The sequence below is a fragment of the Chelonia mydas genome, chromosome 23 (assembly GCF_015237465.2).
Source record: "Chelonia mydas isolate rCheMyd1 chromosome 23, rCheMyd1.pri.v2, whole genome shotgun sequence".
NCBI classification, from domain to species: domain Eukaryota; kingdom Metazoa; phylum Chordata; order Testudines; family Cheloniidae; genus Chelonia; species Chelonia mydas.
The window spans coordinates 1,581,061-1,649,441 of record NC_051263.2 but is presented as its reverse complement, the minus strand read 5'-3'; the positions used below and the strand labels follow the sequence as shown (position 1 = coordinate 1,649,441).

Here is a 68,381-nt window from a genome sequence, read left to right as displayed (position 1 = left end):
ACGGCTGTTACTCTGAAACCAGTTTCTTGATTGCTTTTTTGACTTCGAGCTGAATTCTGGCAGTTTCTTGTCGCAGCTGGTGAACCCTCTCCTCAGCAGGGATCCTTTGCTTTCTCACCCACTGAATTTCTGCTAGTTTCTGTTCATGCCCAAGTTGCCATTTGTTTGCTGCCTTTTGCATTCCAATTGCTTCTGCAACTTCTGTAGCCTCAGGCAAGGGCTGTGCTCCTGCCTCCTGATCACAGCCCATTAACAGATCTCTCAGTTCTTGATTTGTAGCTTTCTTTCTAAAGCTTATCCCCTTTTCTGAACACAAACCTTCCAGGGCTTTTTTGCCAAGGCCCTCCTATGCTCGTCACTCACCCATTGCAGCTGCTTTTTAATCAACCAAACTCTCGATACCAAAATTCAGATTTGGACAGCGTGGGGTTCTGACCCAAAGCTTAATTGACCTGGTTCTGTGGATCCTAGCATGACTTCGCCACTGTAACGAGGCTGGTTCTGGCGGGACCCAACGGAGAGGCGCCGATTCGGGACAAACTGCTTCAAGCAGGGCAGTTACAGCCCCAGGCTGGGGTTTTTATGCACACTAAGGCAAACCAAACTAGTCAAACAGAGAAGACTTTGGTTTTACCCCACTGGCTAACCACAAGTCACACAAGCAATTCCCTTAGACACCCCAGTTTCCCAGTATCCCCACCAGTGCCACTCGTTGTGGGGATGAATGGTTATGAAAACCAATACCCCCGTAAAAGAACAAAGGTTCTCTCAATCCCAAAGGACCAAGCCCCAGACCCCGTTCAATATACAAGTCAGATCTTACCCACAAATCACGCTGTTGCCAATCCTTTAGAATCTAAAATCTAAAGGTTTATTCATAAAAGGAAAAAGATAGAGATGAGAGCTAGAATGGGTGAAATGGAATCAATGACAGACAGCGATGGCAAAGTCCTTGGTTCAGGCTTGTAGCAGTGACGGAATAAATGGCAGGTTCAAATCAAGTCTCTGGAGAACATGCCCAGCTGGGATGGGTCCTTCAGTCCTTGGTTCAAAGCTTCAGTGTAGCCAAGTCCCTCCAGAGGTCAGAAGCAGGACTGAAGACCAGATGGAGGAGCTGCAACAGCTCTTTATAGTCTCTTGCCATGTGGTCTCTTTCTTTGTCCCAAAGACAAGCTGCCCATCCCATGGCCTGGAAACACCTCAGAGTTCTGTCCATGGGCAGGTCCCTGCACACCTGGCCGAGTCCCCAGGCGTGTCTGCCTTCTCTCAGTGGGTCAGTTGTGTCGCTGATGGTCCTTAATGGGCCATCCAGCAGGCTGGGCAGAGCTGACACCAACGTGTCCCCCAGAAGCAGAGCACAAGTTTGAACTACAGACAGTACAGAGCCAATATTCATAACTTCAACTGTAAAAATGATACCCACATATAGACAGCACAGTCCTAACCGGCCAACCATCACCTTGTCTGAGACACCTCCTTTGACCCCCTTTATACAAGACTTGGTGCCACGACAGGACCTTGGTTGCAACGACGATCTATACGGTCCCAGATTATGTCAATAACGCCACCCCCCCCCCGACCCCACCCCACCCCCGCCATGTATATTTAATACAAGAGTTTGCCCAGGGTGTGGGCCCTGGAACTAACCCGGCTGAGATCGCCGGATATCAAACCCGCCGCTTATTAGTGGGCAGTGCCTGAGTCTAAATTAACACCCCCAGCTGGCCACGCTTCTCTCCCCGCTGCTCCCGGCGAGTGACCCGCGGGCACGCCGTGTCTGGGGTGGGAGCAGCTTCATCCCGCTCCTCGCACTAACCAATCCCAAGCAATGTTCCCTCTTAATTGTTGACAGGCCACGTGGGCAAAAAATGTCTTCTGTGCAAACTGTTGGGCACGCGTGCGCGGGGCTCAGGGTCTGTGTGTGCACACGCGCACAGCTCAGCGGGAACAGTGATCCCGAGACACTTCAGTGGCTTTTGTCCCCGTTCTGCCCTCTCTCGACCCCTGGCCCCAGCAACCCGGGACTCCCCCTCACTCTGCACTTTTCCCCTCGGCGTCCCGCTCAGCACCAGCCCCGCTGTGGGCCGCCGTCCCTGGCCGTTATCAGACGGTTCTGCGGACCAAGGCGAGTTGGACTTTCGGGAGTTTGGAGCGAGCGGAGGACAGGGCACAGCTTGTGCTGCTCGCTGGCTGAGCAAACACCCTGGCCTCCTCCAGACCCCCCCGGCTCCGAGCGCTGCCCCCTGCGTGCAGGAGACGCCAGGGTCAAGGCGAGCGTCGGTTTCCGACTGGACCGAGGAAGCCGCTGGCACATTGCCCCAGTGCAGCGCGCCTGGCGGGTGGTGGGGGAGCCGGGGAATTCTGCCAGCACACAGCTCCCCGGCCCCAGAGCCTTTCATCGTGTTGACGGACAAGGAGATAATTAGTGGACACGTGACTGATGGATTAGAGAAGTGTTTGCCCAGGGCTCTTGTGCAATGCAGGAGGCAGGGCCAAACCTGGCTTGGGGTAAATATATACCAGGGCATTCCAGGCTGGCTCGCCGCACCGGGGAGGTGACTTCACACACCATGGAGCTGGTTGGGGCCATCACCATCTTCCTGGGCATCTACGTGTCCTGCCTCCTCCTCGTCTCCGCCTGGAGAAAGCAGTCGCGTTACAAGAACATGCCCCCCGGGCCCACTCCTCTCCCGCTGATCGGGAACTTCCTGCAGATGAAGGTGGGAGAAACCCTAAAATCACTGGAGAAGGTGAGTCACCGAGAGCTGGAGAATGGGTCTGGAGCCAGCTCTTGGAGAGGCTATTTCATCTGAAAGTCAGTCAGTCTGTCTATCCCTGTATATATCTCTCTAGCCAGCACTCAACCCACCCCCAGGCACCCCATCTCGCTGTCTACCCACCCCCAGGCACCCCATCTCGCTGTCTACCCACCCCCAGGCACCCCATCTCACTGTCTACTCACCCCCAGGCACCCCATCTCGCTGTCTACCCATCCCCACACAACCTGCCATCTAACTCTGTCCACCCCCATGTCTGTCTGTCTGTCTATGTATCTATCCCTCTAGCTGTTAGCTAGCTAACCACTCCCCTGGCCCCCTATCTACATACCAGTCTAGTTACATACCAGTCACCATAGGTACCATGCGCTGTCTCTGTGTCTTTCTATCTAAATCCCCACAGCTCTGTCTGTCTCTGTCTCTGGAATGTGAATGCACTCTGTATTCGGATCAGTTGTACCTCGGCCCCTCAAGGCGTTCAGTCCCCACATGCTCTGAACGAAATGGAGATGCTCATCTCCGCGGTTCCATTTCGGAAAGAGCGCCTGGCCCGCCGGGAGGCCGGGGAAGACTGTAGATCTCTGCTGATCAATTGCCGTGTTACCCGCTTGACAACTCAGTTTGTTTCCGAGGCTTCAGCAGCCACAAAATCAACCACACGGCAGGTGCTGAGGGATGTCGCCTTTGACTGCTAAGAATATCACCGTGTGTGTTTGTACAGCGCCTGGCGCGGTAGGGTCCTGATCCAGGAGACAGGGTCTTAGATGCTACTGCAATACAGATCATAAAGGGTAATCATGGGGGTGGGGAATAAAAAGATTTTCGTGGCAAGATTTTTCCAACAGAAAGTTGTGTTTTCAACCAAATAAAATAGTTTGTGGAAAGGTCGGCTTTCTGGGAATATTTTCAGCTGAAAATTTAAAATGGTTTGGTTTCCAGAAGGTTTTGGCCCAATATATAGATACAGAGATAATTTTTTTTTTTTTTTAGTTTGTCAATTTTCAGCCAAGAATGTTTCCATTTTCAGCAGTTTTCAGGGCAAACTTTTTTCAGGTTTCAGCCAAAGAATATTCCATTTCAACCCCAAAATAATTCTGTTTCCAGCCTAAATTGTTTCTGGTTTTGGCAGGGTTTTTTGGGGTGGGGGGTGGAATTTTTGGTCGCCAAAACCAAAAAAAGTTTGTTTGTTGTTTTTTTGACAAAAAGTCGCCATTTTCCTTGGAACCGCCCCCCTCTGATCACCTTTCCCGTACAGCTGAGTGAGACGTACGGCCCGGTGTTCACGGTCTATTTCGGGTCCAAGCCCATCGTGGTGCTGTGCGGGCACGAGGCGGTGAAGGAAGCGCTGGTGGACCAGGCCGAGGAGTTCAGCGGCAGAGCCACCGTTCCGACTGTCGAGAAGAACTTTAATGGCTTTGGTGAGGAGCTGGCGACGTGCAATAAACCTCCTCAGACTTAAAGGGCCAGATCCCCGGCTGGTCTAAATCGAGACAGTGGAACGACACCAGCTCCGGATCGGGCCCACTTTCCGCGTTTGCTGACATGATCCCCCAGGACGATCAGGGGAACAAAGACCCCCGCCCCCCAATACTAAAGCGTTCCCACTCCCCGAGTGTGAAGCTTTGCATGTCTCACAGGGAGGGAGGGGTTCCCTTTTAAAGACGCGTGGTCCTATCACGCCATTGTGTGTCCAGATTCCACACACTTTGCCCCAACCAGCCAATGCAAACCCACCCGCAGCCCAGCTGAACCCTCCAGAAGAGCTGGGTTGGTGCATTTTGCATCACTGGACCAGAGCTGGGACCTGAACCCGTACCTGCTTGGTCCCTTTCCCACCCTCCCCCTCGGGCTGAGCCACCGCACCGTGCTCATTTCAACGGCTGTTTGTCCTCCTGGGTTGAAAACCGTCCTCTCCCCCCAGGGGTGGTTTTTGCCAACGGGGAGCGGTGGCGGCAGCTGCGCCGGTTCTCCCTCACCATCCTGAGGAACTTCGGCATGGGGAAGCGGTCCATCGAGGAGCGGATCCAGGAGGAAGCCCAGTTCCTGCTGGAAACCTTTCGAAATACAAAAGGTGACTCGGCGGAGTGGCGCTCACCCCGTCCCCCGGGGACTGGCTCCAGGCCGGGCACCCCCCAAGTCCCCCTCAAGCCCTGGTTTGAGGCCTTACCCGGTGGCTGGTCTGTGGGCTGCCTCGCTGCGCCGGGGTGAACGTCACCCGCTTTGAGTTTCATCCATGCGCAGAGTGATGTTAAAAAAACACCCACTGGGCATGTTTAGTCTTGAGAAAAGACGACGGAGTGGGGTGGGGGGGACCCAAGAACAGTCTCAGATCTGTTCAGGGCTGTTACAAAGAGGGTGGGGATCAGCTGTTCTTGTGTCCACTGAAGGTAGGAGAAGACATCTTGGGCTTAATCTGCAGCCAGGGAGATCTAGGTTAGATATTGGGGAAAACTTTCTGACTCGCAGGGGAGTGAAGCCCTGGCACAGGGGAGCTAAGGAGGTTGTGGGAATCCCCGTCACTGCAGGTTTTTAAGAACACGTGGGACAAACCCCTGTCAGGGCTGGGCTAGGTTAGTTGGTGCCTCAGGGCGGGACTAGGTGACCTCTCGAGATTGCTTACCCCACAGCATGGTAGCAATGTCGGGTTGGAATGACTCAGGCAGATAGATCTGGATTGTGTAGCATACAGGACACCTCTGCACCACCCATCACTTCTCTGCGTGGAGTCTCAGATTCCAGGGGGAGGAGGAACCGCTCTGAAGATCTAGTCTGACCTCAGGCATAACAGGCCCGAGAAGTCCCCCGGAACAAGTCCTGTTTGAACATTTCTGAAGCATCCGAGTCTGCTCCTAAACTCCCTTCATGTTGGCTGCTCCTCTTCCCCCAATGACCGCATGACTCCTCTTCCCTTCTCTCCCCGCTACGCCAGGGGAACCTTTTGACCCGACCTTCTTCTTGAGCCGGGCCGTCTCCAACGTCATCTGCTCCATCGTCTTTGGTGACCGCTTTGACTGTGAGGACAAAGAATTCCTGTCCTTGCTGCAGATGATGAACGAAAGCTTTAGGGAGATCAGCACCCCGTGGTCACAGGTATGTCCTGCTCGAAATGAAACGGTCGGTCTCTTCATTGCATGTGGGTTACTGCAGATAGCTCTGTTCTGGGCCACCAGAGCAAATGCAGAGTAATTCTATAGACTTCAGTGAAGGTACTCCAGATTCACACTGGCGTGACTGACAGTCTGGCCTGGAGATGCACCAAAAGCCGTTCTCTGCGTGTCCCTTTTCTTTCCAGTTCTACGACATGTATGCACATTTCCTCAAATACTTCCCCGGCCCTCACATGAAAATCTACTACATACTGGAAGACATGAGGAAATTTATTGAGAGGAGAGTGAAGCAGAACCAAGCAACACTGGATGTCAATTCCCCCCGGGATTTTATCGACTGCTTCCTGATCCAAATGGAAAAGGTACGGTGCCCTGGGCTCCGGGAGCTGAGTGAATGGCTTGGATGATCTTCGAGCAAACACAGTGCTGGGGGCCCCATGTGTCATGCAATTTTCACCCATAACAAATACCAGGATTCCCCCCTCCCAAAATAGCAGCAAAGTGATTTTGCAGAGTTCAGACAGGAATCGTTTCCCAAATCCGTACTTTTAAGACCAGCTCTCCTGTGGCTGTGGAAATTCCCATGTTGATGTTTCAATGTATGTTGATTTTCCCCAAGGAAAAGCAAAACCCTTCCAGCGAATTTAACACCAAGAACTTGGAGCTGACCACGCTCAACTTGTTCTTCGCTGGCACGGAGACCGTCAGCTCCACCCTGAGATACGGATTCCTGCTCCTGATGAAACACCCGGAGGTCCTAGGTAACTCAGGAAAGTTCATAAACATTCACTGAATTCCACGGGTCAAAACCAGGGTGAAATTTGCCCCTGTGCAGAGAGCCAGCTCAGACGCCGCGCACCGTATTTAGGGTATGTCTCCACTGAGCACTAAACCCAGATCTCTGGGACTTTGGCTTGTGGGCTTGGTGTTTCCAAGCCCGTGTTTGAGTGTCTGCCTAGGTTTGCTGGACCCAGGTCTCCCAGCCGTGCTAACCTGTCCGTCCTGCACCACACAGACCTCCTGACGCGGGTCTGTGGCTTCGGGCTGCGTCCACACTGCACAGACAGGGCTTGTTCCCGAGTTACAGAGAGCCTGGGGCTCTGACTCACCCCGCAGCAGGGTCCAATGACCCAGGTCCTGAGCGCTTGCTGACCCGAGTCAGACTGATTTGCAGGTGGGCTCCAGCTGCAAAGGAGGTCAGTATCATTATGGGGAAACTGAGGCACAGGGCCTAAGGTCAGCGGCAGAGCCTGAAAGAGAGTCTGGGTCTTCCATGTCTAGTCCGGCGCTCTGCCCTCTAGGCCACGGTGGTGAATTTCACCCTAGCCAACACGTCCCTGCCCTCTCCACTCGTGAGCGGCTCCCAGGATCCGCCGGGCCGTGGGGTAAGCTCTTTCATTGTTGCTGGCAGGGAAGATGCACGAGGAGATCGACCGGGTGATCGGCCAGAACCGCGTCCCGGCCATCGAGGACCGGAGCCAGATGCCCTACACTGACGCCGTGATCCATGAGGTCCAGCGGGTCAGCGACCTGATCCCCATGGACTTGCCCCACATCGTGATCCGGGACACCCAGTTCAGAGGCTACACCATCCCCCAGGTGGGGGGCGAGCGGGCGGGGGGAGTCAGGGTCCAATTCTCAGCAGGTGTAAATGGGCTCCAGCAGCTGGGGATCCGGCCCCATTGGCAGTTACCCGAGACCTGCCCGATGAGTGGCTCTGTTCCCGCGTAATCCCAGCGTGCAGGGCAGAGAGAGGGGGGCATGCCGGGGAGAGGGGGGGACAGCACCCACCCAGCTCGTCTCGTTCTGACCGCCTCGCGCTCTGCTCCCAGGGCACCGAGATCTACCCCATACTCAGCACCGTCCTGCGTGACCCCAGCAAGTTCAAAAACCCCGAAAGCTTCAACCCCGGGAATTTCCTGGAGGAGACGGGGCGCTTCCGGAAAAATGACGCCTTCGTGCCCTTTTCCTCAGGTGAGCTGCCTAATCCGCACTCCTGGGTCTGTCCGTCCACCCCTCCGTCCCCAGGGCTGACCCTACCATGAGGCGAACAGGTGCCAGATTGTGGGGGGCGCCACTAGGACCTGGAGTTTCAAAGTTTTGGCCCAAGCGAGGAGGCATGGAGGCGTCGTTTGAGCTCCCCGCCTCAGTTACCAAAATGTTGTGGGCCGGCCCTGACTGCAGCACCCCTAATCCCTACTCCTCTGTCTGTCTGTCCGTCTGTCCGCAGATGCACCACAGTGCCCCTAATCCGGGCTGCTCTGTCTGTCTGTCTATCCCCATGCACCCCCTCTATCTATCTATCTATCTATCTATCTATCTATCTATCTATCCCCATCCACCAAACGCTGTGGAATCTGAATAATGATTGCAAAGCTTGATTTCCGCCCCCCAAACCCCACTTCCTTTCTAGCGCTAGGAATCCCATCCACATGTGCACTGGGCGGCTGAAGATCTGTACTGTTGCTCCCAGCGAAAGCCGACCCCTTCCCGCCCGCCCGTCCAGGTGCATCCATGCGGCAGGCGTGTGGCTCATTCCCCACCCCGGCTCCCTCCCTCTTGTCCCTCGTAGGTAAGAGGATCTGCCTGGGCGAGGCACTGGCCCGCATGGAGCTCTTCCTCTTCTTCACCACCATCCTGCAGAGCTTCACGCTGAAGCCCCTGGTGGCCCCGGAGGACATCGACACCAAGCCGCTGGAGAGCGGCTTTGCCAAAATCCCGCCCTTCTACCAGCTCTGCGTGGTCCCTCGCTGACGGAGACCAAAGGAGACGAGGCCTCGGCAGGGGCCCCCATCTGGCTGAGAAACCACAGTCTGACAGGGGCACCAGCAACATATCAGGCCAGATTCTCAGTTACCCCCTCCCTGAGCTTGGTTTAAAGTAGCTTTAGACTCCTGTTACCTATGATGGACTCTGTTCAGCCCTGGTGTCAGTTAGAGCAGCCTCGGGGCTGCTCTAACTCATGCTATGGGCCCTGGGGGACACGGGCCAGCTACAGTGCAGTGTGGTCTGACCGGGCCCCCGATCCGCCCCCTATGGGCCCTGGGGGGCAGAGAACAGCCCCAGCTCAGTGCGCTCCAGCCACGCCCCTGATCTGCCCTCTCCACCCGGGGCTGGAAGCAGTGTGGTGGGATCAGGGCCCTTACACCAGTTCCACGCCGACTGAGAAGGCCCCTGTGCAATGTGTGTGTGCGGGGGAGGTCTTCGAGGGCCTGCCTGGCACTGACGTAACTGCATTGCTTGGAGTTCGTCCTTGTTTACACCAGCGTGAGCGAGAACAAAAGCCAGGGCCGGGATCGCCTTCAGCCCCAGGAGCAGAGATCATGTGTGAACACAGCCGGGGCTGCGTCGCTCCAATCCACATGCAGGAGCAGCGTAGCGATCCCAGCCCCGGTGCAGACAGCGTGAGGTGGGGGGATGAATTCTTCCCTCGACCCAGCGACGCCTCTCGGGGAGGGGGATGAAATCTGCCAACAGGAGACCCCCGCTCATCGCTGTGTTTTCCCTGCTGGAAAGCAGGGAACCCCGTCATATGCCCCCCGGCCTGAGCTTTGAACGCTTGACGCTTGCTTAGGCAGACGCTCCTGGCTGGACTCGATGAGACGTTCCCGCAATGAGGCTCTCCGCTGTTCCTGGGCGTTCTCCTGACAATGTGCTGGGCTTATAATGACGGCGACCCTCCCTACGTTCCCCGGGGAGGAAAGCTGCCTTTACGCTTCCTTATTTTGTGTTCATTCATTTCCCCCCATCCTACCGCTTGTAACTATTTCAGCATCGAGCTTATTAAAGACCAGAAAACCATGAGGTGGCTGCAGAAGAGGCCTTGTAGAACGCTTTGTTCGTGGCTTAGCTTGCTTTCTCTCTCAAAGTCACAGTTTGTCATCTATCAGTCGGTAGATCGGTTGGTCGACAGGTAGATATGGGGATGGATGGGTGGATGCATCGAGCTGTCTGTCCGTCCCCATACCCCGCATCTCCCCGCCCCGCGCCCCCTCCTCACACGCCCGTCTATCTCGCTGGGTCTGGCTGGTGCGTGTTTGCAGATTGTTGGTAGCTACCAAACAAGACCCGGCAGTGGCCCAGGGTTTTAAAGCTTTTCAGGTGTGGCAACATCTAGCAGATAAGAGACTCTGAGTCTCCTTTTCAAAGGGGATTTAGGAGTGCAGCAAAGCCCAAATACCTTCAAAATCTGGCCCTTTGTCCGCGAAAGAATACGTGTTTATTTAATCACCTGCGATATTTGTCTTTTCCTTAGCCTCATCCCCTCCAAGGGTTTAGCCTTACCTGCCTCGGGTTCGTTTACACAAAGCTAATCCAAGTCTTCAGTGGCTTTTCTTCTTTATCTTTTCTCGGGTTTCCTACTTTTGTTCTGGGGCCAGGGGCTTGGCTGGCGCCACGCAGATGCTCTGGCAAACCTCCCTGCCCTGTGCTAGGTAAACACCAGTCTCGAGACTCGTTATGCAACTGGGCCCTTCCTTCCTCCATCTCAGTACGGGGTCACGGTGGGATCCGGCCGGCGGAATTTTCCAGCCTCTCTGGGTGGGAAGCAGATTTAAATGGCCAACTGAGCCTCTTCGCAGAGTGGGCTGTTACCGGTGGCTGCTCTGCAGAGTGGGATCTAGGGGAGTGGCAGCCCGGACACCTGGGTTCTCAGGCTCTGCCACCGACCCGCTGCATGGGCGTGAACGAATCAGGTGCTGGGCTGGGATGAGCAATTCCCAGTCTCTGCCACGGACTCCCTGGGTGACCTTGAGAGTTAGTTTGTCTTTCCGGGCCCCAGGAACCCCAGCTGTAAAATCAGGATGATCCTGTCTTGTGTGTTTAGAGGGTGACCTCTTGGGGGCAAGGGCTGCCTCTCACTGTGTCTGTGCAGCCCCTGGCACGACGGGGCCCTGATCTCGGTGGGGGTCCGGGCAGTGCCCAGCATGATGGGGCCCTGATCTCGGTTGGGGTCTGGGCAGCTCCTGGCACAACGGGGCCCTGATCTCGGCCAGGGTCTGGGCAGCACCTGGCACAACGGGGCCCTGATCTCGGTCGGGGTCTGGGCAGCTCCTGGCACAACGGGGCCCTGATCTCGGTCGGGGTCTGGGCAGCTCCTGGCACAACGGGGCCCTGATCTCGGTCGGGGTCTGGGCAGCTCCTGGCGCGACGGGGGCCCTGATCTCGGTCAGGATCTGGCCAGCACCTGGCACAACGGGGCCCTGATCTCGGTCGGGGTCTGGGCAGCACCTGGCACAACGGGGCCCTGATCTCGGTCGGGGTCTGGGCAGCTCCTGGCACAACGGGGCCCTGATCTCGGTCGGGGTCTGGGCAGCACCTGGCGCGACGGGGCCCTGATCTCGGTCGGGGTCTGGGCAGCGCCCGGCCCGACGGGGCCCTGATCTCGGTCAGGATCTGGCCAGCACCTGGCACAACGGGGCCCTGATCTCGGTCGGGGTCTGGGCAGCTCCTGGCACAACGGGGCCCTGATCTCGGTCGGGGTCTGGGCAGCTCCTGGCGCGACGGGGCCCTGATCTCGGTCGGGGTCTGGGCAGCACCTGGCGCGACGGGGCCCTGATCTCGGTCGGGGTCTGGGCAGCTCCTGGCGCGACGGGGGCCCTGATCCCAGTCAGGGTGTAGGCAGCGACCAGCATGACGGGGCCCGATCTCGGCGGGGATAATATTTCTTGTGGGACTATAACACCCTTACAAAAGGGTCTGTAAGCCCTAGCAGTGCCTAGGTCTCTCACTGTCTCCCTGTGGGGCTACGGTGATTGTTACTGAACCCTCTCGAGTGCGGGGTCGGGGCGCAGCCGTGCAAAGAATGCGGGAGTCTTTCTGAAGAGCGTGTTTACGAGATCTTGCCAAAGTCCTGCGGTGCCCCACACTCGGGAGGGGAATGCAAACGCTGGGCAGGGGAGATGTCAGCAGCCCAGGCTTCCTTCAGCCAGTCTGCAAACTGGCTCCCCGGGCAAGTCCAGCCAAGCTCTTGGCAGCCGGTGCCCGGTTCTGGTTCATGGAGGTTCACGCTTCTGCAGCAAGTGTTTAATGAGTAAACAGCCGGGGTTAAAAGTGGAGCTCACCGCAAGGGCAAAGAGAGAATTGGGGCGTTCATAGTTATGCAAGTCCTGAACTCAATTCCCGTTTACATAATCCCATGGGGGGAAATTCACACCCTGGGCAGAGGCCAGAGCCATGCCTGCCTGCCGCCTTGCTTCTGCCAGAGCCCTGAGACCATCGCATGCTGCCACCTCCCAGGTACAAAACCCCAGGGCATCCGGGCTGATCCTGAGCCCCTCACGCTGGGCACCTGGACACCTTCCCCGGGGCGGCTACCTCCAAAAAGGGGCGATCCTGGGAAAACGGGGCCAGGCGGGACCCGGGCTAAGGGCTGATGTGGGACTTACCAAGGCGGAAGCGAATAGAGCAGTAAATAAAGATGCCGTGAGAGTCCGATTATTTGCACTCCGGCTTCTGGTTGGGCCAATGTATTCAGCCCCTCCTCTGCCAGATCCTCGGCGGGCGTCGTTTGGCGTAACGCCACCAGGCCTGGAGTCATTCACAGCCATGCAAAAGCCAGGGCTACGTGACTGCAACATGCCAGGCCACAGAGCCCAGAACAGACCCCAGAGCAGGCCGCGGGCTGGCCACTAGTCCACGCTGCTTCCCCGCCGCCCCGCCCGTGCCTGGTGCTGTACAAACACAGACCCTGCCGTCCTTTTGATACTCTGCCGAGTGCATTGCAGCCAAGCATGTTAAAAGCACAAGAGAGATTCTCACGCGATCCTAACAGCCTCCACCCAAGCCGATTAGTGCCCTGGCACTTCTGAAACCAAACTCTGTTTACCTGGTAGAGTTTCAGGATGACAAGAATGGCACCGTCTCCCCTTACCGAGCAGCCTGCATATAACAGCCAAGTCGGCGCTGTCTCTTGGCCATTCACCGGCTGCGCTGGCCATGGAGCTCGGCGGAGCCGTGACCATATTCCTGGCTATCTGCCTCTCCTGTCTGGTTCTCCTTTCGGCCTGGAAGAAAATGCACCAGGGGGGGAAGCTGCCCCCGGGGCCGACCCCTCTGCCCTTCCTCGGCAACTTGCTGCAGCTGAAGACCAACGAGACCTTCAAGTCGTTCATGGCGGTAAGTCGTGCCCCATGGAGCCTCGGCGTAGGGCTCTGGCGGGATGGGGTGTGGGGCTGACCTCGGTCACCGCGGGGGATAGGCAAAGGGGCACCCACTAATCTATCCAGCCCCGCCCCGCCCCATTTCTTGGTTCTCCACGACCGGCCATACCAAGAGGCTGCATGCCACCCCCAGCATGTCGGAGCGGAGGGGTCTCGCACGGCGGGGTTTGCGCGCTCCCTTTGCACTGGTGTATGTGGCCGCTCAAGAATCAGGGTCCTGTGGGGATCTGGTCTAAACAGGTGCAAATCCGGAGCCGTGCCACTGAATGCAATGACCCAGCCTCACTCTCTTGACTTCAGCGGAGCGCGGCGGTTACGCCGGCTCAGGATCCGGCCCCTCGCCTCTGCCGCCCTGAGAGTGCACCAGCCCGGGCGCTCTCACGGCCGCTCCGCTCTGATTTCTGTGCAGCTGCGGGACAAGTACGGCCCGGTGTTCACGGTGCACCTGGGCCCGCGGCGGGTGGTGGTGCTGTGCGGGCACGAGGCGGTGAAGGAGGCCCTGGTGGATCAGGCCGAGGAGTTCAGCGGCAGAGGGGCGCTGGCGTCCATCGACCGGAATTTCAATGGTTTCGGTGAGCTGCGGAGCCGGGCTCTGCGCCTTTGCGCCGTGGGCGGCGTCTTGTGTTAGCGGGGGGCTGCTGACACCGGGCTCGGCCATCGGCTGGGAGACGTGGGGGTCAATCAGCAGGGGGCGCTCCCCCCTGGCAGGCAGGGCTGGCCCCATGGGGGCGCTAGGGGGCGCTGTGCTGCAGGGAGCAGGGCAGGGGCAGCAGGGGGCGCTGTCCCCTGGCAGGCAGGGCTGGCCCCATGGGGGCGCTAGGGGGCGCTGTGCCACGGAGAGCAGGGTGGGGGGCTCAGCTGGGGGCGCTGTCCCCTGGCAGGCAGGGCTGGCCCCATGGGGCACTGGGGGGGGGCGCAGTGCCGCAGGGAGCAGGTTGGGGGGCTCAGCAGGGAGCGCTGTCCCCTGGCAGGCAGGGCTGGCCCCATGGGGGCGCTAGGGGGCGCTGTGCCACGGGGAGCAGGTTGGGGGGCTCAGCAGAGGGCGCTGTCCCCTGGCAGGCAGGGCTGGCCCCATGGGGGCGCTGGGGGCACAGTGCTGCAGGGAGCAGGGCAGGGGCAGCAGGGGGCGCTGTCCCCTGGCAGGCAGGGCTGGCCCCATGGGGCGCTGGGGGCACAGCGCTGCAGGGAGCGGGATGGGGGGCTCAGCAGGGGGCGTTCTCAGGGCTGACTCCCATGGCTCTCTCCCGCCGTCCCCAGGGGTGGCTTTGGCCAATGGGGAGCGGTGGCGGCAGCTGCGCCGGTTCTCCCTCACCATCCTCAGGAACTTCGGCATGGGGAAGCGGTCCATCGAGGAGCGGATCCAGGAGGAGGCCCAGTTCCTGCTGGAGGAGTTCCGGAAAACCAGAGGTCTGCGGGTTTGCGGCCCTCCCTGGCTCGTAGCACCCGAGGCCAGGGCCGGGGAGCGGCTTTACACCCGCCTTATCAGCCACCCTTTCTCCTGGTCTCGGTATTTGTAGGGCTGATGTCGCATTGGCAACCGAGCACCTCCCGGGTACTCACCCTCCCGTGGGCAGGACGATTCTCTCCATTTTGCAGAAGGGGAAACCGAGGCACAGAGCCAGAGGGAGGGACTCATCCGGTCGCACAGGAGTGGCAGAGGGAGCAGCCTTCCCAGGTGACCTTGGCTGAGGTGCTGTGCCTCAGTTTCCCCTGCTGTAAAATGGGTTTGATAGCAGTACCTTGTCTTGGGGGCAGTGGGGGGGGAGGTTAGGAAGACAAGATGGGGGAAGTGCCGTCTTTTATTGACCCAGCTTCTGCGGACACAGAGCTCTGCCTTGGGGTGGGCGGGGTTGTGACCGTTGCAGATTGAAGAGCGTGAGGTGATCAGATGCCAGGATAAGACGGAGGCCCATACAAATACCTTTGGATTGCGAAATAGGTGGGGCTAGACCCCAGCTCCCCTCATTCCCCCAGCCCGTGCCTGTCCCACGAGACCCCCCCTTTGCGAGGCCCCTTGAGCAAATGAGACTCACTCCTTTGCAGCTGGGCTGTAGTGCAAATTGGCTGTATTTTACGAACTACCAGCAAATTAGTAGGTAGCCAAGGGGCAGTGCTGCCTAGTGGCCTGGACATGGGTCTGGGAGCCTGGAATACAAGGCTTCTACTCCCGCCTCTGCCCCTTGTTGCTGTGTCGCTCCCTCCCCTGCTTTGTGCCTCAACTTCTCTGAGGATGGGAAGACTCGCTAATCAACTGGCACAATGCTTTTGCTAGAATTCAAGGTGCATCCCACGCCCTCAGCGCTGCGTGTCCCCTGGAATCAGCATCTCAGTGTGTGTGTGTGTGTGTGTGTGTAATATTAAAGTTTCTAGAAGCTTGAAAATGTGACCCAGCTATAAACAATGCTGTGATTTCTGCCTGAGTCTGCAGAGAGCCTGAAACGATTGCTCCAAGAGGTGTGAGTTGCCCCCTAACCCTTGCTGCCTCCACCCCAAGAAGGGACGGGGTCACAGGAAGTGGGGAGGGGGGGTCAATCGCAGCAGACGACCGTGGTGAGGGAAAGTCTTTTGTCTGGGGCAGGTTTGCCCTTTGACCCGATCTTCTTCCTGAGCCGCACGGTCTCCAACGTCATCAGCGCCGTCGTCTTCGGGAGCCGCTTCGACTACGAGGACGAGACGTTTCTGTCCCTGCTGCGCATGGTCAACGAAAGCTTCGTAGAGATGAGCACGCCCTGGGCCCAGGTACCGCCGGCGACGGGTCTGGGCAAAGAACTGCCCCCCGCGGCCAAGGACGTACCGATGGATGGGGGGGACTCGTGGCACCCAGGCTGGCGGCCTTTCGAAAAGACACAGACGTCACGGACCAGGGGCCGGGCTCCGGGAGGGGTGGGGGGTTGGTCTCGGTTATGCAGGAAGTCAGACGATGCGCCCGTCTGATCCCTGAAACCGCAGAGCAGCTGTTGGAAAGCCGCAGAGGATGCACTGTCCCCTTTCAAGGCCACGGGGGTGTGGGAGCAGCCAGCCCTGTTCGGGGGGGGGGCGGGAGGCCCGGCTGCAGACAGGATCTGTGTTGGGAAGTTGAGGCAAGGCAGGGGCTGGTCTGGGTGGGGCTGGTTACCCCCCGCCCCGGCCTGGTTCTGCTGAGGGGGGCTTGGCTGCAGCCAGCGCTGCGGGCGATCGGTGAACCCGGCTTCCGCCCCCTGCAGCTCTACGACATGTTCTCCTGCGTCATGCAGTACCTGCCTGGGCGCCACCACCGCATCTACCACCTCATCGAGGACCTCAAGGCCTTCGTCGCCCAGCAGGTGACGATCAACCAGGCCTCACTCGAGCCCAGCGCCCCGCGGGACTTCATCGACTGCTTCCTCATCCAGATGGAAAAGGTACCGGCTCGGGGGGCTCGTGACCCGTCTGGCTTGGGAGGGGCAGGGGCTTTCTCTTTGGTCTGAGTTTGTACGGCACCTGGCAACCTGTCTGGGACTGGGGCAGTGCTACCGTAATCCACCTAATAGCAATAAGGACGTACAGCACCTGACACCATAACGTCCTGGTCTGGGACTACTGTAATACACCTAATAGCAGGAAAACATACAGCACCTGGCACCATGGGGGCCTTCTCCGTGACTGGGTTCCTTGGTGCTGCAGTCAAGCAGATAATAATAAATACCGCCAATAACACAGGGAGCTTGTGGCCCTGGGCAGGGACTCAGGGATGGGTTCAAATCCCAGCTCAGCCACAGGCTCCCTGCGTGAGCCTGGGTGAGACCCTGCCTCTCTGTGGGCCTCAGCAGACCCAGCTGTCGTCTGGGGCTCCTGCTCCTTCCTCTGGCTAGTCAGACTGAGCTCTGGGGGGCAGGGAGCCTCTCTCGTGCTGTGTCTGTGCAGGGCCCTGTGCTATGGGGCCCTGCCGGAGGTGCTTCTCTGGTACCATAACAGCAGAGCATAGATGCCAGGCAGTGTTCCCTAGCAGATAGCACGCAGGATACCTAGGTTCAAGTCCCGGCTCTCCCCTGGGTAAGTCTGTGCCTCAGTTTCCCCGTTTGTAAAATGGGGCTGATGACGCCTTCTGCCTTCGTAAAGCCCTCGGAGAGCTCTAAAAGCGAGCTCTGGTTATTACATAACACTCAAAAAGGCTCGTTCAGTAGCAGGCTGGCTCTGAGGTGACCCGATGCCCCAGCCCGCTCTCTGCCGACCCCCGGGAAGCGTTCCACAGACCCGCCGGCCCGCCCCGGCTCCTTGTCATGACGCGTCTCTGGTGGGCTGCCGCAGCGTCCGTGTCAGGAGGCAGCGCCCAGGTATCCGATAGACCCCTGCAGGGATGGTTATCCACCGCCCCTTCCTGTGTCCGGCTCCCCCAGGAAAAGCAAAACCCCAACAGCGAATTCAACACCAAGAACTTGGTGCTGACCACGCTCAACTTGTTCTTCGCTGGCACGGAGACCGTCAGCTCCACCCTGAGATACGGGTTCCTGCTCCTCATGAAACACCCGGGCGTCCAAGGTAAAGGAAGGACAAGGCTGGATTGTTTAGTGAGTGGGACGCGAACTTCCATGGTAAGAAATTGGGGGCTACCTAGAGCTTTTGTGATTGGCTGCACCAGCTGCGACAGCAGCAGGGATGGATCCCAGATGCTTCTGCCCAGGGCCCTCTCACTTGATAAAGAGAATCTCCATTAACTGCAGTGTAGGGGCTCTGGCACATAGTTAGGCAGTTCATTCCCACCCTTCTGAGGGCAGCGGCGTTTAGACCCCCTAACCTGCGTCTAATGAGGCCCTTGGTGGGTTCTCTCCATGTAGAACTGAACCCTAGACCTCCTCTCTGAAAGCTGCCTCTGCTAAAGGACCAGCCGCTCGATGGGTTAGTGTGGGTCACACTCAAACTCGCACGCCCCCCTTCCAGCCGGCGTTGGGATTCCTGAGCCCTTTGCAATGGGATTCCAGTGACTGCCAGCGCCCGACCCGTGGACATGGCCGATCAGCCCGCAGGTCGGGGCTCCGTCAGCCAGGGTCGGCTGCTGCCACCGCAAATACACCCCCCTGACCCGCACCCAGCTAGCCCCACCGAAATCTGCAACCGCTGCTCTGCGCTGCCCCAGAATTTCAGCTGGTGGCAACAGGTGGCCGCTCCCTCCCCGGCGCTCGGCTCTTACGCTAAACTGTTAATTGCTTCAGCGGCCAACCCCACAGGTCAGCCCCACCACACAGCAGGGTTGGTGGGGCTCTAGTGCCGTGAGCCCCTGCCGCTCTCCCACGTGGCCTGGGGGCTGTGGTGCCCACGCGGCTCCCGCAGAGCTCTGCCCGCCTCTCCACAGAAAAGGTGCACCAGGAAATTGACCACGTCATCGGCCGGGACCGCGTTCCCGCCAGCGAGGACCGGATGAAGATGCCCTACACGGACGCGGTGATCCACGAGATCCAGAGGGTGACGGATATCGTGCCCATGGGGGTGCCGCACACCGTGATCCGGGACACCCAGTTCCGGGGGTACACCCTCCCCAAGGTGCGGGGCCGGGGGGCAAACGGGCAGATTTGAAATCGCGAAACCTCCTGGGTTTAGGGGTTGCTTTTGCAAAGGGAAAGGTGGTTTGGGGCTGAGACCTGTTTGTCCAAACCGCCCCAGATGTTCGTAGGGGATAGAAAGTTACAGTGGGTGCAAACATCCGTCCCCCTTTCTGGCAACATAAACTTCCTCCAAGAACGGCATGACAGGAATAAATGATCCACCCAAACCGAGAATAAACAGCCCTACGGAGGAAGGGGCCAACTGCCCCAACCGTCAGCCGTGGGTCAAGCTTTTACAGAACCCTCCAGTCTCGCCAAAGGAGGTGTGAGTATGTATCCCACCGCTCACACCACTGTGACGATTACAGAGACGCAGGACACCAGGGTCAGGGGAATCCCAGACTGTCTTTATTTCCCATTGACGGAGATAAAATGATCTGCCCCGTCGTGATCCCCGGAATAGCGGCTCTCCTGGGCACTCTAGGGATATCTCCTGTGGGTGAGTGGAAGGTTGAGGTTAGAAGAGATACAGGTGTATTTAATTCTTGCCCCCTCTTCTCCATTCCCCCAGGGCACTGACGTGTTCCCCTTACTGGGCTCTGTCCTACGGGACGCGAAATACTTCAGCAACCCAGAAGAATTCAACCCGGGGCATTTCCTGGATGAGAACGGCCGTTTTAAGAAGAACAAGGCTTTCGTGCCGTTCTCCTCAGGTACCAAACCTGCCTCCTGGCCTTTAATGCTCGCCCGTTGCTCTCTGGAGCTTGTCGCCCTGGGGCTGGGCTGAGGAGCATCCCGTGGCCTTCCTTACCAGAGGGGAGCCACAGGCCCTCTCCCTCTGACCAGCCCTAGCAAAGCAGCGGTTCCACCACAAAGTCTGACCTAGTAACTCCGGTCTATGGTCCACACGTAGCTGTGTGGACCCATCCATAAGGACTGGAGACCTAGGTTCTATTCCCGATTCTTCAAGGTGTGAGGTCTACTGGTTAGACTGGGAGTCTGGACTCTTGGGTTCTACCCCTAGCTCAGAGAGGGGAGTGGGGTCTGGTGGTTAGAGCAGGCAAGGCTGGGAGCCAGGACTCCTGGGTTCTCTCACCAGCTCTGGAAGGGGAGTGGGGTTTAGTTGTTCGAGCAGGGAGGGCTGGGAGCCAGGACTCCTGGGTTCTATCCTTGGCTCTGGGAAGGGAGTGGGGCCTGGTGGTTAGAGCAGGGTGGGGAGGGCCAGGAGTCAGGATTCATGGGTTCCATTTCCAGCTGTGCCACCGCCCTTGGGCAAATCCCCTTCCCTGCTCCATGCCTCAGTTTCCCCACCTTGGCATGTGGGGGTGAAGCACACTATCCGTCCAGCCCCCCCATGTCTGTGTATTCCCAGGGAAGCGTGTGTGCCTGGGCGAGGCCATGGCCCGCATGGAGCTCTTCCTGTATTTCACCACGATCCTGCAGAGCTTCTCACTGAAACCCCTCCTGCCCCCGGAGGACATCGACATCAGCTGGAAAGTGAGTGGGTTCGGGAACGTGCCCCCCACGTACGAGATGTGCCTGCTCCCTCGCTGAAGAACCTGAGCGACCAAGTGGGGAGGCCGCGGGGGAGGATAGCAAGCAGTTGCCGAGCCTTGTAGGAACTAGAGGGAAGATCGCCGCACCCTGCATTACTTAATCTTCAGTCCTGGGCAGATCTGTCAGAAGCTCAGAGCAATTCAGCTTAGCAGCCATCTAGGGGTAGGGGGGCTTTGAAGGGCATTTCTTCACAGCACGAAAACTGGGCTGGTCTTTAGAGGGTTCCACTGAGACTAGATTCCTAGGTAGGAAAGCTAGAGAATCTCCCCCCGTGGTTCCCGCACCCAGCCCATATCTTGTGGTTTAGCTAGAGGGCAGGAAGAGACACCCGATTGCAAAGTAAAGTCTCCAAGCCGTGAAGAATCGACCGTGTGGGGTAGGCTGATGGGAAGCCGGGTTTGATGATACCCTGCTTGCCATTTTTGTCCAGCTGGAGTCCCCAGCTACCACCCTGGGGGCTGAACTGACATGACTGGATGGCCCTGTGGGTGGATTATTCCATGGGGTTTGAAGGCAGGGTCTGTGGGCGTAAAAGCAAGAGCCTCTAAGGTGTGAATGCAGAAGGAGACTCAGATCCACAGGATATTAACTTGATTCATATTAGCCATTCAGGGGTGCAATTTCTCTAGTGTAGACTGGAGCCGGCCAAAGTACGGGGAATTTCGCTGGAAATTTTGGAGCCATTTCAATTTCTTGAGGTTGGAAACAGACCATTGTTCTTCACCCCCCGCCCCAACCCTAAAATTATTAGAGACATTTAAATATTTTTTGCCAACATTTTTCACTTTCTTTTTTTTCATTGGCTTCTCTGTCAGTCTTTGATCTTTTCCCTCCTTTTCTTCACCTGAAAAAAAGTCAAACGACGGGAGGGAAGGGGCACGAAGACAGAAGGCAAAAATGACAAAGGATATTTTAGGTAGAAGTTTACCAACATAATTCAAAAAGGGATCATTTTCAGTACAGCTTTGACCCGCCCTGGTGCAAAGGAGAGTCCAGTTTCTTCTTTCCATCGCCTCTGACTGCCCGTGGCAGACTCCCATCCCGGTCTGGTTATTCTTTATCTGGGACATTTGGGGAGCTTAATTTTGCAATTAATTTAAATAAACGAGCCCCTGCGTGATTAAACAGGAGACTTGCGTTCTGCTTGCAACACTGCCTCATATGCCAAAGAGCATTTACTTCACTCTCGTCTTTAGAAGGCTCAGGCCGTTTTTTCTAGACGAGGTGGCAGGGTACCGGCTCCGAGAGCAACCCGGGCTCCATACTGCGGGGCTCTTTGAAAGCGGAGCGGGGCAGCGATGTGTAGTCATGCCTTAACAGTAACTGACACTATCTCATAGCACTGAGCTGGATTCTGCCTGTGATTTATCCCAGTGTAACTCCACTGGGCCTGATCCTGAACTGGTTTGCACCAGGTTTACATGGGCACTGACTTCAGTACCGCTACTCCTGCTTTACACCTATTTACCAGGCAGCAAAATTTACCCTCAGAAACAATTTTTGCTCAAGTTACTTCCAAGCCCCAGCGATTCCAATCCGAAGCAAACCGCATCCACGTTGCAAGGGCGCGGAGCGAGTGTGCAGGGATGGGTTACGCCGCGTGTACACAAGCATTTTCACCCCGATTAACTCAGTTTGATCCAGTTTGAAACCCCTGGGGAGAGGAGGCCTGCGCTTCCCCTGCAGAACAAGCGGCTCCGACCTGGGCCCAGGCCTCAAGGATCAAAGGTGCTAAGATGACCCTGACACTGTCAACGTCGATTAACCCAGGTTTGGGGTTTGAGATGCAGGGACCTCAGCCTGCCTAGCCCCCCGGCAAACGTCATTAACAAGCCTTTAAACTTTTATTAACGCTGCAGGAAAGAAAGAAAAAAAAAAAACCCAGCGAAACCTCTGGAGTGTAAAGGGTCGAATTAGCCTTTTTAAACCCTGACCCTTGGTCTTTGGTAGTTTTATGGGGGGTAACAGGGTCCCCTTTGTCTGTGACTCTGCGAACGAGAGGGGCTTTGACTCTGACTGCAGCGGGTGCTGCCATAGTTGGACTCTGATGCTGTTTTCTAGGAAACAACGCGAGACAAACCCACGCAAAAGGGGCCAGAAGAGACCGGCAAAAGCCAAAAATGCAGCTTGCAGCCTCCCAGCTGGAAAAAGACAGGCGTGGCCCGCGGGCCGGTCACCGCTTTGGGACCTCGCAAACTTCTTCCAGCTTCTGGTCCCGGGCTCACAGGGGCCTTGGCCGGGGAAGCCAGATTCTTATCAGCCAGGAGTAAAAGGAGAGGGGTGGAAAGCGGAGAAAAAAGGCAGAGAAGGAAAAGGACACGCTGGGGGAAGCCCAGGGGCATCTAAGGGCTTGTCTACATGTAACCCTTCTCCCCGTCAGAGTTGGCAGCAACAAGGGCCGGGTTCAATATCTAGGGGATCCATTCCAATAACACAATGCAAACCAGCTCGAGCCCCCACCCAGTGACCTGGGACAAATATATACCACCCCGCTGGGCACCTCCCAGAGGCAATACTTCCCCTCTCGCAAGCACCTAGTCTGAGTGTAGCAAAAAGCCTTTTAATAACAGAGAGAAACAATGTGGCATTATGTTGGGGAAACACCACCAACAGGATTCATAACACAACCCAGGAGCAAAAAAAACCCACCCCAAGCAAATTGGGGCATGCCCCTTTCCCTTTGGTTCTTGAGTCCAGCAACCCCAAATCACCCAAAGTCCCAAAAGTCCAATGACCCAAAAGTCTCTGTCCCTGGTCAGGGCAGCCCCAGAGTTCGAAAGTTTATCTGCGGAGCTTTACCTCCCACCCTGGGTGGAGATGGGACGGGGGTAAGAGGCACCTTACATGATCTGAAGCTGACCGCCCCACAGCTCCATAGGCCTTCGCTCCGCTCCGCCAGCCGCCCCACAAACTGCTTCGCTCAGCTCCACTCCACATCCCACAAGCAGCTCCCGCCGTCCCACGAACTGCTCCACCAGCCTGTCCACAAGGCACTCCAGCCGTCCCGCAAACTGCTCCACGATATATCTTCAGGCTCCCCCCACTACTTAACACAACGCTCAGTGATTTCACCCCTTAGTCAGTTCAGCTCTTTGGTGAATTCAGCTTGTAGTAGGGGAGCCTCGGTGCTGGTGCACTGTTAGCCCAAAGTGAGCTCAGCAGCCTGTAACTGGACTTCTAATGAAATCAAAATTAGCTCTGATATTCCCCAGTGGAGAGAGGACGACGTGCAATTAGCATGTAAGGCCCTCACCAACAGGCCCATGCCCCCAAGTATTAATACTTCACCCCAGCCCCTCTCTATTCACACAGTTTTGGAACCCATGACCCTTGCCTAGCGAGTGCTACTTCGTTGATGGTGAGTCCCTCCATCATAACAAAAGGCCAAGTACAGTTCCAAGCACAGTTCCCATAATCAGGGTAATAACAATTTATTCTTCCTGCCCCAATAACAGAGACACTGGGGATCCCACAGCAGCCAAAGTGACCATTTGGGCAGCTATGGCCTCAGTCTAGGCGGGGTGGGTGTGCCTATGCAAATGAGGTCGGCCCCTGAAGTTTTTTTGCACAACTTGCCACACCTCAACACCAGATGTCAGGGTGGAGCTCATCCTGACACTGCTTACATCCACTTGAAATGCTACCAGGGTACTACGGGTTGCCAGCTCTCAGGACTGTCCGGGAGTCTCCTGGAATTAAAGATTCATTCAAGATCACGTCATGCTACAAAGCCGCCAGGATCACAGCCAGCCCCAGCTGGTGACCCCAACCCAGGCAGCTGCAATACGTGGGTGCAGACACTACCCGCACTGCCGGGAAGGGTTCTCCCATGGGCGTGGTTAATCCAGATAGGTGGCTGGAGGAATTCTGTCTACACCAGGGCCCCGGTTGGCTTAACTACATTGCACGGGGGTGTGTGTGGATTTTTCGCACCCCTGAGCAACACAGCTGGGTCGACCTCGCTTTGTAGCGCAGACCCGCCCGTAGTCTGACATCCCGGGTGGTATCTGGGAGTCAGCGGGGGGTGGGGGGTGCTCCAGGTCCCTCACTCTGGCCTGGTCTGGTCAGGATGCCACAGAAGCGTGAGGCTCTGGAACAGGAGCCCCCATGGAGCAGCGGGGGGCAAAGAGCCGAAGTAGTTGGAAGTTGGCGCTTGACAAGTGTCTGTCCCGGATTTTAGAGCTGGCAGGGGCTGGTGAGCCAGGAGGGCCCGTCCATTCCTATGTTCTTGCTTAAAGCATTTTAAAATTCTGCTTCCTCCTGTTACCCGCCCCCCCATCCTCCCCCGTCCACGGCCCTGCTGTGAGGGGAGGGGGCTACAGGCAGGGGAGGGGGGTGCTCTGTATGTATGTGGGGGAGGCTGCTGAATTAGGGGAAGGGGACGGGGATGCATGAGGAGGGGGAGGGACAGCAGGTGCCCTGTGTTTGGGGGGCTGGGGTGGGGAAGAGGCCGGGGCTGGTAGATGGGAGTGAGGAGAGGGCAGACGTCTGCCTCCCCGACACGCCGTCCCCGTCTCAGATCAGCGAGCACTACGGCCCCGTCCACACCCTCCACCTGGGCCCCCGGGGGGTGGTGGTGCTGTGCGGCTACCAGGCGGTGAAGGAGGCCCTGCCAGACCAGGCCGAGGACTTCAGCGGGCGCGGGGAACAAGCCGCCTTCAGCTGGCTCTTCGAGGGCTACGGTCAGTCGCGTGCGCGGGAGGGGAGTGAGCCGGTGGTGGGGGCGCAGAGGGGGCAGCTCCCGGCCGGGGCTGCGTTGGCTCGGTGCTGAGCTGCTCCAGCTGGGGGGTGCCAAGCCGTCCTGCCACAGCTCAGGAGTACAAGTCCCGCCGCAGGGCAGACGGAGCTCTCTGCTTAGCGTTCACCCCGGCTCGTCCTCACGCACCACGCAGCCTTACTGTGGGGTCACAGGCAGTCCCCTGGGCTCCTCCGATCTAGGGCTGCAACCCCTCCAGGAGTGTCTTTAACGAGCCACGTGCCGAAACCTCCAGGAATACGTCCAACCACAATGGGCTGCCCTACTCCGCTGTCTCGCCACCCGGGTGAGCCCGCCTGTGTGACAGATGGTCCCTTACGCCAAGAATCACAGCACTGCTCAGGTTACTCCCAAGGGACCGTCCCGCACCCCTTGTCAGTTTCACATTAGGTCTCTCCCCAGGGCTGACGCTTGTAGCCGGGTGGGAAGAGTTATTAACTAGGGAAAGGAAACGAGAGAGACACTTACAAGGTTAAAGCAGGTAAATGCAGAGACACACAAGTGCGTTCCAGTCGTAAGTTTCAAAGAGTAACAGCAATGTCTAGGGGTGCTCAGCCCGGGGGACACAGAGGTACCCCAGCTCTGCCAGGGGTCTGTCTTCTAGAGCCTGGCCTCGTTTTACAACGGGCTACATAAAAAGCGCTCGCGAGGTCCATGCAAACTAAACTGTCAGACGGCCGGTTTATACTGCTCTGTGGACTAGCCACTGAGACTTCAGCGCCATATTTATATTCCAGCTGATTTATTTCATACTTACATAATAAAAACGAGAAAGTCGGCCACTTGTCAGTAACAGTGCGGCTGGGCCCCTTTCTTGTATTTCTGTGTCTGATTTTGTCAGCAAGTCGTTTTTAAAGGAGCTGAAACTTGGGGTACGCAAGACAGACCAGGCTCCGGAAAGGGGGAGAGTCGTCTGGAAAGGTCGGGAGCCGCTGGAAGCGAAATCTCTCTGTCCTTTAGGGCTAGCCCAGACTAAGCACTGGGGATCTTTCGTTTGTGCCGCGTGATCCTCGCCCCTCCGAACCCAAGCAGCAGAAAGAGCCAGCTCTTCCTGGTTAGGGCTTTTTATTCCTTTCCCCCTCTGCGCTGGGAGCTGCAAACTCGGTGGCGGAAGGAATTCCCCTGCTTGACTCATCGGCGTGGGGTGGGGAAAGTCGCTGGTCCTCTTTGACGTTCTGCCCAAGTTTGTCGTTTTGTCGATGGGCCTTGCAGGCGGGGCAGGACATGACAGACCTTCTGGGGGAGATCGGACTGTGGTTACGGTCTCTCTCCTGTCTGGAGAGCTACACCGTCACAGCGCTCACAATACAAATGCTTAAATAGGGCCGCACACCATGGGACACACACGTTCCAGGTGAGACGAATGCAGCCAGCAGCCTACAGCTGTGGAATCAGAGGGGAAAGTAAGCCGGAACAGTCCCTGAACCGGAACAGAGCCGGTACGCCATGCCGGACCGGACCGGCTTCCCCGGGCCAGGGATTCAAAGGGCCAGGGGCTCCGGGCAGCAGGCGGAGCCCTGGGCCCTTTAAATTCCCACCAGAGCCCCGCTGCAGGACCCCTGGGGTAGCAGCAATGGGGCTCCCGTGGTGATTTAAAGGGCCAGGGGCTCCTGGCCACTGCAAGCCCTGGGCCTTTTAAATCTCCGCCAGAGCCCTGGGGCAGCAGCGGCAGCCGGGAGCCCCTGGGGCTCTGCAGCGGGTAGCTCCAGCGATGATTTAAAGGGCCCGGGGATTTATGGCCCCGCCTCTTCCGGTTGAGGCCCAGTCCTTTAAGTTACTTTCACCCCTGGGTGGAATAAGGTCGAATCACCAAACCCATTTTTCGGATTCTAATCCCTATTTTAACAATACTCGCCCACAGCTGAGCCAGCCTGGTTCCAGCCAGGCAGTTGTCAGGGATCCACCGAGTCCTGGGGTCCTTGGCATGAGCTGGCATCTGCTTTGCCCGCGTCGCAGGGTCGGGTGGGGTGGGGTGTCTGGCTGGGCCGTCCCCAGCATCTGCGAAAGTATTTGCTGCCTTCGTGCAGCCGCCGGTCGAAGCAGGGAGCGGCCTCCTACCTGCTCGATACTCAGAGCTGGGGAACTCCTGGAAAGTTGGAGGGGGAAAAACAGTGTCAATATGACCGGGGATATTGCTCCACAATTCCCCACCACGCGCGTGTGTGTGCCCAGGTGCACGCACGCCCCCCCCCACATTTGGGGGGGTACGATATGCGTGTACAGCACCCAGCATAATGGGATCCTGGCTTCTAGCTGCTCCCACGGTACAGTTAATACATAAAAAGAACAGGAGGACTTGTGGCACCTTAGAGACTAACCAATTTATTTGAGCATAAGCATCCGATGCAGTGAGCTGTAGCTCACGAAAGCTTATGCTCTAATAAATTGGTTAGTCTCTAAGGTGCCACAAGTCCTCCTGTTCTTTTTGCGAATACAGACTAACCCGGCTGCTACTCTGAAACCAGTTAATACATAAAGCCCAGCCCAGCTCTGGGCAGAATCCACCCGGGGAAAAGGTTCCCGTTAGCAGCCCCTTTTGGCTGATTGCGTTCTGTCTCCGCGAGCCCACCCCCTCGCCTGCATCATGTTCTGGGTAGGAAACATGCCTTGCGCCCTCCCCGCCAGGAGCGTCCTTCCGCGACGGGGAGAGAGCGAAGCAGCTGCGCCGATTCTCCCTCACCACGCTGAGGAACTTCGGGGTGGGGAAGCGAGGCATCGAGGAGCGGATCCTGGAGGAGACTCGTTTCCTGCTGGAAGCCTTGCGGGGCACGAAAGGTTGGTCAGCGTCCTGTTCCTCTGTGCCGGGGCCACCTGAGTCGGGGGCCAGACCCCAGCTGGTGTGAACCCCCCATAGCTCCGTGACAGTCGCCAGACCCCCAGCTGGTGTGAACCCCCCATAGCTCCGTGACAGTCAGTGGGGCCAGACCCCCAGCTGGTGTGAACCCCCCATAGCTCCGTGACAGTCAGTGGGGCCAGACCCCCAGCTGGTGTGAACCCCCCATAGCTCCGTGACAGTCAGTGGGGCCAGACCCCCAGCTGGTGCGAATTGTCATCGTTCCATTGACCTCGACACCAGTTACACACAGAGGTTCTTACCTGTGGACCTTTGCAAAGATGGTCAGTGTCATAACATCCACTGCGCCAACGGGGAAACTGAGTCACAGAGCGGGGAGGGGCCCTACCCAAGGCCAGTGAGTGGGGTTCTAGCCTAGGACTCAAGATGTGGGCTCCATTCCCTGCTCCCCCGAAGATTGCCTGTCCTAGTCTGGGTGGCTGGGCGGGGAGGTGCTGCGGCCGCCAGGGGGGCAGACCGCAGCAGAGCCAGGAACAGAGCTGGTGGCTCACGAGGGCGGGGACAGTTCCACCCCCCTGCTCCCACTGCCCGGCGCTGAGTCTCCAGGTGCAATGGAGCCAGGTGTGAACACGGCAGGTAGCAGCTGCAGGATCAGGACAGGAGTGACTCGGGGGCTGTGGGATCCATGGAGGGGAGACGGTCCGTGGCACAGCCCCCCGGCTCACCTGTGCCCCACCCAACACTGGTTGTACCCCCCCAGGTTTGCCCTTTGACCCCACCTACTTCCTGAGCCGCACGGTCTCCAACGTCATCAGCTCCGTGGTCTTCGGGGACCGGTTCGACTACGAGGACAAGGAGTTCCCCTCCCTGCTCTCCATGATGATGGACAGCTTCCGCTTCACCCCCACGGCCTGGGGGCAGGTACACGGGGGGCGCCCCAGGCCACGCCCAGAGAAAGCACAAATGGCAAATGCTGCAGCCATGGCGCTGCCAGCACGAAAACATCCCGGGCACGGAGAGATGGACAGGTGACCTAATGCCCCCAGCCCTGCAGCCAGCGCCGGGGAATTCTGTACTGGACGGCAGATCACACAGCGAAAGTTTTCCACACGAGCCGGCCGAGTCGCTCGCGGGGCCATTCGCACCCATTTCCAGAGAGGCTTGGCGCACTGGCGGTCAGGTTGCAAACACTGTATCTCAGCAATAAGCGGGACTCACCCACTTTGGCCAGGCATGTTTCCCGCTGCTGGGGACGGCGGCAGAGACTCTGCACGCGGGCAGGCCGCATTAGGGTTACCTTGGCTGGGATTTTACCAGCCTGGCTGGGGGTTTTTTATGGATTTGCCAGAAAAACAATTTAACCTGCTGGGTCTCAAGATTTGCATTATTCTCACAATACACCGGGCCCTCTCCTGTTAAATGTTCCTGTGCCCGGCTGCCGCTCTCCCACGTCCACAGTTACAGCGATCACAGATCACACCCGGCGAAACGACAGCAGCCGTCTGCCCACCCACAGGCCGCGCCCTGGGCGGGCGTGCAAGAGCGGGAGGAGGCGTGCGAGGCGAGCGGCAGGCCAGGGCGCGGGCGCGAGGGGTCCTGCTCCACCGCGCGTCAGACACTGCGCGGCCAGTGAGAGCTGGCGAAACGGCCCAGCCTGGCAAAGGCTGGCTGGCGCAACGTGCTGAGAAAACAAACGCCCTCTTGGCCCCCGAGCTCTTCTCTCCCTGGATGCTAGAAGTGGTTCTTGAAAGGCCATTGCAAAGTTGCCTTGTGGGTGGGGGTGCCGGGTTTTTTTGCAGTTCAAAGGTGGTAACTCTAGGCTACACCCCGGGGAGTACTGACCCCTCCCCCCCGCCAGGCAGCCCCCCTGCCTGACCCTGGCCCCTCCGTGCAGGGAAAGCAGACAGGACCGTGCGCGAGGACCGGAGAGGAGTGGCAAGATGCCCCTGTGAGTAGTGGCCCCCTGCTGTTGAAATAAAGGAGAAAAAGCGTCCCGGACGGATTGCATACAGGACAGGCCATTCAATAAGGGACATCCAGGGATTTCCCTACACCTCCCCATGGGGCTGTTTACCCCCCTGAATCTCCCCAACACCCCTCTCCCTCCCCCCAGTTTTGTGAACTGGTTCCATGCAGTGTTGCCAGTTTAGTGATTGTTTGGAAATTTGAATTGAAATTGAAACATTAATACACACTTTAAAAGCATACGCACTGTATGATGAAATACGTGTAGCTGAAAAAGTATCATAGATTTGAAGAGTAGGAACATGGACTAGCTTCCTTGTACAGCTGTTTATAACAACGTCAGTGCCTTCATTTCGGTGATGTTGGCCAACCTAATCATTTCAAATGATGATTTGTAAGCAAAGTCTAAACGAGCTCTCCCTGGCAGCTAGTGATGAGCTGGGGCTGGGGGGAAAGGCTTCAGGACCAGATTGTATTTACATTCATACGTAATCTACCCAGGTATCCAGCAAACAGAGCTGCCTTGCCCAAGTGATAGATTTTGGCTGGGGTTGGGTTACAAATCACTTGAATGCGGGGGGAGAGGGGGGATGAAATGTTGTTATTCTTACTGTAGGAATAAAGGGCAGTAGAACTGTCCTTAGCCTCCGCTGACTGAGGGCCTGGAGAGAGAGGGTGGGGACAGGTGTTTTGCTTGATGGGCTGCCTGAGCCCCTCTCCACTGTTCAAAGACAGAGCTGAGTAGGCTCCATAGAGAGTCTTTTATTTTGTTAAGTGACCACTGCAGCTGCCATCACTGAGAATCAGGCCTAAGTGCTCAGACCTGCGGTGGGACAGGGTTTCTGTGGCAGAGACGGCCCAGTCTGCACCAGCAGCGAGGTTCCCCACTGAGCGCTCAGCTGAAATCACGGGGAGCCGGTGGAACCTCAAGAGACCGACTGGCAGAGGTCACTGTGGCAGGTGGCAGCCGAAGGTGACGGCGCAGGGCCATTGGCAACGGAGCGATGGAGTGAACGGTGGCACAGCGAACAGCAGTGGCCAGAGCGAACCGTGAGCAGCTGGAGGAACGAGCGAGGTGCCTTCCTGCCCCCCACCTGGGCGGTGAACTCGTGTGAAAGCAGCTCTGAACTCTGAGTCTCCGCTGGCCAAGGGCAACACCGGTGAGTGTTCACGAGGCTGTTAAGAATGCTGGAGACACAGCCCAGTTCATGTGAACGAACACGGCTCTGGCATCCTACTTTCTATTTAAGCAAGAGACACCACAAACTGGCAAACTGGAGGCCAATGTTAACTTCATTGGCACTTGTTCATCCTGAAGTTGGACACTGGTTCCGAACAAGACCAGCAAATGCTCGCTGACTTTCTGCAGGAAACTCCGCTGACTGGCTAGAAGCAGGTGGTGCAACAGTGAAAGACTCAGCCGTTGAAAAATTTGCATACATGGCTGATGAATGCACCGATGCAAATGGGCATCAAGTATTAAGTCACTGTGTGCGTTATCTTGAGGTCAGCGGTAGGCCAGTAGATGCATTTCTAGATGTTCATGTTATAGAAGACAGACTGGCTGCAGCTGTGACAACCCGCGTCTTAGAAGAGTTAATTGCTCGTCAATGGGACCCCAAACAGAAGGCTGCTCGTGCATTTGATGGAGATGCAGACTTCTCTGGAAGACATGGTGGAGCACAAGCTTTGCTCAGAGAAAAGCGTAACCCTAGTGTCTCCTATACACACTGCAGAGGCCATCTACTCCAGCTAGTATGAGATGCAGACTCTTCAAAAGACATTAAAAAAAGCCATAAATGTAATGTCTTCAATATATTCTTTTTTCAGCAAGAGTCCAAAAAGACTGAATATCTTCAAAAATATAGAAGATACACTGGGACTGAAGTTCAGATTAGTCCAACCTGGGAAAACCCACTGGCTTTCTCATGAGCGACCCTTGGCTGTTGTCTTAAAATTACTCCAGCTGTTATTACTGGCTTTGGAAAGTATCTATCAAGACGGGATGGATCTAAGTAGTGGGGCTGGTGGATTACTTTTGTTACTAAGTTCAGAGAAGACTATGGCCATTCTCTCTCTTGTAAATCTACTGTTGAAACCACTTGGGTCATTAAACAATGCCGTCCAGGCATCTGCTACAACAGAAGTAGATCTTTGTCCAGAAATAGAAGCCACATTTGGGTCAATCCAAGAGCTATCCATTGAAAAAGTACTGGAAGAAGCAAAGACTTCAGTCCAGAAGCTGACTAATGAAGGTCCTTATATTGACTCCATAAGTGAAGAGGACAAGAAGTGTTTGTTAAGACAACTGAAAAAGTCCACAGACTTGATTCTTACAAATCAACAATTGCCACTTCTAGATTCTACTCAGCCTCTACGTAGCTTTTACAGATCCCTGTCCTATAAAACACCGACAGGTGCGTGGAGTGAGGCACGACCAGCCATGGGGCTGCCATGTGCTCAGGACAGAATAGAGAATTTGAACACAGTGCGGAATATCATACAATGATCGAATGAAGATTTAACTTCAGCTTCTTTTTTACCATCACTAGTGGCTCGACCCGACCGTTGTGCTGTTTCCTGGGCTGAGAGAAGTCGGAATTCCTCTCTGGCTCCTCCCAGTCACAACGGCTACAGTCGACCGTTCTTCTTCATCATTGACTAGAATGTTGTGTTTTGAAAGAAGTCGCCTCCTGCCTGATCCTGGGAATGAACTCACGAGCCTATCAGCTGAAGGAAGGGAAGTACCGGACACACGAGAAGCCACCGAAGATGAACGCATGGCATTCAAGAAGTTCATTAACAGAGTTGTGCAAAATAACAAGAAACCAAGGAGGATGTAGACGTCGTGCTTCATAGAAGGCTTGAGTAGCCAACGTTAATTTGTGTGATGATTTTAAAATCTAATAAAATGGTCATGAAACATTTTTCAGTTTTTACTCTGGTGCCACGCAGCCCCCCTTCACCCTCACGGTCTCACCCCTCATTGGCCCTGACCCCCCCCCCCCCCGTAAATTTGAACACACCCCCCAATTTCAATTCCTGGGGAGAACACTGGGGACATCCCTTGTAATATGGGGCCGTTGGGAACGCTACCGGGGAAGTGCAGACGACCGGCAAAGAGCTAATGGTGTGGCATATTTTTAAAAGGGTAAAATGGGTTGCCCCTGGTAGTTCTCGCCTGTGAGTCTGATGTCGATCGCAGGCAAGTGACTGATTCGGGACTTGACTAATCAAGAATGCAAGGAGAGAAATGTAATGAATGCAAATTAATGTGGGTGTTTGGAGAAAAGATCCTGTCAAACTAACTTGGGATCTTTTACTGAGGAAATGACAAGTGTGGTTGGTGAAGTTAATAATGCTGGTGGAATCTAGTCAGATCTCTGTAACTTGGGACTGCTTGACATTTCCATTAAAAACCTAGAAAGCTATCAAATGAGCGTGGCCCACATGAAATGGATTAAAAACTGGCTAACCAATAGATCTCAAAATGTAATAAGCAAAAGGGATGTTATCATCCAGTGCACTCTGTTTCCCAAGGCCCTTACGCTGTTTAACACTTATCAGTGACCTGGAAGAAAACATCAAATCGTCACCGAAAACATTTGCAGATGACACAAAAATTGGGAGTAAATAAGGACAAGGGCAGTTCCTTGGTACAGAGTGACACGAGTCGCTTGATAAACTGAGCACAAGCAAACAATATTCGTGATAGTACAGCTAAATGTAAAGAGATCCATCCAGGAACACAGACAGTCGGCCGTTCTTATGCCATGGGGGACTCTGCTTTGGGAAGCGGGGACTCTGAAAAAGATTTGGGGGTCATGGTGGACAATCAGCTGGACGTGAGCTCCCAGCATGACCCTGGGGCCCAAAGAGCACATGCAATCCTGGGAGGGATCAACAGGGGAATCTCCAGTGGGAGCACAGAGGTGATTTTACCTGTGGATTTGGCACTGGTGGTGTGACTGCTGCTGGGATCCTGTGGCTGTGAGGCCCAAGGCTGCCTGGCCCCAGTTGCAGGGATGGGGCGGGAGAGCTGATTAACTAGGGACTCTCCAGACGGCCCGGGGAGTGTGACGAAGAGAATAACTTGAAATCTGCAGCGATAGACGTGAGATAAAGAGCTACAAGGAAGGTACGGGGATGGAGGCATAGATAGAGGATGTGTATAGGGGCAACCCCACCCCGTGTTCAGCAGGCTCTTGGCTCTCCATTCCCCCCAGATCTACAAGATGTTCTCAGGCACCACGCGCTACCTGCCTGGCCCCCAGCGCGCAGCATTCAAGCAGCTGGTGGGGCTGGAGAAGTTCATCGAGAAGAAGGTGAAGGAGAACCAGGAGACCCTGGACGGACCCCAACTCCTCTCGGGATTTCATCGACTGCTTCCTGGTCAAAATGCAGCAGGTACCAGCTGGGGGGTTGCAGGAAGGTAGTGGGGAAAAGGGGGGCAGTCGCTGGCTACTTGTCTGTGCCGCCCCCGGCACAATGGGGACCCCGACTGATGCAATGCAATGGCGTCACGGCCGGATTCTGAGCTCAGCCACATTCCCAGAGTTCTTTGTTTTTAGCCTGTGATTTTTTCCCTTGTTCTTTTAAAGGAAAAGCAAAATCCTTCCTCTGAGTTTTCCCTGAAGAACATTGTTCTGACGGCGTTCACCGTGTTCTTCGCTGGGACAGAGACCGTCAGCACCACCCTGCGCTGAAACACCCGGAGATCGAAGATAATTGTAAAGGGGGGACAAAGGAAACACAAAGGGCCGGATCCTCAGCTGGTGTAAATCAGCCGGGCTCTGCTGAGGGCAGCGGCGGTTCCTCCATTTACACCAGCTCCGGATGGGGCCGGACAGTCACAGCTCGGCATGAGTTTGACATGGGAGCAGGGTCCTGTGTGTGTCGCTCCATCGTGATTGAAAGGAAGCCGACGGTCAGGGAACGCCGGGTCAGCGTGGCTATGGCAAACTGGAATGCCTGGGATTGTATTCTGAGCTCCGTTCACACGGTGTCAATCCAGAGTCACTCCCTGCCTGCAGGGGGGGCAGGGCCAGATTCTGATCTCGGTTCCCCGGGGGTCAATCCGGATTCGCACAGGGCCCCCCTTTGAGCTGTGCTGCCGTCTCTGCAGAGAGGATCCACGAGGAGATCGACCGGGTGATCGGGCGGAACCGCGCCCCGAGCATGGAGGGCCGGAGCCGGATGCCCTACACCGACGCCGTCATCCACGAGTTCCAGAGGTTCTGTGACGTCATCCCCATGGGCCTGGCGCGCCGGGTGACCAGGGACACCCAGTTCCGGGGATACACTATTCCCAAGGTAGGGCCCTGGGGCGTCTGTCCCCCGCCCCGCCCCATGGCTGTGTCGGGCTCAGCATTGTCGCTTTCTCTGGATTCTGGCACAGTGCCACAGACAGGGCTGGAGTTCAGGACACCTGGGTCTACGCCTGTGTTGTGGGGCATGAGCGCCCCGTCCTCTTTTCGGATCGTGAGACCTCCACGGTTGCAGTCTGCCAGACTAGCCCTAGACTGGAAGGAGCATGGCTCAGTGGCCAGAGTCAAGAGAGCTGCCCTCGGGTGCAGGGCCGTGTGGCCTAACGGCCAACGTCAATATCTCTGCCCTGGAGGTCAGGGCTGCGTGGCCTAGTGGCCAGAGTCAGGGGGTCGCCACCCTGGGGCAGCTGGGGTAGGGGGTCCCAGGCCCACCCTGCTCACGGGCCCTATCCCTTTTATACTGAGGCAGCAGTTGGAGCATGCCCAGCACGGTCTGAGGGGCGGGACTTCCGCTGCCCAAAATGTGGGATTAACCCTATCTCATCCAGTGCGGGGCATGCACGCCCTGTCACAGCCTGCCTCTGCGAAGTCGTGTGATCTAGTGGGCAGGGCACCAGACTGGGACTTACAAGACCTGGCTTTTATTCCGAGCTCTGGCTCACGGTGTGACCATGGGCGCCGCCCCGTGCCTCAGTTTCCCCCACGTGTTACATTGACGAATGGTGTTAATGATCCCTCCCCCTTTTGCTATTTACACCAGAAACTCTTTGGGACAGGGAATATCGCTCACTCCGCATGACGCCCGGCACAATGGGGGCCGAAATCTCCGTCAGGGTCTGTGCAGCGCCCGGCACGACGGGGCCCTTATCTCAGCTGGGACCTCTGGCGGGTACCAAAATACACCTAATAATAACATTCATAGATGTGGATAAATACTCTGAGCCTGACTTCCAGTGCCATGTTAAAATCCACACTGTGGGTGCGGAAAGCCAGGAGGTTCACGCTGTGTATAGTGTATGGGCCAGCGCCGCGGCTGGTATACATGAGCATAGGCACAGCCGCTGAGGACCTGGCCCAGTATTATTATTAGTTGTATTTTGTATTCCCATCATGCCAAGGAGCCGTAGTCACAGACCAGGACCCCACCGCGCAATACTCCAGGTGTGGCCTCACCAGTGTCGAATAGAGGGGAATAATCACTTCCCTCAATCTGCTGGCAATGCTCCTACTAATGCAGCCCAATATGCGTTGGCCTTCTTGGCAACAAGGGCACACTGCTGACTCATATCCAGCTTCTCGTCCACTGTAATCCCCAGGTCCTTTTCTGCAGAACTGCTGCCGAGCCATTCGGTCCCTGGTCCGTAGCGGTGCATGGGATTCTTCCATCCTAAGGGCAGGACTCTGCACGTCTCCTTGTTGAACCTCATCAGATATCTTTCGGCCCAATCCTCCAATTTGTCTAGGTCACACTGGACCCTATCCCTACCCTCCAGCGTATCTACCTCTCCTCCCAGCTTAGTGTCTTCTGCAAACTTGCTGAGGATGCAATTCATCCCATTATCCAGATCATTAATAAAGATGTTGAACAAAACCAGCCCCAGGACCAATCCTTGGGGCACTCAGCTTGATACCAGCTGCCAACTAGACATCGAGCCGTTGATCACTACCCATTGAGCCCGACGATCTAGCCAGCTTTCTGTCCACCTGATTCATAGATTCATAGATATTAAGGTCAGAAGGGACCATTATGATCATCTAGTCTGACCTCCTGCACAATGCAGGCCACAGAATCTCACCCACCCACTTCTGCAATAAACCTCTCATGTCTGAGCTATTGAAGTCCTCAAATCATGGTTTAAAGACTTCAAGGTGCAGAGAATCCTCCAGCAAGTGACCCGTGCCCCATGCTGCAGAGGAAGGCAAAAAACCCCCAGGGCCTCTTCCAATCTGTCCTGGAGGAAAATTCCTTCCCGACCCCAAATATGGCGATCAGCTGAACCCTGAGCATGTGGGCAAGATTCACCAGCCAGATACCCAGGAAAGAATTCTCTGTAGTAACTCAGATCCCACCCCCTCTAACATCCCATCGGGCCTATTTACCAAGAATAGTTAACATGATTTTGGCAATTAATTGATCTTTATCTCATCATACCATCTCATCCATAAACTTACTGAGTTTAATCTTGAAGCGAGATAGGTCTTTTGTCCCCACTGCTTCCCTTGGAAGGCTGTTCCAGAACTTCACTCCTCTGATGGTTAGAAACCTTCATCTAATTTCCTGATGGTCAGTTTATATCCATTTGTTCTTGTGTCCACATGGGTATTGAGCTTAAATAATTCCTCTCCCTCTTCGGTATTTATCGCTCTGATATATTTATAGAGAGCAATCATATCTCCCCTCAATCTTCTTTTGGTTCGGCAAAACAAGCCAAGCTCCCTGAGTCTCCTTTCATAAGACAGGTTTTCCATTCCTCGGATCATCCTAGTAGCCCTTCTCTGCACCTGTTCCAGTTTGAATTCATCCTTCTTAAACATGGGAGACCAGAACTGCGCACAGTATTCCATTCATCCAATCCATACTTCTTTAACTTGCTAGCAAGAAGCCGAGTGGATAATTGACGTCTCGGGTCGGGGACCAAACCGAAAAATCCAGGGGGAAAAAGCCTGGTTTGTTTTGAAACTAAATTTTTTTTTCAATTTCTCACTGGAACAAAACAACAACAAATTGTCTTGGATGGAAAACATCTGAAACAAAAAAACCAACATAAAATTTGGGAAGTTTTTTGTTTATTTCTGAGGGGTGGCTTTCAATCCACAATGAAATTTGTCCGGTGTTTTGTTTCGTTTTCAGGGGCTGGGTTTTTTGTTTTTTTTTTACCCTTTTTTGGTTTGTTTGAAAGAGTATAGCTGAATTTCAAAACAAACTGTAGTTTTGAAGTGAAAAGTCAATGCATTTCATTTCGAAATGACCAAAACAAACTTTTTTGAAACTTTAAAGAAAAAAAATCGGGGCCAAAATTATTTGCTGAATTTGACCCCAATTTGTGACTAGTTTTAGTGCCCTGAAAAATGCACTTTTTGGCAAATTTACTATTGGGTGGAAAATGGCACCTAACTCTAGAGACAACACAGAGCAAAGGGCGGGGGGGTGGAAAATGGGCACTGGATGTTCTCACCTGGGCAGGCTGCTTTGATTTTTGGTGCCGTGCTGATTTCTGTTCCGGGTGCCCTGCGGCCGCAGCCCTTATGGGCGGATGCAAGCTGGGCACCTTTCCAGTCTCCAGCCCCCTCCCTCCTTCGGCATCCCCCCTTCCCCTGGCCACCCCTTCCCCCATCCCCTAAGCATCCCCCCTCCCCCTGGGCACCCTGACCCCCATCCCCTCAGGATCCCCCCTCCCCGTGAGCACCCTGACCCCCCATTCCCTCAGCATCTCCCCTCCCCCTGAGCACCCTGACCCCCATCCCCTCAGCATCTCCCCTCCCCCTGGGCACCCTGACCACCATCTCCTCAGCATCTCCCCTCCCCCTGACTGTGCGTTGTGTGAAGAAATACTTCCTTTTGTTTGTTTTAAACTTACTGCCTACCCATTTCATTGGGTGACCCCCTGGTTCTTGTGTTAAGTGAAGGGATAAATAACACGTCCTGGTTCGTTTTCTCCTCACCCATCGAGATTTGATAAGACTCTATCATATCCACTCTTAGTCATCTCTTTTCCAAGCTGAAAAGGCCCAGTCTTCTCTCCGCATATGGAATCTGTTCCAGACCCCTAATCATTTTTGTTGCTCTTCTCTGTACCTTTTTCAATTCCAGTCTATCCTTTTTGAGATGGCATGACCAGAACCACTCACCAGTCACTGTCAAAGCCGATTTTAGAAGAACTGAATGAGCTGTTAAGAATGCTGGAGACACAACTCGGTTTCTGCGAACCGACATGGCTGTGGCATCCTACTTTCTGTTTAAGCAAGAGACACCACACACTGCAGACCAGAGGCCAATGTTAAGTGCATGGTCACTTGTTCATCCTGAAGTTGGACACTGGTTCCAAACAAGACCGGCAAATGCTCACTGTCTTTCTGCAAAAAACTCAGCTGACTCTCTTGAAACGTGGTGCAACAGTGAAAGACTCAGGAGTTGAAAAAGAGAAGAATTCTCTCACTAGATTCAAACTATGTGCATACATGGCCGACAAATGCACCAGTGCGAATAGGCATCGAGTATTAAGTCATTGCGTACGTTATCTTGCTGTCCGTGGTCGGCCAGTAGATGCACTCCAGGTGTTCAGGTAAGAGAAGACACATCAGCTGCATCTGTGACATCTTAGAAGAGTTAAATGCTTGTCAGTGGGACCCCGAAGAGATGGCTGCTTGTGCATTTGGTGGAGCTACAAACCTCTCTGAAAGACACAGTGGAGCACAAGCTTTGCTCAGAGAAAAGCGTAACCCTAGTCTCTCCCATACACACTGCAGAGGCCATCTACTCCAGCTAGCTCTAGTACCAGCTGCAGAGTCTTCAAAAGACATTAAAAAAGCCACAAAGTTAATGGCTTTTTTATACTCTTTTTCAGCAAGAGTCCAAAAGGACTGAACATTTTGGAAACAAACAGAAGATACACTGGGACGGAGGGTCAAATGAGTCCAACCTGGGAAAGCCCGCTGGCTTTCTCATGAGTGATTCTTGGCAGTTGTCTTAAAATTACTGCAACCGTTATTACTGGCTTTAGAAAGTATCCACCGAGATAGGACAGATCTAAGTAGTGAGGCTGGTGGACTACTTTTGTTACTAAGTTCAGAGAAGACTATGGCCATTCTCTCCCTTGTAAGTCTACTGTTGAAACCACTTGGGTCATTAAACAATGGCATCCAGGCATCTGCTACAACAGTAGTCGATCTTTGTCCAGAAATGGAAGCTACCCTTGGATCAATCCGAGAGCTATCCACTGAAAAAGTGCTGGAAGAAGCAAAGACTTCAGTCCAGAAGCTGACTAATGAAGGTCCTTATATTGACTCCATAAGCGAAGAGGACAAGAAGGGTTTGTTAAGCCAGCTGAAAAAGTACAAAGACTTGATTCTTACAAATCTACAATAGAGATTTCTGGATTCTATTCAACCTCCATGTAGCTTTTACAGATGCCTGTCTGATAAAACACCGACGGGTGCGTGGAGTGAGGCACGACCAGCCATGGGGCTGCCATGTGCTCAGGGCAGAATAGAGAATTTGAACACAGAGCGGAATATCATACGATGATCGAATGAAGATTTAACTTCAGCTTCTTTGTCATTGCTAGCGGCTCGACCCGATCTTTACGCTCTGTTTCCTGGGATGAAAGTCGGAATTTCATCTCTTGCTCCTCCCAGTCACCACGGCTACAGCTGAGCATATTTTTCCCTCATTGAATAGAATTTTGTGTTCTGAAAGAAGTCGCCTCCAGCCTGGTCAGGAGCACGTCATGAAGGACTGGAAGTACCGGACACACAAGAAGACACCAAAGAGTGCAAAATTTACAACAAGAAACCAAGAGGGATGTAGATGTCGTGCTTCATAGTAGGCTTGAGTAGCCAGCTTTATTTTTTGTGATGGTTTTAAAACATGAGTTAAATCTAAGAAAATGGTCGTGAAACATTTTTCAGTTTTTACTATGGTGCCACACATCCCACGTTCACCCTCACGGTCTCAACTCTCGTCAGCCGTCACCCTCCCCCCCCCCCGAATATTCCAACGCCCCCCCTAATTTCAATTCCTGGGGAAAACACTGGTTGGGCCTTGGAGAAAAGAGAGCGATTTACAGCAAAGAGCTGAAATGTGGGTAGTGGAATCCTGGGGCGGGGGGTGCGGGACACAAAACGTGTTTAAAGGGGAAAAAGGGCTCCTAGATTCAGTATGAATCCAGGATGTTTGAGACGTGTGTTTAAATACAATGGAGCTGACTCAACCCTTTTGAGCTGATTTGATTTAAGCACCTCCTTCTGAAATAGTCGGGTGACTATTGCCTTCACTGAGTCCATAGACCTCAGTCTAGATGTCATTATGTCCACCAAGGTTAATGACATTAGTTATCAGTGATGAGGTTTGCTGGGCGTTGACCCGCAGTAAGGGTTGGGTGAGGGGGGATGGTGAGCTCTGATTAATGTGTTAAATGAAATAAACCGCTAGGGTTCAGGCTTCCTAGCAACTCAAAGTCCTTAAAAGTTTAAAAATAAGATAGCTTCAAAACAAATCAAGGGTCAGGCTGCAGGGGTTCACCCATCCTTGTATTAAATCAGAACGTGCCGCACGAATGCTCAGACATTGGCGAGTGATGAGGATTTGTAGGGTGTTTACTATGGTTGCATCAGCTCTATTTTTATTTAAAAACAAGCCTGAACTTTGAGCAGGAAAGAAACATGTTTAAAATGAAAAAAACACCCTAAGTCGTTCGTTCCCTGACATCTGCAAGGCCCCCCCGCAGCCAGAGAGGGAACACGGACACTAAGGAGCGCTGTGAGTGGTGATTTCATCCTGTGAGAAGGCCCTGCAGTGCTCTGCTTTGTCACTGGAAAGAGGGAAATGTCTTTTCACTGAAAGTTAGCCCAAAGCGTCCCAGTTGTGCAGACAATTTAATTTTCACCCGCAGATCACAAAAGGGAAGGTTTGGGGAGAGGCTGCGTAAATTCCTCATGTCGCTATTAATGCCGAGTTGTAGTGATCAAATCAGCCTGCTGGCTACAGACTTGGACGTTACGTTGGTTTGAAACAAAGAATTAGGATGGTATGAAAACCAGAAGGTTTTTTTGGGAGGGGGAAACAGATAACAGAAACTATCTTGACCAGAATGGCTGCTGCAGGACTGCAAGACGAGCTGGGTTTCTTGCTTTTTGAACTCTGAAAATGTATATTTGATAATGTCACTCTTTGTCCGTGCCCTCCTTACAAATAATGAGAGATGTCTTTATTGCCGTGTGGTCGGTTTAGCCTGGCTATTTCCCCCCGGGGCAGGTAAAACCCCATGCTAAGTATCGTGTTGCTTAATATGTTTAAGAAACAACAGCAGCAAGAAAACCCTGGTCTTACCCAGCTTGTACAGGGGGTTGATGTATTGAGGGAATAATATTAACTAAACTGCTGCTTGTTCTTTAACCCAAAGGCCCAAATACACGTGGGAGGAAGAGAGAATAACCCTGTGCCAGCCTCCCTTTACCCTGTGGTGGAAGGGAACTTTCTGCAATTGGCTTTTAAATGTGGGGGGGGGCTGGGGGTTTAAAAAATGGGTCTTTAAAAAGTAATTTTCAAGGTTTAAATTGTTGTTTGTGATTTAGGGCCTGTCAGGGTTCCGCCCCCACTCTGAACTCTGGGGTACAGATGTGGGGACCCGCATGAAAGACCCCCTGAGCTTTTTCTTACCAGCTTAGGTTAAAACATCCCCAAGGCACAGATTCCTTTCTTGTCTTGGGATCGCTGCCACCACCAAGTGATTTAACCAACACTCAGGGAAAGGACCACTTGGAGTCCTATTCCCCCAAAATATTTCCCCAAGCCCTTCCACCCCCTTTCCTGGGGAGGCTTGAGAAGAATATCCTAACCAACTGGTTACAAAATGATCAGACCTAACTCCCTGGGTCTTGTAACAATGGAAAAATCAGTCCGGTTCTTAAAAAGAAGGATTTTATTTAAAGAGAAAAAGGTAAAAGAATCCCCTCTGTAAACTTGGCCTGGTAGTTAACCTTACAGAGTGGCAGAAAATTCAAAGAGCCCAGGGGAACCCCCTCTCACTTTAGTCTCAAAGTTACAACAAAACAGGGATAAACCTCCCTCTAGCAAAGGGAAAATTCACAAGTTGAGAAAACAAAGATAAACTAATCCACCTTGCCTGGCTGTTACTTACAAGTTCGAAACATGAGAGACTTGTTTAGAAAGATTTGGAGAATGTGGATTCATTTCCAGTCCCTCTTAGTCCCAAGAGCAAACAAACACAGAAACAAAGAACCCAAATAAAGCCTCTCCCCCCCCAGATTTGCAAGTATCTTTTGTCTCCATTGGTTCCTTTGGTCAGGTGCCAACCAGGTTACTTGAGCTTCTTAACCCCTTACACCGGGGACTGGGTCAGGAGGCTCCTTCCAGTCCAACGTCTTTGGCTGAAACTTTTCCAGCCTCAGGTATCCAATATCACCCCACCCCCCCCGCACCGATGTTTAGTCAACAGTGATACCAGTCAGCTCTGTGTTCTTGGGGAATCAGGGCGCAGTATCCAGCCTGTCTGACTCGTGAAAGACACCCGCCCCCGCCAGCCTCTCCTTAAACCAAAACCCATCAGAGAAAAAACTTGCAGAGAGCAATGAAGGGTGGATGGGAGACACAACTAGACCCCTCCTGACCAGGGTGACAAGATTAAGACATCTCCATTAGCATACTGAACGGAAAACAGAGGCAACTCCCCATGCCTCATCTGAAAGATGGGACAAGGAGACATCTCAATTTGCATACAGAATGGAGAACAGAGAACTGCACTGAACTCTGGGACCAGAAAAGCTGGAAAGCACTGCATCCTGGGGGATCTCTGCTCCAGATGTTAATGAACCCACACCTGCACACACCCAGCTCAGCAGTTATCAGACCAATTCTAGTAATAAATCCTTTATTGGTATCCAAAATACTGAAGCAGCCCAGTTGCATTGTGAGCTCCCTGCAAGAAAACACCACCCAGAGCCAAGAGTGATCAGCTCCTATTGTCTAGCCTAAAGAAAACCCTTGAGTCATCTGTTTACCTATAAACTTATCTAGTGTTCGCCCTTGAACCTTTGTTGTTTCTCCACAAAAACCCCGACCTATGTTCCTGTCAGTGTTCTGACCCATGGACCCAAACTCTGCCTCAGCTGCACTGGGACTTCATCTCCTGACTGATCGTGGTGGGGGCTCTGCCTGTCTCCAGCACTCAGGACCCTGAGCCACCTCCATCAACTGGGAACCCCGACCAGTTCAAGCTCCATGGAGTGGGTGAGATCCCCCTCTCTCTTCTCTTTCTCTGTTTTCTTTTCTACCTCAGGTATTAACCTTTCATAATGTAACTGTTATGTTTGTTTAGCCCTCCTTGTGTAGTTATCACTATTATTCAATAAATACCTTTTCTGGTTAAGCTGGTTGCTTCCCTCTCTCTCCCTGAACTTTACTTTTTTGGGTTTTTAGCTTCCCCCATTTACTCTGCAGCAGCGCTCCTTGTACCGAAGCTGAAGATCCCTGTAGTGCCCAAAAATCCTGTGGGTTTGCTCATCAGGTGGGTTACGGCCAGTACAATTGTGACGTGAAAGTGAGGACAGGGACGTGTTAAACCTGCGGCATATAAGGGAGGGGAGCCGCTGAAAGCGGTGTTTGATCCAGCCCATTTTGTACAGGGACATAGAAGGGGGTCAGCTTGAGAGGGCTGATTGACGCGGCCCACTCAGACTTGCTGTGCGTGTGTGTGTGTGTGTGTGTGTGTGTGTGTGTGTTCATCTGGTTCTAGGGCTGGAGGAACCCAGCCCGGGGGAACCGAGGTCCTGCAGGGTAGCTCCATTGGGAGGGCACTTGCAGAAGGAAGGAGTAGAGCTCCATAGGAACACACAAGTGACACAAGCAGGACGTTAACAGAATTACAGAACCTCCCCCCCACAGCGTACCCCAAAGGAACGGGCACATCTGGTAACCACTGGAAAAACTTCCCTGCTGTAAACTGGGGGTGGCCCGACGGGAGGACAGACAAACAAACTGACCCTGCTCCAGCCTCTGTGCCCCGGGAATCCTGAATCCCTCGTTCTACCAGCCCTACCCCAGGGTTGGAGGGAAGCCAGGCCTCGGTTGCACAAGTGGGTTACGCAAGAGAGGCCCCGATGCAGGGTCCCTGCTGGCCGGCTATATAACCGCCCGCAGCGCTGGATCGCGGGAGAAGGGCAGCGGAGCGGGGGAGGCTCCCAGCCAGCCATGGATCCCCTGGGAGCCATCAGCCTGTTCCTGGTCATCTGCCTCTCCTGCCTCCTGCTCCTCTCCACCTGGCGGCAACTGCAGGGCCGGGGGGAAATGCCCCCGGGGCCCATCCCGCTGCCCCTCCTCGGGAACCTGCTGCAGGTCAACCTCAGCAACATGCGCAAGTCGCTCATGAAGGTAGGTGGGCTTTTCCCGGGACGTCCCCGGGGCGCCCGGGCGGCCTGAGCCCTCAACAGCGCCACAGATAATGTGACCAAGCCCCCAGGATTGGCCCAGAGTCTCCAGGAATTAAAGATTAATCTTTCATTAAAGATTATGCCAGGTGATGAAATCTGTAGGAATGCGTCCAACCAAAATTGGCAACCCTACCTCAGAGCCTCCGACCTGCTCAGTCTTTAGGAACTTTTATTAATTCTCAGTGACAAGCTTGACCCCGGGTATCGCTGCGTGGAGAGGGGGACCTGTGCAGGGGAGAAGCGCAGGGTATAGTGGGGGGGCAGAGGTGGGGCATGGAGGAAGGGCAGGCTGTGGGGGGGGAGAGGCAAGGGTTAGGGGTGTGAGGAGAGGGGGATCATGGGGGGGGGGCGTGGGAAGGGAAAGGTGATGGGATGGGACGGGGTTGTAGAAGGGGAGGGGATGGTGGGTGGATGGGGAGGGGTTGGTGTATAGGAGGGGGGAGAGGTAAAGCCTGGGGCTTGGGGGTGCTCTGTGGGGGGCAAGGAGGGGCAGGGAGCATCTCTGCGTCTCCCCAACGCTCTGTCCCCGTGTCTCATGGCATCTCCGTGTCCTTGGCAGATCAGCGAGCGCTACGGCCCCGTCTACACCCTCCACCTGGGCCCCCGGCGGGTGGTGGTGCTGTGCGGCTACCAGGCGGTGAAGGAGGCCCTGCTGGACCAGGCCGAGGACTTCGGCGGGCGCGGGAAACAAGCCACCTTCGACTGGATCTTCCGTGGCTACGGTCCGCGGGAGGGGAGCCAGCCGGGGGGCGCAGAGAGGGCAGCTCCCGGCCGGGGCAGAGTCACTTCGTCCCGACCTGCTCCGTCGGGGGACGTGTCCAAAACCTGGGGCAGGGCAGAGCAGGGGGCTGGCTGGGCCGTTCCCCGCAATCCCGGAAATAGTTCCTGGCTTTATGCAACCACTGATCGACGCAGGGAGCAGCCTCCCTCCTGTTAGCTCCTGGGAGACGGATCCACCGCTCCGCTCCGCCAGGCCGTGCAAGGGAAGCGTCTCAGCTCAGTTGCCCAACTGTAGAGCGGGTCCAAAGGCAATTTTTTAGGGCAAAAGCTCTCCTTGGGAAGGGGGGAATCAATAAAATTCCCTCCCCTTCTCCATTTCATTCGGTGTCATTTCCATTTGTTTCCAGTAAAAACCACCTGGAATTTCAGGAACGAGGGGATAAAAAATGAAAAAGTGGAGACCTCAGAGACATGTGAAAGTGCAGGGGTGGGGGGGACGGGGGGGAGCAAGGGACACGGGGTTTCCAGGAAATTCTGCACCATCCCCCCCCCAGGGCGCGAACTGGCTATTGGTGTTCTATGTTTGCTCAGCATCTAATGCCGTGGGGTCCCGGCTGCCAGCTGCCCCCATGATACAGCGAGTAAAATAAATCCGCAGGCCAACTGGGGGCGGGACCGGCCTGGGGAACGGGTTCTCGTTAGCGGCCCCTCGTGGTTGATTGCATTGTGCTGGCATTGGCATAACCCCGCCTGGGCCCCCTGCACCATGGTCTGCTTCCCTCCCCCCCAGGAGTTGCCTTCAGCAACGGGGAGAGAGCGAAGCAGCTGCGCCGATTCTCCATCACCACGCTGAGGAACTTCGGGGTGGGGAAGCGAGGCATCGAGGAGCGGATCCTGGAGGAGACTCATTTCCTGCTGGAAGCCTTGCGGGGCACGAAAGGTTGGTCAGTGTCCTGTTCCTCCGATGCCGGGGCCACGTGAGTCGGGGGCCAGACCCCCAGCTGGTGTGAATCCCCCATAGCTCCGTGACAGTCAATGGGGCCAGACCCCCAGCTGCTGTGAACCCCCCATAGCTCCGTGACAGTCAATGGGGCCAGACCCCCAGCTGCTGTGAACCCCCCATAGCTCAGTGACAGTCAGTGGGGCCAAACCCCCAGCTGCTGTGAATTGTCATCACTCCGTTGACCTTGACACCAGTTTACACCAGCCGAGGTTCTTACCTGTGGACCTTTGTAAAGATGGTCAGTGTCATAACGCCCATTGTGCAGGTGGGGAAACTGAGTCACGGAGCGGGGAAGTGCTCACCCCGCAGGCCAGCGAGTGGGGTTCTCGCCTAGGAGGCATGGGCTCAAATCCCTGCTCTGCCCCGATTCACAGGACTCCACTGTAGGATGTAATATGTAGACTGGGTATTTGAGGTCTCAGGACATGTGTAAAGCTGCCTGCGTGTCTGGCAGGGAAGGGGAACATCCAGGTAAACAGCTGGGCCAGCAAACGAATCTCAGTGCGAGGCAGAAGAAGTGTTTGTGGCTATCGAACGAAGAACTTTGTAACTGCGTGTTTAAGGCTTGCACGTCGGTGGGCTGATCTCTCACGGACACTCCCGTAAACCGCACGCGGCCTGGGGTTGCTCTGGGATCCGCTGTGTTCTGGGTGACGGGGAAGCGGGTAAGGGGCTGGGCTCATTCTCCCCCACGCCACCTCGCTGCCTCTGCACGGTGCCGTGGGGCTGGGCCTCCAGGTACCCTTCGGCCAGGTGCCGGGGCACCATCCCCCCCCGGCACTCAGTGCATTTTTTGGTGGCTCTCTCCCGGTACAAAAATAAACGAGTAGGTCCGATGAGAAATCAAGATCCTGAGACTGACAGTCCCCCGGGCCAATGGGGAGAGGCCACTGCTCAAGGTCAGCCTGATTGACGGGGCAGGCTGGCCAATGAGGGAGTCAAGAGCCCAGGGGTCCATCCTTCGTGTGAGCGGCAGCTGTCTGAACCAGAGGAGGGCAGAGCTAAGGGGAAAGGCAGAGCTGGGGAGCTGGAGCAGCCATGCCGAGGGGGAGCCACGGGGCCAGAGCCGGGATAGGAGGTGCCGGCTGAGGAGAGCCAGCGGGGCCCCAGGCAGGGAGATGTCGCCAGACCAGAGACCTTGCAGGCCGGACTCAGAGGGGGGCCGTGACCCAAATTCGGGGGGGGGGGGGGTGACGCTGGGGAGAAGACGCTGGGGAGAGACGCTGCACCTGGCATCTGGGCGGGTCCAAGCCGGTGTCACCACAGAGGAGCCAGGGCCTGGGACAGGAGAGGAAAAGGCGGTGAACTGGTCTCCCATCCCACAGCCGGCCGGTGCGTGAGCTCTTTCCAGGTGTTGAATTCGGTTTGTATTTGGTTTGAACGTAATGCACGGCTCCGTGGGTCGGGGAAGCGGCTGGTGTGGAGCGAGGACCCCGCAGTGGGGACACCCTGGCCCCTCTCCGAAGTGACCACGATCAGAGTCAGGGTGCAGCCCCCCCAGAATCCGGGGCCCAGCCCGGTCGGGGTTACGAGGACTCTGCTGCGTGGGAGGGTGAAAGAAGTGGGAGCGAGGACCCGGATCCTGTGGCCAGCCCATTCCCCCGGGGCAGCACGTGGGCCAGAAAAGTTCCCCACCATAGCAGGACCGTTCCCCCACTGACACGTGTGAAGATGGCAGGTGGCGGGACAGGAGTGACTCGGGGGCTGTGGGATCCGTGGAGGGGAGACGGTCCGTGGCACAGCCCCCCGGCTCACCTGTGCCCCACCCAATGCTGGCTGTACCCCCGCTAGGTTTGCCCTTTGACCCCACCTACTTCCTAAGCCGCACGGTCTCCAACGTCATCAGCTCCGTGGTCTTCGGGGACCGGTTCGACTACGAGGACAAGGAGTTCCTCTCCCTGCTCTCCATGATCACCGAGAGCTTCCGCTTCACCGCCACGGCCTGGGGGCAGGTACGCTGGGGGAGGGGGGGCCCAGGCCACGTCCCACGGCTCCGAGACCTGCCTGCCCTGGGCTGCGGGAAGCGGGGGGGGGGGGGCTTGCTGGTTAGCTAGGGGAGCGGAGGGGGATGCGAGAACGCTGGGGGGGCAGCGAAGAGGAAAACCTGGGATCTGCAGGGATGGGTGTGAAACAGATAAAGGGGAATGTCGGGAGATGGACAGTGTGAATGGGCAGAGTTGAACGGACAGAGGGGTGTGTCCGGGGATGGACAGATCAGCTCTCAACCCACCCCATATTCAGTGGGGTCTTTGCTCTCTGTGCCCCCCAGCTCTACGAGATGTTCTCGGACACCATGCGCTACCTGCCTGGCCCCCAGCGCGAAGCGTTCAAGCAGCTGGCGGGGCTGGAAAAGTTCATCGAGAGGAAGGTGAAGGTGAACCAGGAGACCCTGGACCCCAGCGCTCCTCGGGATTTCATCGACTGCTTCCTGGTCAAAATGCAGCAGGTACTGGCAGTAGCCGGAGGGGACGGCTCAGTGGGGTCAGCATCAGGCCTGAGAGACCAAACGGCCTGATTATAACCAGGGGTTCAACTTGTAACGGGGTCGGTTCAGGCCTCAAACCCTCTGGGCAGAGAAATGGAGCCCCATAGATAGCTAGGAACAACAGGCTTGGGAGAAGGAACCAGGCTGGAACTCAGGAGATCTGGGCTCTGACCCACCATGTGGCCTTAGTCAAATCACTTTCCCCACCTGTACAATGGGGATGGAGAGCCCTCCTCTGAGACTGTAAGCGCCTAGGAGCAGGGATTGTCTTTTGCTCCATTTTTGTGCTGCGCCCTCAGTCACATCCCCAGAGTTCTCTCAAACGTCCCTTTCTTCCCCTTTGGTCTTTCAAAGGAAAAGCAAAATCCTGCCTCTGAGTTTTCCCTGAAGAACATTGTTCTGACAGCGTTCACCTTGTTCTTCGCTGGGACAGAGACCGTCAGCACCACCCTGCGCTACGGCTTCCTCCTGCTGCTGAAACACCCGGAGATCGAAGGTAACTGGAAAGGGGGGACAAAGGAAACACAAAGGGCCAGATCCTCAGCCGGTGTAAATCAGCCGGGCTCTGCTGAGGGCAGCAGTGGTTCCTCCATTTACACCAGCTCCGGATGGGGCCGGACAGTCACAGCTCGGCAGCGAGTTTGACATGGGAGCAGGGTCCTGTGTGTGTCGCTCCATCGTGATTGAAAGGAAGCCGACAGTCAGGGAACGCTGGGTCAGTGTGGCTATGGCAAACTGAAATGCCTGGGATTGTATTCTGAGCTCCGTTCACACGGTGTCAATCCAGAGTCACTCCCTGCCTGCAGGGGGGGCAGGGCCGGATCCTGATCTCAGCTCCAATGGGATCAATCCAGAGTCACCCCCTGACTGCAGTGAGGGCAGGGCCAGCTTCTGATCTCGGTTCCCTGGGGGTCAATCCGGATTCGCACAGGGCCCCCCTTTGAGCTGTGCTGCCGTCTCTGCAGAGAGGATCCACGAGGAGATCGACCGGGTGATTGGGCGGAACCGCGCCCCGAGCATGGAGGACCGGAGCCGGATGCCCTACACCAACGCCGTCATCCACGAGTTCCAGAGGTTCTGTGACATCATCCCCATGGGCCTGGCGCGCCGGGTGACCAGAGACACCCAGTTCCGGGGATACACTATTCCCAAGGTAGGCCCCTGGGGCGTCTGTCCCCCGCCCCGCCCCATGGCTGTGTCGGGCTCAGCATTGTCACTTTCTCTGGATTCCGGGGCAGTGCCACAGACAGGGCGGTGGACCGGGCCCGATGCTGCCTCTAGGAAGTCGTGTGATCTAGTGGGCACGGCACCGGAGACCTTGTTTCTATTCGCAGCTCGACTACTAGCTCGGCATGTGATCTAGGGTATCGACCTGTGCCTCAGTTTCCCCCACGTGTTAAATTAACGAATGGTGTTAATGGTTCCCCACCGTTTTTCTATTTACACCGAAGCTCTTTGGTAGAGGGAAAATCGCTCCCTTTGTCCAGGGACGGGGCTCTGATGGCAGCTGGGGAGTCTGGGGCGATACCGTAATATACCTAATAATAACATTCATAGATGTGGATAAATACTCTGAGCCTGACTTCCAGTGCCATCTTAAAAGACACGCTGTGGGTGCGGAAAGCCAGGAGGTTCACGCTGTGTATAGCGTATGGTCCAGCGCCGCGGCTGGTGTACGTGAGCATAGGCACAGCCGCTGAGGACCTGGCCCAGTATTATTCTCATTTACATTTTGTATTCCCATCATGCCGAGGAGCCCCAGTCACGGACCAGGATCCTCCCGCGCTCGGTGCTGTACAAATACCCACAAAAGACACCACCCCACAGAGCTTAAATTTTAAGTATTAATCTGTAGGGGCAGCCTGGTTCAGTGGTGAGAACGGGGAGTCCGGACTCCTGGGTTCCCTTCCCCGTTCCGGGAGGAGCAGAGGGCGTTGGGAGACACGTGCCAAGACGTGAACGTCGGATTGTGGCCTGACCAGGCTCCTGCGATTTAATATTTGCGTTTGCTGCAAATTCCTCCCGTGGCTAAAAATGACCCTGAATTGTGCCCCAGCATCCAGTGCTGTGGGTTATCGGCGTTTAATCGTTGCTGTTTGTCACCGTCTCTTCCCCCAGGGGACGGAGGTGTACCCGGTGCTGGGATCCGTGCTGTATGACCCCACGCAATTCAGCAGCCCGAGCACCTTCGACCCCAGCCATTTCCTGGATGGGAACGGCCAGTTTAAGAAGAGCGACGCCTTCGTGCCCTTCTCAATAGGTACGAATCCCTCCACAGAGCTCGGTTCCGAGAGTCCCAAGCAGCGAGATCTAGGCCTGGGCCAGCCCCCCGGCTGCTAGACCTCACCCTGCGGACACAGAATTGTGAGGCTAGATCGCTCCTTGGTGTAAATCAGTGTCACTCCACTGGAGTCAGTGGGGCCAGAGCCCCTGCTAGTGGGGCTGTTCACACACATGCAGGGGTCAGTGTGCACTGAAGCACCTTGCGGAACTGGGGCCTTGAGCTCTTTGGGGTAGGGACCGTCTCTCCCGTGAGTCTGTCCAGAGCCTAGCACAATAGAACGTTTTGGCTCGATCGTTTGTGTTAGGGGGCTTATTCCTTCACCCACTTACTTCCCTGGTCCTTCTCGCATGAACAGAGAGCAACAATATCCGAAGTCCAAAGGTGCAAACAATTCGATGTTTATTGGGGTGAACTTCCAGCAAGCATGATTCCAGTTTCCTTCCTTAGTGTCCCCCTTCCCAGCTCTGACACCACAGAGCCTTACACCTGTGTCCCTGTTCCCATTCCTGCCCTTAGCCAAACAGGATTCCAGTTTCCCCACTCCCATTCCCTGTTCCCATCTCCCCCTTTAGCAAAACATGATTCCAATTTCCTTACACCCATTCCCTGTTCCCATCTCCCCACCCACCCCCACTCACTTCCTCATTGACTACAGATTATATAGTAAAACTTGAGTTCTGCTTAGCTATACCTTAACCAATCATTTTCCTGAAATTTAACTAACCAATCCTAACATATTGTAACATGATTATGTAACCAATTATATCCCACCACCTTAATTAGTTTACACCCAGCAAAATTAATTATACAGCAGACAGAAACAATCACAGAACCAGAGAGAGATTATACAGACAAACAATAGCAAAGTGGGAACTATCATGACAAAACAATACAGAAGTGAGGATTTCACATCCCAGCTATTGATAAGTGAGTTCTTGCCAGACAGGATGCTATCAAACTAAGTTTCCTTTTACATTTCCTAGGCACTTCCCTTTCTCTGGAGGTGATAGGAATACAATCAGGACAGGATTGTATCCTAACAGCCCAATAGCACCTTCTTTCAATGTGACTAGTTTGGAATGTGAGGATGTGACCGGTCACTTCCCAGCTTATGGCTGCCTCTGCTGCTTAGCCAAAGGCCTTAGCCTAAGAACAGGGCCTCAGACTGTCACAGTAAGAGAAGGCCCTTACACCGGCAGACAATGATTTTGATTCTTTCTTTTATACCTCTAGAACTAGCCAAGTGATAAGAATACATCTAAATTCTTAGAGTACAGGCCTTTACCGACAGGCCTGAATATCTATATCCTAACACTCCACCCCTTTTTTTTTTCCTTTTTCTTTTGGGATCCTCCTGCCCAGGTATCCCTGGAAAAGCATAGGACATATGGCGACACATTTCCTGATAGGGCCAGGCATCAAGGTGGAAGGTGTCGATATTCCATTTGTCCCACTGCCCCATGTGTAGTCTAGTGCCCTGCACCTTCTCTCGGACGGGCATACCACACCTATTCCAATTAGTGTTCCAGACTTCCCATTAGAGTGGGCCCGAGAAGGTTGGGTCCGGGTTGTTTAGTACACTGTAGGGTTTGGAGGGCTTATTACATTCCTTATAGGTTATCTCCCTATGCAATGTAACACAAGTACAGTTAACAATACAAAATCCACAGCAACACTGAGTCCTGACCACTGCAGTAAGGCCCAACATCCGAGAGACCCCCAAAACACTGCCTCTCCTCCTTCGACGGGGTCACGGTCTGATGTGTCCAGTTGCTGGCAGTTGCAACAAGCTGCCCCTGGAGGTTTTGCTTGCTTTTGTCCATATCTTAAGTCCATTGAATGTTCACAGAGAAATGGGATATTGTCCAAACCAGCTTGACCACTTGGTATGGAATCAGGCAGTAGGCCCTGGCTTATTCACAGCAATAAGATTCACAGATCCATTTGTGCACCAAAGTCCAGATAGCGGCATGTAGATGTGTGTAGCTTGGTTATGGGCTGGTGTAATTGTGCCCCCAGTAATATGCACATTCCCAGCAAAACCCCTTATACACAGTACACTGAATTGTCCACCCCTTGCACAGGCTCCTCTATAGTCACAGGAGAGGGGCACATCCAAACATCTTCTATTGATTTACACTATTTTACACACCCCTCCATTGATTCCCAGTGAGCTCCTCCCCTTCTCATTAGTTCCACAGGGCTTGTGGGGGCCACCTTAGTTGCCATTCCATTTCCAGGTACCACGGTAGCTATTACACAGATGCAGTTTGCTCCTCACACCAGTGAATCCAAGTCTCCCAATGGCGCGATCGGGCGTGTTCCTGCCCAGGGAGCCATGGGGAACATGGCCCAGGAGTAGACCGGTGACGTTACCTCTGAATGCAGCACTGGTGAGACCGGGACTGGGACACCGTGTCCAGTTCTGGTGGCCACGCCTCACACAAGGTGCTGACAAACTGGAAAGGGTTCAGAGGAGAGCAGCAGGCTGCACTGGAGGTCTGGAAAAGCTGCCGAGCAGAAAGACTCCAGGAGCGGAGTGGAGAGGAGGTTAAGGGGTGGTTTGATCCCGGTCCATCAGCACCGCCTGGGAGGAGAACTGGGTTCTGACAGCAGCGGGGTCCCTAATCTAGCAAAGGCAGAATGGGAGCCAAAGACCAAAAGCTGAAGCTTGGTGGTAAATTCCAACTTGAAATAAAGGGCAAATTTTTAACACTGGAGGGAATTAGCCCCTGGAACAGCTTCCCAGGAGTCGGGGGGGCCGTTCTCCATCGCTTGGACGCTGCAGATCCAGGCTGGCTGCCTTTCTGGAAGAGACGCTTTAATTAAACACAAGTTGCTGGGCAAACTGCATGAGTAACTGGGTGAAACTGAATGGCGTGTGCTGGGCAGAGGTCAGGCTGGATGATCCCAATAGGCCCTTCTGGCCAGAGAATCTGGGTCCCGAGCATGTTATTTCTCTGTTCTCCTGGGTCCTCGCAGTCCATCTGAGCTCAGTATCATTAAACAGAGTGGAAGGGGTAATTCTTCATTGGCACCTTTATCGGCGAAATGCGACCACGATGTCGCTAAATTGTTTGTGTCGGAAAGAAACGAGCCAAAACTCTGAACAAGTCAAAATTTTGCAACACTTTCGAAACCAGACGTTTCCATTTTTCAGTGAGAAACGAGTTAGCGTTTCAAAATTTCCTCTCACTTTTTTTAAGTCAAAAATGTTTCAAACGATGGAAATCGAAACCAAAGGTTGATAAAAATTTCATCTCGGCTCGACTGAAACATTTCGGTTTGACGCAATTGAAACTTGGATTTAGTCCATACGAAATGTTTCCGTTGAGTAGAGATGAAATTTTTTCCAACCGTTCGCTGTGATGAAAATATCGAACAATTTCATTTCAGTTCGAACCGAAATAATGTTTTTTCCAGTTTTTCTGAAAAATCCATTATTCGCCCAGCTGCAGTGCTGAGAGCACCCAGTTTGAACCAGGCCTGTGAGTGTCTAGCCATCAAAGTCGGGCCTGACGAAAGCCATTAACCCCTCGCAACTGCTCCCTCTACAGATCTTCAAACAAACAGTGCCCCATTTCCCCAACAATCCCCACTGCTCCAGGCTGGGGCAGAGTTTGGACAAGGGGTGAGACCCCCTCCCAGATTCTCACCTGCCCCCGGAACCCCGCTCCGGCCGGGCCATGACGCCTCCTCTGTCTTCTCTCCTAGGGAAACGGTATTGTTTCGGGGAGATGCTGGCTATCATGGAACTCTTCCTCTTCCTCACCAGCATCCTGCAGAACTTCCGCTTCCGCTCCCCCGTCGAGCCCAAAGACATCGACATCTCCCCGAAGCTGATCGGGTTCGCCTCCCTGCCCCGCAGCTACGAGATCTGCCTGGTCCCGCGCTAGCCGCCCCGCGGAAACAGACGGGACTTCTTGGGGCGGCCTGGGGGAGGGAGGGAAAGGGCCAAATCTGGGGATGGGGAAGGAAAGACCTGGCCATGTATCATGTTGAGAACTGCGCCCATCAGGAGAAGGAGCCAAGAGGGTGAATCTCCTGGGGGAATCTGCCTGCTGTTTTCCAGCTGCACAAGGGAATGAGATCTCCCCTAACGAGACACTGTCTCTGAGGGCACATCTACACGACACTCCTAACTCAACCTATAGTAGGCCGACTTACAGCCATGGTCATGTCCACCCGACCCTCACCAGGGGCGCTTCCCCCTGCCTAAGAGGGGCAGTGGCTGGGGGGGCTGAGAGCCCGGTCTCTCTGCTCTGCTGGCAGCTCCCTGCCAGGAGCCCAGCTGCCCCCCAGGCTCCCGACGGGCTGTTCCCCTGCTCTGCTCCCCGTTCCCTGTCGGGAGCAGGAACAAGCCTCCTGGGGCTTCTCGCCCTCCCCCAGCCCACTCCCCGCCAGGAGCCAGGCAGCCTTGTCCATTTCACAGCTCACAAGGCTGCCCGGCTCCCGCAGGGGCCGCTCGGGCTTCTCACCCCGGCTCCCAGCTGGAAGCAGTGTCCAGCCACCCAGCTCTGCAGAGGAGCGGGGTTGGAGGGGAGGGACCTTCTTGTCAATTTCACTGCTCCTGCCATGAACTTGAGAAGACAGCTGATGTAAGGGATGCGGTGTCTGTGGGCGCAGGAGGGCACTTACGTCTGTGGGACCAGGCTGTAGTGTGGACACTGACATAATGAGACCGACATAAGCTGCCTTATGTCGACCTAACGGTGTGGCGTAGACCAGGGCTCAGTCTCTCACACACACACACACTCTGCGGAAGAGAAGAATGAGGGGGGATTTGATAGCTGCTTTCAACTACCTGAAAGGGGGTTCCAAAGAGGATGGATCTAGACTGTTCTCAGTGGTAGCGGATGACAGAACAAGGAGTAATGGTCTCAAGTTGCAGTGGGGGAGGTTTAGGTTGGATATTAGGAAAAACTTTTTCACTAGGAGGGTGGTGAAGCACTGGAATGGGTTACCTAGGGAGGTGGTGGAATCGCCTTCCTTGGAAGTTTTTAAGGTCAGGCTTGACAAAGCCCTGGCTGGGATGATTTAGTTGGGGATTGGTCCTGCTTTGAGAAGGGGGTTGGACTAGATGGTCTCCTGAGGTCCCTTCCAACCCTGATATTCTATGATTCTATGACTCTCTTGTGATTACAATTCCATTCCAAGCATCTTGCAGATTGTGTGAAACTTTGGGGATCTTTCGATTTTGTGAAGATTGGGGGGGGGGGGGGGGGGAGGGGTCATTTACAAACAGGTGGAATTTCAGGGCAAACAAATCTGTTGCCAGCCAAATTTCAAAATTCACAGTATCTTTCCAAAGTCCAATTTTGGGGCTTATCAGTTCAGGCTGTTTCGGGAGGGGTGGGGGAAATGAGTTGTGTTGAAGTCCCGCAGCTTTAATGGTGAATTTGGAGGTGAATGTTTGTGCTAGGTCCCCAGCTCGACAGCTTCGCTTTTAAACAGAAACCTTTTCCCATAGCTGGACCATCCGATTGGCATATGGCTTCAGATGGGGTGGCGATCATTCACGTGGGGTGACAGGACTTGGGCTTGCTCTCTGCACTGGGATGAATCTGACCATGCCGCTGTCTCTCGCTGGAGTGTGCGCCCCTCACTCAGTCCCTGTCAGGGCAACCTCCACTGGTCCTCCTTTGAAATAAACCCTGCAATGCAACTCCCTCTTTCCCCTTTGTTGCCCGGTATTCCCAGCCGCCGTTGCTGACAGCCTGGAGGAATATGCTCCTGGGGAAAATTCTGCTCTCCGTTATGTCTGTGCAAGTCTGAAGTAACTCCATTCACGCTGGTGTAACTCGGGTGGTTTACACTGAGTCACCCGAGGGTATTTTTCTTTCTGTTTCTCACCAGAACAAAAACCCGACAAATAAATTGTCCCAGACCAAAAACCACCCGAACCGAAATAAAAAAACCAACCTGCCATTTTCAACGTTTTTCCGTTCCTTTCTCAGGTTAGCTTTTGATCCGAAACGCAATTTGTCCAGTTTTCATTGTTTAATTTTTCAGTTGTTTTTTTTTAACCCTTTTTTTGTTTTTTATAAAAATCTAGCTCCATTTCAAAACAAAGTACCCTTTCGAAAGGAAAAGTCGAGGCATTTATCAGTTTTTTTGTGGCTGGAACTATTTGCTGAATGGGATCCAAAGTCGTGACTAGTTTTGGTGCCTTGAAAAAGGCCCTTTGGGGCAAATTTACGATGGGCTGAAAACATTTCGCCCAGCTCTAGAGATGACTCAGGGCCCATCTTGGGGAATAACTTCACAGTCTATCTTGCCTGTCTGCCCTCTGCCTTCTTGGATCGAATTCCACCGGCTTCCCCTACGCCTCCCGCAGCCCAGAGCTCAGCCGCGAAGCAAAGCCCGCGTAGCTCCTGGTGCAGACAAGGCCTCCAAGAGCTGGGCCAGTTTAGCCCAGGAAAATGGAAGGCTCCGGGGGGACTGGTTGCTCCTTCCAGCCCAATGTCTTTGTCTGAAGCGTTTCCGGACTCGGGTGTCCAATATCAAACTGTTGTACCAATAAAATAAAAACCAGCAGGATCTTATTAAAGGGAAAAAGGCAAAATACCACATTTATTGTGAATACAGAAAGAATCATAGTAAGCAGTTAGTTACAGCTGTAACATTCCATTCAATCTCATCTTTATTCACACATTCATTCATACACACACACACACACACAGGTTCTGCAAGGTTGTTATCATAGTAAGCAGTTAGTTATAGCTATAACATTCCATTCAATCTCATATTTATTCACACATTCATTCATACACACACACACACACACACACACACAGGTTCTGCAAAGTTGTTATCATAGTTACCAGCCTTAGAGTTGCTCATGCCAAGCCACTGGCCAGGTGGCCTGGACATGAGGAGGGAGCAGGGCCTTGTCAGATGCACATCTGATGCTCCTGGAAGTTGGTTTGCAGAATCAGACCCCAAAGTTCTCACTTTTTAGAGTCTATTTTTATAGGAATTTCTTCCTATGCCAGTCTATGGGAATTGCTTCATCATGCTGTTGCTGAATCAATCAGCAGATGGCACATTCCTGATGGCTCCGTGCTGCTAGATGTTATCTTGTTCTTTGGTTCTCCCATTCTTGAGGCTGTTGGGTGGATTCCAGTCTGCCCTCTGGGGGGTCCTCTGGTTATTTCCACTTGACGCCTTCTTCAGCCGATGGACACTGGATTCTTAGGCTGGCACCTCCCTGATCATTCAGTTATTATCCACACCAAGAATCCATCCACATACATCCTCTATCTCTATTTTAATCACAATTGTTAATACAACAAAAGGGCGGGGAGTCTCTGGGTGCTGTTTCTGTTGGTAGAGTATTGCTTTGAGTCTCTCTCTCTCTGTGAATTGCTTTGAGAACAGACTCTGTCTTAGAATGTACTAACGCAATTAGCAGCTTGCAAGTTTCACACACAGAGGGAGAGAAACAGTACCAAAAACCAAGAGACCTCTTAATTAGTAATACCCTGGAATTGAAACTATGGGGAATCAAACTCATTTGTGATTTTAATACAGAACTTCTTTAATATGATCCAACATAATCCCCCGCCCCCCGCCCTCATCTGCCTCCCGACCGAGCATGGGTGTTTGGTCAAGATGGGGGTGGCCCGACGGGAGGACAGACAAACAAACTGACCCTGCTCCAGCCTCTGTGCCCCGGGAATCCTGAATCCCTCGTTCTACCAGCCCTACCCCAGGGTTGGAGGGAAGCCAGGCCTCAGTTGCACAAGTGGGTTACGCAAGAGAGGCCCCGATGCAGGGTCCCTGCTGGCCGGCTATATAACCGCCCGCAGCACTGGATCACGGGAGAAGGGCTCCCAGCCAGCCATGGATCCCCTGGGAGCCATCAGCCTGTTCCTGGTCATCTGCCTCTCCTGCCTCCTGCTCCTCTCCACCTGGCGGCAACTGCAGGGCTGGGGGGAAATGCCCCCGGGGCCCATCCCGCTGCCCCTCCTCGGGAACCTGCTGCAGGTCAACCTCAGCAACATGCGCAAGTCACTCATGAAGGTAGGTGGGCTTTTCCCGGGACGTCCCCAGTGGCCTGACCCCACGAGGGGCTCTCCAGCGCCCACCGATGCCCCCTCAGAGCCGCCGACCTGCTCAGCCTGCAGGAGCTTTATTAAGTTCTGTGACGAGCTCGACCCCGGGTATCTCTGGGGCAGGGGCGGGTGTGTTGGGGGAGGGGCACTAGGGCTGGAGGGGGGCAGGATAGGCTTTGCTGTGTGAGAGCAGAGGTGCAAGGATTGGTGTGTCCGGGGGGCGGAGGATCATGGAGTGGGCGGATGGGTGGCAGGGAGGGGAGAGGCGGGGAGTGGGGGACAGGCAGGCGCCTGTGGGGGGCGTGGGGGGGCAGGGCGCGTGTCTGGGTGTCCCCGACGCTCCGGGCCCCCGTCCCACACGGCGTCTCCGTCTCAGCTGAGCGAGCGCTACGGCCCCGTCTACACCCTCCACCTGGGCCCCCGGCGGGTGGTGGTGCTGTGCGGCTACCAGGCGGTGAAGGAGGCCCTGCTGGACCAGGCCGAGGACTTCAGCGGGCGCGGGAAACAAGCCACCTTCGACTGGATCGCCCAGGGCTACGGTCAGTCGCGTGCGCGGGAGGGGAGCCAGCCGGGGGCGCAGAGGGGGCAGCTCCCGGCCGGGGCAGAGTCGCTCAGTCCCGACCTGCTCCGTCTGGGGACGTGCCCAATAGCTTGGGGCAGAGCGGAGGCAGGGCTGGCTGGGCTGTTCCCAGAAATCCTGGCAGTATCTGGCTTTATGCAACCACCGATCGACGCAGGGAGCAGCCTCCCTCCTGTTAGCTCCTGGGAGACGGATCCACCGCTCCGCTCCACCAGGCTGCGGATAGGGAGCGTCTCAGCTCAGTCGTCGATCCGGGGAGCGGGTCCAAATTCAATGTGGGGAGGGATTCTCATTTCAGGGGGGAGGGGAAACCATTTTAAAAAATCCCCCTCCCCACATTTCATTTGGCCTTTTGCACTTGCTTTCTCTCTCCACCCACCCCCACCCCACAAAGGAAAAAACCTCAGTAAACTTTCAAAACTCAGGGGTGGTCAACTTTTGAGTCCTCACAAGAACAGCCAGACCGGGTCAGACCAAAGGTCCATCCAGCCCAGTGTCCTGTCTTCCGACAGTGGCCAGTGCCAGGTGCCCCAGAGGGAATGAACAGAACAGGGAATCACTAAGTGATCCATCCCCTGTCGCCCATTCCCAGCTCCTGGCAAACAGAGGCTAGGGACACCGTCCCTGCCCATCCTGGCTAATAGCCATTGATGGACCTGTCCTCCATGAACTTATCTAGTTCTTTTTTGAACCCTGTTATAGTCTTGACCTTCACAACATTCTCTGGCAAGGAGTTCCACAGGTCGACTGTGCATTGTGTGAAGAAATACTGCCTTTGGTTTGTTTTAAACCTGCTGCTTGTTCATTGCATTGGGTGACCCCTAGTTCGTGTGTTATGAGGAGGAGTAAACAACACGTCCTTATCTACTTTCTCCACACCCCTCATGATTTTATAGACCTGTATCATATCCCCCCCCGAGTCATCTCTTTTCCAAGCTGAAAAGTCCCAGGCTTCTTAATCTCTCCTCATGTGGCAGCCGTTCCATACCCCTCATCATTCTTGTTGCCCTTTTCTGAACCTTTTCCAATTCCAATCGATCTTTTTTGAGATGGGGCGACCACATCCGCCCGCAGGATTCAAGCTGTGGGCGTCCCATGGATTGATACAGAGGCCATTTATGAATATGTTGAATAGGACTGGGCCCAGGGCAGACCCCTGGGGGGCACCACTATTTACCTCTCTCCATTCTAAAAACTGACCATTTATTCCTACTCTTTGTTTCCTATCTTCCAACCAGTTACTGATCCATGAGAGCACCTTCCCTCTTATCCCATAGCAGCTCACTTTGCCTAAGAGTCTTTGGTGAGGGACCTTGTCAAAGGCTTTCTGAAAATCTAAATACACTATCTCCACTGGATCCCCTTGGTCCACATGCTTGTTGATCCCCCAAAGAATTCTAGTAGATTGGTGAGGCATGATTTCCCTTTACTAAAACCATGCTGACTTTTCCCCAACAAATTATGTTCATCTCTGTGTCTGACGATTTTGTTCAGTTTGCCCGGTACTCAAGTCAGACTTACTGGCCTGTAATTGCCAGGATCACCTCTGGAGCCCTTTTCAAAAACTGGCGTCACGCTAGGTACCCTCCAGTCATTTGGTTCCTTCTGCTCTTTCATCCACCCCAGGAGTGGCCTTCAGCAATGGGGAGAGAGCGAAGCAGCTGCGCCGATTCTCCATCACCACGCTGAGGAACTTCGGGGTGGGGAAGCGAGGCATCGAGGAGCGGATCCTGGAGGAGACTCGTTTCCTGCTGGAAGCCTTGCGGGGCACGAAAGGTTGGTCAGCGTCCTGTTCCTCCGGTGCCGGGGCCACCTGAGTCAGGGGGCTCCAGATCCCAGCTGGTGTGAACTGGCCGCAGCTCCCCTGGGGTCAATGAGGCCAGCCCCCCAGCGGCAGTTAATCAGCCATGTCTCCACCCCACACCAATTAACCTCGGAGCAGGGTTTGTCCATCACTCCCAAAGCGGCTTATAAAGGCGGTTGGGAGCATTATCCCATTAGGCGGGTGGGGAAACTGAGGCACAGGTCATCCCAGCAGGGCTCGAGCAAGGCGTTCAGGAGATGTCTGTTCACTTAGGACAGAGCCCCAGTCCTGCCGAGATGGGGGTCGGGAATAGGGTGAAGATGGTGCAGTGCTGAGATGCCATGGTCCTGGGAACCGGAGTGGGGCACCAACGCCATTGCTGTCTCGGGGGCACTTGTCCGGTGTTCACCTCTAGGCTTCGTGGCCCCTTTGCCCCGGGCGGAGCTTACAGTCATGTGTCCGCATGGCAGGTGGCGGCTGCGAGGTCATGGAGAGGGGGGTCCCTGGGGACCACGGGGGCTGTGGCAGCAGATAGGTCCGTGGCACAGCCCCCCGGCTCACCTGTGCCCCACCCAACACTGGCTGAACCCCCGCTAGGTTTGCCCTTTGACCCCACCTACTTCCTAAGCCGCACGGTCTCCAACGTCATCAGCTCCGTGGTCTTCGGGGACCGGTTCGACTACGAGGACAAGGAGTTCCTCTCCCTGCTCGCCATGATCACCGAGAGCTTCCGCTTCACCGCCACGGCCTGGGGGCAGGTACGCTGGGGGAGGGGGGGCCCAGGCCACGTCCCACGGCTCCGAGACCTGCCTGCCCCGGGCTGTGGGGAGCGGGGGGGCACCGGTTAGCTAGGGGAGCGGAGGGGGATGCGAGAACGCTGGGGGGGCAGCGAAGAGGAAAACCTGGGATCTGCAGGGATGGGTGTGAAATAGATAAAGGGGAATGTCGGGGGATGGACAGTATGAATGGGCAGAGTTGAACAGACAGAGGGGTGTGTCCGGGGATGGACAGATCAGCTCTCAACCCACCCCATATTCAGTGGGGTCTTTGCTCTCCGTGCCCCCCAGCTCTACGAGATGTTCTCGGACACCATGCGCTACCTGCCTGGCCCCCAGCGCGAAGCGTTCAAGCAGCTGGCGGGGCTGGAAAAGTTCATCGAGAGGAAGGTGAAGGCAAACCAGGAGACCTTGGACCCCAGCGCTCCTCGGGATTTCATCGACTGCTTCCTGGTCAAAATGCAGCAGGTACCGGCAGTAGCCGGAGGGGACGGCTCAGTGGGGTCAGCATCAGGCCTGAGAGACCAAACGGCCTGATTATAACCAGGGGTTCAACTTGTAACGAGGTCGGTTCAGGCCTAAAACCCCCTGGGGCAGAGAAATCGAGCCCCATAAATGGCTAGGAACAACGGGCTCTGGTGAAAGCACTGGGCTGGAACGCAGGAAATCGGGGCTCTGTCACTGACCCCCATGTGGCCTTAGTCGAATCACAGCATTGCATTGTGCCTCGGTTTCCCCACCTATACAATGGGGATGGAGAGCCATCCTCTGAGACTGTGAGCTCCTTGGAGCAGGGATTGTCCCTCACTCTGTCTCTCGCCCCAATGGGGTCCCTGATTTCGGCTGGGATCCGTGCAGCTCCCCGCGCTCATGGGTGCTGACCTGGCGTCTGTGCAGTGTAAGGGAGTCCCGGCCAGATTCTGTTCCCAGCCACATCCCCAGAGGTCTCACAAGCATCCTGGCATTTTTTTTCTTGGTCTTTCAAAGGAAAAGCAAAATCCTGCCTCTGAGTTTTCTCTGAAGAACATTGTTCTGACGGCGCTCAATGTCTTCTTCGCTGGGACAGAGACCGTCAGCACCACCCTGCGCTATGGATTCCTCCTGCTGCTGAAACACCCGGAGATCGAAGGTAACTGGAAAGGGGGGACAAAGGAAACACAAAGGGCCGGATCCTCAGCCGGTGTAAATCAGCCGGGCTCTGCTGAGGGCAGCGGCGGTTCCTCCATTTACACCAGCTCCGGATGGGGCCAGACAGTCACAGCTCGGCAGCGAGTTTGACATGGGAGCAGGGTCCTGTGTGTGTCGCTCCATCGTGATTGAAAGGAAGCCGACGGTCAGGGAACGCCGGGTCAGCGTGGCTATTTCAGATTCCAATTCCAGGGTCTGGATTCAGATCTCGGTTCCCCTGGGGCTGATCCAGAGTCACCTCCTGACTGCAGTGGGAGCAGGGCCAGATCCTGATCTCAGCTCCCATGGGATCAATCCAGAGTCACTCCCTGACTGCAGGGGGGGCAGGGCCAGATTCTGATCTCGGTTCCCCGGGGGTCAATCCGGATTCGCACAGGGCCCCCCTTTGAGCTGTGCTGCCGTCTCTGCAGAGAGGATCCACGAGGAGATCGACCGGGTGATCGGGCGGAACCGCGCCCCGAGCATGGAGGACCGGAGCCGGATGCCCTACACCGACGCCGTCATCCACGAGTTCCAGAGGTTCTGTGACATCATCCCCCTGGGCCTGGCGCGCCGGGTGACCAGGGACACCCAGTTCCGGGGATACACTATTCCCAAGGTAGGCCCCTGGGGCGTCTGTCCCCCGCCCCGCCCCATGGCTGTGTAGGGCTCAGCATTGCCCCAGTGTCTGCTTTCCGCACAGAAGCAAGGTGGTACATCAGGCAGCGTGGTGGTCTGGAGCTCAGGATGCCTGGGTTCTCTGCCAGCCTCTGGGAAGTCGTGTGGTCTAGTGGGCTGGGCACCGGGCTGGGGCTAATGAGACCTGGTGTCTGTTCCCAGCTCTGCTACAGGACCTCGGGCGACTCGCTTTCCCTCCCACCCTTTGTCTGGGTCCAATTCCCAGCTCTGCCGCTGACTCATTATGTGACCTTGGACATCGCTCTGTGCCTCAGTTTCCCCCATCTGTTAAATTAACATGCATGCAGTTAACGAGCTTTTGTTTGTCTATTTACACTGGGAGCTCTTTGGGGCAGGGAGCGTCTCTCACTATGTCGGTGCAGAACCCGGCACGACGGGGCCCTGATCTCGGTTGGGGTCTGCGCAGCTAGTGCTGACCAATTTCGGTTCATCAGCTGGGGATCTGGCCCTGTGTGTCTTGTACTTACTGTTGGTATTCCCAGAGTGTCTAAGAGCCCCAGTCACGGACCAGACCCCACTGCGCTCGGGGCTGTACATGCGCAGAATGCAAAGACGCTGCCCCACAGAGCTTATAGTGGAAGTATTGGACAACAGCTGTATTCAGGGGCAGCCTGGTTCAGTGGTGAGAACGAGGAATCCAGACTCCTGGGTTCCCTTCCCCACTCTGGGAGGAGCAGCGTGCAGTCCCCAGAGCAGAGGGCGTTGGAGACACAAGATATGAACCGTGGATGCTGGCCTCTCCTGGCCACTTGAATTTTGATATTTGCTTGTATTGCAAATTCCTCCCGTGGCTAAAAACGACCCTGAATTGTGCCCCAGCATCCAGTGCTGTGGGTTATCGGCGTTTAATCGTTGCTGTTTGTCACCGTCTCTTCCCCCAGGGGACGGAGGTGTACCCGGTGCTGGGATCCGTGCTGTATGACCCCACGCAATTCAGCAGCCCGAGCACCTTCGACCCCAGCCATTTCCTGGATGGGAACGGCCAGTTTAAGAAGAGCGACGCCTTCGTGCCCTTCTCAATAGGTACGAATCCCTCCACAGAGCTCGGTTCCGAGAGTCCCAAGCAGCGAGATCTAGGCCTGGGCCAGCCCCCCGGCTGCTAGACCTCACCCTGCGGACACAGAATTGTGAGGCCAGATCGCTCCTTGGTGTAAATCAGTGTCACTCCACTGGAGTCAGTGGGGCCAGAGCCCCAGCTAGTGGGGCTGTTCACACACACGCAGGGGTCAGTGTGCACTGAAGCACCTTGTGGAACTGGGACCCTGAGCTCTTTGGGGTAGGGACCGTCTCTCCCGTGAGTCTGTCCAGAGCCTAGCACAATAGAACGTTTTGGCTCGATCGTTTGCTCCTCACACCAGTGAATCCAAGTCTCCCAATGGCGCGATCGGGCGTGTTCCTGCCCAGGGAGCCATGGGGAACATGGCCCAGGAGTAGACCGGTGACGTTACCTCTGAATGCAGCACTGGTGAGACCGGGACTGGGACACCGTGTCCAGTTCTGGTGGCCACGCCTCACACAAGGTGCTGACAAACTGGAAAGGGTTCAGAGGAGAGCAGCAGGCTGCACTGGAGGTCTGGAAAAGCTGCCGAGCAGAAAGACTCCAGGAGCGGAGTGGAGAGGAGGTTAAGGGGTGGTTTGATCCCGGTCCATCAGCACCGCCTGGGAGGAGAACTGGGTTCTGACAGCAGCGGGGTCCCTAATCTAGCAAAGGCAGAATGGGAGCCAAAGACCAAAAGCTGAAGCTTGGTGGTAAATTCCAACTTGAAATAAAGGGCAAATTTTTAACACTGGGGGGAATTAGCCCCTGGAACAGCTTCCCAGGAGTCGGGGGGGCCGTTCTCCATTGCTTGGATGCTGCAGATCCAGGCTGGCTGCCTTTCTGGAAGAGACACTTTAGCTGAACACAGATTACTGGGCTCAGTAGCGGAAGTAACTGAGTGAGATTCTGCTGCATGTGCTTTGCTGAGGTCAGGCGAGATGATCGCAGTGATCCCTTCAGACGGTAATATCTCCATCCCGAGTGTGCTATTTCTCCATCCTCCTGGTCCTCGCCGTCCGTCCCAGGTCAGGCTCACTGAACAGAGCAGGGGGATTTTTCTCCCCTGTTATTTGCCCAGCTGCAGTGCTCAGAGCGTCCGGCCGCTTTCCCGAGGTCAGTGACTGTCTATAGCTCAAAGATCTGCTTCATTAACCCCTCCCAGCACAGCAAAGTAATGCGGCCTCCCCTCTTTAGATCTTCAAACGAATGGTGCCCAATTTCCCCAACAATCCCCACTGCTCCAGGCTGGGGCAGAGTTTGGACAAGGGGTGAGACCCCCTCCCAGATTCTCACCTGCCCCCGGAACCCTGCTCCGGCCGGGCCATGACGCCTCCTCTGTCTTCTCTCCTAGGGAAACGGTATTGTTTCGGGGAGATGCTGGCTATCGTGGAACTCTTCCTCTTCCTCACCAGCATCCTGCAGAACTTCCGCTTCCGCTCCCCCGTCGAGCCCAAAGACATCGACATCTCCCCGAAGCTGATCGGGTTCGCCTCCCTGCCCCGCAGCTACGAGATCTGCCTGGTCCCGCGCTAGCCGCCCCGCGGAAACAGACGGGACTTCTCGGGGCAGCCTGGGGGAGGGAGAAACACAAAGGAACCAGACCTTCATAAGATGGAGAACTGGCCCTATCCGAAAAAGGAGCCAGTGGGGGATCTGGCTGTGTGAAAGTCCCACTTAGGGTAGAGGATAGCTTGTATTTCCCCGCTGCGCAAGGGAATCACAGCTCCCTGACACCTTTGCTTTGCACACACACACCCACACCCACCCCTCTCCCGCACTTGGCCATGGCTGCTCCAAGAGTCTATTTTCTGATGGGTCAGTCTCTTGCTAGGCCTCGTAGCTAGTCCGTTAGCCAGAGCAGCACGATGCTTAATAATGGCTTGCTGCTCGCACTAGGAGGCAGTCTTTTAAGCCAGCGTGCTGCTCTCTTGATGGAGTAAGCCGTGCGCAAACCACACGCAACCGGGAGATGCTGAATAAGCAGCAAAGCCCGGACTGTGCCGTGGGAAATCGGTCACAGCAGTCTGGGGTGGAGCTGGGCCGGGCGGCAGGCGGGTTCTCGGAACCTCATGGCTGCAGGGCCCCGTTTCAGGGTTTCATAGGTTTGGTCACTGTTCAGGTAACTCCCGTGCTAACACCCACAGAAGCTGGCTTAGCTGCGCTCTTTGAATTAGCTAATAAATTGGAGTGGGTCAGACCCCACTAATTATGCCGAGCCTTGATTATTGATTGCCAACGAGCCTCTCCCCAGAGCAGGTGGGCGGGGAATGGGCAGAAAACAGCCATCTACAGTCAATTGTCCTGGTCAATGGGAGCCATCAAGATTCCAGACCACCATTAGTGGCCCACACTTTGCGTAATTACAACAGGCCCTCAGAGTTATAGTTCATATTCCTAGTTTCAGATACAAGAGTGATACATTTATACAAATAGGATGCCCACACTCAGGAGATTATAAGCTTTGTAACAATATCTTCCAAGAGACCTTTTGCATGAAAAGAACAGGAGGACTTGTGGCACCTTAGAGACTACCAAATTTATTTGAGCATAAGCTGAATGCATCCAATGAAGTGGGCTGTAGCTCACGAAAGCTTATGCTCAGATAAATTGATTAGTCTCTAAGGTGCCACAAGTCCTCCTTTTCTTTTTGCGAATACAGACTAACACGGCTGTTACTCTGAAACCTTTTGCATGAAGCATATTCCAGGTACATTATATT

At 55.1% G+C, this 68,381-nt stretch overlaps 3 protein-coding genes and 1 pseudogene across 6 annotated transcripts; all 4 read left to right on the top strand.

The window, feature by feature from the left end:
* Nucleotides 1–2,462: 2,462 nt before the first annotated feature.
* On the top strand, nucleotides 2,463–9,675 carry LOC102945987 (cytochrome P450 2G1). The gene is made up of 9 exons (XM_037884423.2): nucleotides 2,463–2,750; nucleotides 4,033–4,195; nucleotides 4,699–4,848; nucleotides 5,707–5,867; nucleotides 6,070–6,246; nucleotides 6,504–6,645; nucleotides 7,296–7,483; nucleotides 7,717–7,858; nucleotides 8,457–9,675. Exons 1-9 carry the CDS (start codon nucleotides 2,478–2,480, stop codon nucleotides 8,636–8,638), a joined length of 1,578 nt encoding a protein of 525 aa, XP_037740351.1. The 5' UTR covers nucleotides 2,463–2,477; the 3' UTR covers nucleotides 8,639–9,675.
* A 3,025-nt stretch (nucleotides 9,676–12,700) lies between these two features.
* LOC102947937 (cytochrome P450 2G1) lies at nucleotides 12,701–21,224 on the top strand. The gene is made up of 9 exons (XM_037884406.2): nucleotides 12,701–13,000; nucleotides 13,454–13,616; nucleotides 14,302–14,451; nucleotides 15,623–15,783; nucleotides 16,248–16,424; nucleotides 17,400–17,541; nucleotides 18,353–18,540; nucleotides 19,114–19,255; nucleotides 19,915–21,224. The coding sequence occupies exons 1-9, from the start codon at nucleotides 12,821–12,823 to the stop codon at nucleotides 20,094–20,096; spliced, it is 1,485 nt and encodes a 494-aa protein (XP_037740334.1). The 5' UTR covers nucleotides 12,701–12,820; the 3' UTR covers nucleotides 20,097–21,224.
* Nucleotides 21,225–24,486: 3,262 nt separating this feature from the next.
* Nucleotides 24,487–35,680, top strand: LOC119564344 (annotated as a pseudogene).
* Nucleotides 35,681–43,680: 8,000 nt separating this feature from the next.
* LOC102943817 (cytochrome P450 2A13) lies at nucleotides 43,681–67,877 on the top strand. 4 transcript variants are annotated; one of them, XM_043534603.1, is made up of 11 exons: nucleotides 43,681–43,849; nucleotides 44,039–44,842; nucleotides 59,419–59,565; nucleotides 59,974–60,136; nucleotides 61,804–61,953; nucleotides 62,579–62,739; nucleotides 63,049–63,225; nucleotides 63,745–63,886; nucleotides 64,356–64,543; nucleotides 65,505–65,646; nucleotides 67,014–67,877. In XM_043534603.1, exons 2-11 carry the CDS (start codon nucleotides 44,810–44,812, stop codon nucleotides 67,193–67,195), a joined length of 1,485 nt encoding a protein of 494 aa, XP_043390538.1. In that variant the 5' UTR covers nucleotides 43,681–43,849; nucleotides 44,039–44,809; the 3' UTR covers nucleotides 67,196–67,877. The 4 variants fall into 4 exon arrangements, with proteins under 4 accessions (XP_043390538.1, XP_043390539.1, XP_037740352.1 ...); XM_043534604.1 differs by lacking the exons at nucleotides 43,681–43,849; nucleotides 59,419–59,565; nucleotides 59,974–60,136 and adding an exon at nucleotides 45,608–45,770 and having other exon boundaries at nucleotides 44,057–44,989; XM_037884424.2 differs by lacking the exons at nucleotides 43,681–43,849; nucleotides 59,419–59,565; nucleotides 59,974–60,136; ... (5 more) ...; nucleotides 65,505–65,646; nucleotides 67,014–67,877 and adding exons at nucleotides 45,608–45,770; nucleotides 46,559–46,708; nucleotides 48,563–48,723; ... (3 more) ...; nucleotides 51,375–51,516; nucleotides 55,255–57,421 and having other exon boundaries at nucleotides 44,401–44,989.
* The last annotated feature ends 504 nt before the right edge of the window (nucleotides 67,878–68,381 follow it).

Excerpts from the sequence above, each read along its gene's own strand:
- LOC102945987 (XM_037884423.2), top strand. The coding sequence starts at position 2,478 with ATGCAGGAGGCAGGGCCAAACCTGGCTTGGGGTAAATATATACCAGGG. Across the intron at positions 5,868-6,069 it reads TCAGCACCCCGTGGTCACAG|TTCTACGACATGTATGCACA; the intron begins GTATGTCCTGCT and ends TTTTCTTTCCAG. Across the intron at positions 6,646-7,295 it reads GAAACACCCGGAGGTCCTAG|GGAAGATGCACGAGGAGATC; the intron begins GTAACTCAGGAA and ends TGTTGCTGGCAG.
- LOC102947937 (XM_037884406.2), top strand. The coding sequence starts at position 12,821 with ATGGAGCTCGGCGGAGCCGTGACCATATTCCTGGCTATCTGCCTCTCC. Across the intron at positions 15,784-16,247 it reads TGAGCACGCCCTGGGCCCAG|CTCTACGACATGTTCTCCTG; the intron begins GTACCGCCGGCG and ends CGCCCCCTGCAG. Across the intron at positions 17,542-18,352 it reads GAAACACCCGGGCGTCCAAG|AAAAGGTGCACCAGGAAATT; the intron begins GTAAAGGAAGGA and ends GCCTCTCCACAG.
- LOC102943817 (XM_043534603.1), top strand. The coding sequence starts at position 44,810 with ATGGATCCCCTGGGAGCCATCAGCCTGTTCCTG. Across the intron at positions 60,137-61,803 it reads CTGGATCGCCCAGGGCTACG|GAGTGGCCTTCAGCAATGGG; the intron begins GTCAGTCGCGTG and ends CATCCACCCCAG. Across the intron at positions 65,647-67,013 it reads CTTCGTGCCCTTCTCAATAG|GGAAACGGTATTGTTTCGGG; the intron begins GTACGAATCCCT and ends CTTCTCTCCTAG.